The sequence below is a fragment of the Dendrobates tinctorius genome, unplaced genomic scaffold (genome assembly GCF_039654945.1).
Source record: "Dendrobates tinctorius isolate UK_male_01 unplaced genomic scaffold, ASM3965494v1 ptg000007l, whole genome shotgun sequence".
Taxonomy (NCBI): domain Eukaryota; kingdom Metazoa; phylum Chordata; class Amphibia; order Anura; family Dendrobatidae; genus Dendrobates; species Dendrobates tinctorius.
Window position 1 is genome coordinate 28,716,679 of NW_027361675.1, and position 60,948 is coordinate 28,777,626.

At 45.8% G+C, this 60,948-nt stretch overlaps 1 long non-coding RNA gene across 2 annotated transcripts; it reads left to right on the top strand.

Moving 5' to 3' along the window:
- The first annotated feature begins 15,506 nt into the window (after nt 1–15,506).
- LOC141085870 (uncharacterized) lies at nt 15,507–50,126 on the top strand. 2 transcript variants are annotated; one of them, XR_012231433.1, is made up of 6 exons: nt 15,507–15,576; nt 28,396–28,486; nt 42,664–42,863; nt 44,475–44,601; nt 49,285–49,363; nt 49,652–50,126. It is a non-coding gene; the product is annotated as an uncharacterized lncRNA (long non-coding RNA). The 2 variants fall into 2 exon arrangements; XR_012231430.1 differs by lacking the exon at nt 15,507–15,576 and adding an exon at nt 26,669–26,751.
- Nucleotides 50,127–60,948: the final 10,822 nt, after the last annotated feature.

Below are 60,948 nucleotides of genomic sequence, written 5' to 3' on the forward strand. Positions count from 1 at the left end.
CAACTCCATCACCATCATCAACCCTCTCTCAGTCCGCCCTGTCCACCGCTACTTCCACCATATGCAGCTCTCAAGTCCAGCTCACCCTCCCAGACACTATGAGTAGGTCAAGAAAGTACTCAGTCTCTCATCCGCGTACACTGGGTTTGAACGCCCACATTGCCAAACTAATCTCGTTTGAGATGATGCCCTTTCGGTTGGTGGAAAGCACAGCTTTCCGCGAACTCATGGCCTATGCAGTACCACGCTATGACCTACCCAGTCGCCACTTCTTCTCTCGCAAAGCCATCCCAGCCCTCCACCATCATGTGAAAGACCGCATTGTCCATGCACTCAAGCAGTCAGTGAGCGGAAAGGTGCACCTCACAACTGATGCATGGTCCAGTCGGCATGGCCAGGGCCGTTACGTGTCCATCACTGCGCACTGGGTTAATGTGGTGGATGCAGGGTCCACAGGGGACAGCGGTGGTGGGACAGTGCTGCCTAGCCCACGGTATAGGAAACAGTTGGCTGTAGGCGTTCGACCCTCCTCCTCCTCCTCCTCCAGAAGCGAAAGCTCGTCCACAGAGCGCAGTCGTACGAGCACTCCATCTGCAGCTGCCACTGTTGCACACGATGTGTCCCCCTATCGAGCAGCTAGTGGAAAGCGTCAGCAGGCTGTGTTGCAGATGATGTGTTTGGGCGACAGACACACCGCCGAGGTGCTGGCCGAGTACTTGAAGCGACAAACTGAGTCATGGCTGGGCAGTGTACATCTTGAGGCAGGCAAGGTAGTTAGTGATAACGGCCGTAATTTTGTGGCAGCCATAGCCCTTTCAAAACTCAGCCACATACCTTGCTTGGCTCACACCTTGAACCTGGTGGTGCAGTGCTTCCTCAAAAATTATCCTGAGTTAACAGCCCTGCTCCAGAAGGTGCGAAGACTGTGCGCGCACATCCGCCGGTCGCCTGTACACTCCGTTCGTATGCAGAAGCTGCAGCGATTGCTCCACCTTCCCAACCACCGCCTCATTATCGACATTGCAACAAGGTGGAACTCCACCCTGCACATGGTGGAGCGGCTGTGCGAGCAGAGGCAGGCCATAATGCATTTGTGGGAGGATACACGGCCAGGCACTTTGAGAGCAGACATGGAGTTGACAGGCGTGCAGTGGTCGAAGCTGAAAGACCTTTGTAAAGTCCTTCAGTGTTTTGAGGAATGCACACGGCTGGTAAGCGCAGACGACGCCATCCTAAGCATGAGCATCCCACTTATGCGTCTGCTCATGCAAACTTTGACGCACCTTAAGGAGCAGGCGTCTGCAGCCAATGTTGATGAGGAGGAAGAGGAGGAGGGAATCCTTGATGACATTCAGCCATTGTCTGCTCAGGGACCTCTCCTGGACGAGGTGGAGGAAGAAGAGGAGGAGGAGGATGATGGGGATGATTACTTAGGGGAGGAGGATGCATCTCGTGGGGCAAGTGAAAATGTTGGCGTGGCAAGGTCTGGTACAGGGTTTGTGCGTGACTGGAGGGATGTGGATTTGCCAGAAAGTGCTCCTCCACCCAGCACTCGCAGTGCATCATTGACACCGGGAACATTGGCCCACATGTCAGATTATGCCTTGCGGATCCTAAAAAGGGACCCCCGCATTGCCAAAATTATGAACGATGACGACTACTGGTTGGCCAGCATCCTGGATCCACGCTATAAAGGCAAATTACAAAACATCATGCCACAGGAGAACCTTGACCTAATATTGGCTAATAAACAAGCAACTCTGGTAAATCGGTTGCTTGAGGCATTCCCAGCACACAGCAGCGGTGATGGTTCTCACACGAGCCGTACGGGCCGGGGGCAGCTTGGCAGAGGTGTTCGTGGTGCACACAGCAGAAGTGGCGTTGGAGACAGGGGTTTCATGACAATGTTGTGGACTGATTTTTCAAATACCGCTCACACAACTGGTAATACTGCATCGATGGAAAGTGACAGGAGACAGCAGTTGTCAACTATGGTTACAAACTACTTTTCCTCCCATATCGATGTTCTCCCACACAGGTCATTCCCCTTTGACTATTGGGCCGCTAAACTGGACACCTGGCCTGAATTGGCCCAATATGCCTTACAGGAGCTCGCTTGCCCAGCTGCAAGTGTGCTATCGGAAAGAGTCTTCAGTGCAGCTGGATCAATCCTGACAGAAAAAAGGACCCGTCTGTCAACCCAAAATGTGGATGATCTAACCTTCATTAAAATGAACCACGCATGGGTTTCCAAGGATTTTGTCCCACATTCCCCTGATTACACATAGGGTGACAGAAAAATGGCTTGCTTTGGTCCACCTCTTCCTGGTACTTCACCTATTTCGCCTTTTGCATCAGCTGAATGTCCAACATCAACATATGCCACTTTCTAAAACTCCCTAACTGTGCTGCCTCCCCCCCCCATGGCCGGGGTCACCACCTACCGCACGACACCGTGTGAGTGCCGTTGCCCTGGACAGGTGGGTAGGCCGACTCTTGGGCGTGGGCACTGGCACAGGGTCCCTCATAGTGCAATCAAGTGTCTCTGACGGTGGTGGTGCACACCCGCCGTCAGACACACCGCTGTACTATGAGGGGCCCAGTGCCAGTACCGACGCCAACGAGTGGGCCCCCCTTGCTTGGGCAGGGCCCCAGCATTTGCAATCTTTACCTCTCCCTGCTCCTCCGCTGTGTAATCTGGGCCGTCAAATCCATACTGTGCCTGACACCGTCTGAGCCTGCCTCCTGAGACATATATTTTGAATGTGTACGCTATCCATACATGTTATCCGGGGATACGGTACCCTTTCTAACCTTTGTGCAATCACGTGCAATCCATACTGTGCCTGACACCGTCTGAGCCTGCCTCCTGAGACATATATTTTGAATGTGTACGCTATCCATACATGTTATCCAGGGATACGGTACCCTTTCTAACCTTTGTGCAATCACGTGCAATCCATACTGGGCCTGACACCGTCTGAGCCTGCCTCCTGAGACATATATTTTGAATGTGTACGCTATCCATACATGTTATCCAGGGATACGGTACCCTTTCTAACCTTTGTGCAATCACGTGCAATCCATACTGGGCCTAACACCGTCTGAGCCTGCCTCCTGAGACATATATTTTGAATGTGTACGCTATCCATACATGTTATCCGGGGATACGGTACCCCTTCTAACCTTTGTGCAATCACGTGCAATCCATACTGGGCCTAACACCGTCTGAGCCTGCCTCCTGAGACATATATTTTGAATGTGTACGCTATCCATACATGTTATCCGGGGATACGGTACCCTTTCTAACCTTTGTGCAATCACGTGCAATCCATACTGGGCCTGATACCGTCTGAGCCTGCCTCCTGAGACATATATTTTGAATGTGTACGCTATCCATACATGTTATCCAGGGAAACGGTACCCTTTCTAACCTTTGTGCAATCACGTGCAATCCATACTGGGCCTGACACCGTCTGAGCCTGCCTCCTGAGACATATATTTTGAATGTGTACGCTATCCATACATGTTATCCAGGGATACGGTACCCTTTCTAACCTTTGTGCAATCACGTGCAATCCATACTGGGCGTGAGAATGGCTGGCGAGCTGTTAAGCAAGCTACAGCACCTGTCCAGACAAGTACAGGGATTCCCTAGCGAGGAGACTTATTTGATTGTTTTCAATGTTGGGACAGCAATTTTTGGGGAGCACTATACTCTGGAGAATGATAGATGGGGCCCACCATACACTGGAACATTCCAAAGGTGGACATCAGACACTGGAGCAGCATTTACATGGCCCATTATACACTAGAGCATTAGAAATGGGGCCCATTATGTTTGGAGCATTATTTGGGCCCATAAGACAGTGGAGCTTCATCCATGGGGACCAACATATACTGTAGCATTATGTGGAGCTCATCATATACTGTTTCAAACATTATATGGGACCAATGATTCTGTATGGAGAAATAGATGGGCCTCGTCATGAGATGTAAAAAGTGAGGTATTTTTCATTGTACTATACCGCTATTTATCTGCCGTATCGGAGCATGATGAGTTGTGGTATGTGTCAAAGGGGTGCTCTTTCGCCCAGGGCACATGAAAACCTGCAGCCAGCCCTCCCCCCCCCCACAACTTTAGCCAAATAACCCCCATTTTTCAGTGCGTAACTTGTATTATGAAGTTAATTAAGGTTGACAAGCTTAAGTAAGAAGAATTGATGCTTTTGGCATTCAAATGGGCACTGTAGGTGTGTTTCCTGTCCTCCTCTCACTGCCGACTTTTATTCCCCATTGACTTACATTGGGTTTCGTGTTTCGGGACGACCCCGACTTTTCCCTATAATCGGACGATCTTGCTCGACCCGACTTTTGGAAAAGTCGGGTTTCACGAAACGAAACGCGACCCTAAAAAACCAAAAGTCGCTCAACTCTAATAATGATTATATCTATATATATCCATGTGGAGAAAAATGTACCGCACTCTTCAGACTGGTGAGGAAATGCTGCTATTTTATTGGCACATACAATACATATTGGCTGGGGGAGTGATAGCAGGAGTGAGCAGAAAGCTGACAACGGCCGTTTCGCTCTGCACCAGAGCTTCAATGGACCCGGCCAATAAGTATTGTATGTGCCAATAAAATAGCAGCGTTTCCTCACCAGCCTGAAGAGTGCGGTCCATTTTTCTCCACATGGATTTGGACATTGCTGTGATTTTCCGGGACGTGTACCCGTGGCTGCAGGCAAGCCTATAACTGACAACCGCGCACAAGTTGATCTTCTGACGGTAACAGCGGTGCCATCTGCTTTTTTCTCTTTTATGCATATCTATATACATAAAGCTGAGTGTAGAGCCCCGTCCACTCTGCATAGCCACATTCACTATAATATCCCACATCATCCCGTCAGTCAGAGCTACCGGACTAATACCCCTAATATACCATATCATCCCATCAGCCAGAGCCACGGGTGAGAATCAGAGCACTGAGGGATTTACCATAACTTCCTGACCGGAGATTCCTTTAAGAGAGGCCTGAGGTCAGTACTAAAGAGCAGAATGGATTTGCCCTCACTTCCATACCGGGAATCCCTTTAAGAGAGGCATGAGGTCAGAATCAGAGCGTAGAGTGGATTTGCCCTCACTTCCATACCGGGCATCCCTTTAAGAGGGGCCTGGGGTCAGGGCCAGAGCAATGAGTAGAACGGTCGTAGCTTCCATACCAGGGATCCCTTTAATAGAGACCTGGGGTGAAAACCAAAGCGCTGGATGGATTTGCCCTGACTTCCATACCAATGATCCCTTTAATGGAGGCCTGGGGTCAGAACCAGAGCATTTGAAGGCAATTGCCCTGACTTCCATACCGGGGGATCCCTTTAAGAGTGACTGGGGTCAGAGCCAGAACGCTGGATGAATTTGCCCTAACTTCTGTACCGGGAATCTGTTTAAGAGGGCCCTGGGGCCAGAACCAGAGTGCTTAGTGGAATTGCCCTAACTTCCATACCAATGATCCCTTTAAGAGACCCTGGGGTCAGAACCAGAGTGCTTAGTGGAACGATCCTAACTTCCATACCGGGGATCACTTTAAGACACTCTGGGATCAGAACCAGAGCACTGGATGGATTTGCCCTGACTTCCATACCAATGATCCCTTTAATAGAAGCCTGGGGTCAGTATCAGAGCGCTGAGGGATTTGCCCTAACTTTCACATCGGAGATCCCTTTAAGAGAGAAGATGTGACTATGGAATGGAGGATGTGTGAAGGGTATATGGGCACGGGAGGGGGGATTCATTTCTGTCATGTGCTCTCTGCTCCTTTCTGGGGGCAGACAATGGCTGGGAGCTTATGTTTCCGAGGATGCTAGATTTCTCCCACCTGGTCAGTGTCTACTGAGGTGTTGTCGAGTGGAAAACCTGTTGCTCATAGCAACCAATCACAGCTCAGCTTCTTTTAAACAGCTCTGGTGAAATGAAAGATGCTTAGTGATTGGTTACAAGGAAAACTGTTGCTCATAGCAACCAGTCACAGCTCAGCTTCTTTTAAACAATTCTGGTGAAATGAAAGATGGTTCGTGATTGGTTGGTGAAACACACACACTTTCAATTTTATATATAGATATTGCCATCCCTTATTAAACAGTACCCTCTCTTGTTATATACATTACCATAACTTACATATTGGGTTACCGTATATAGAGCCCTGTTTTTTATTACATACCGTCCTGTCTTGTTAGCTGTATAGTGCAATGATGGCTGATGGAGCATGGGAAAGCTTCTTTTCTAAAGGAGGAGCTGATGGACTGGTAGTCTGGTCACCGGCTCCTCCATCAGCAGTCAGTTTATATCTAACAAGAGAGGGGACTATGTAATAAAAGAGGGCGCTGTGAATAACAAAAATAACAATACACTATGTAAGAGACAGCACTATACATAACAGCAGATGAAGCTATATAATAAGGGACGGCATCATATATAACTACTGTATATACTCGAGTATAAGCCGACCCCCCTAATTTTGCCACAAAAAACTGGGAAAACGTATTGACTCGAGTATAAGCATAGATTATTCCCCCATATGGTGTCCCCATAAGAAGCTCCATAGATTATTCCCCCATATGCTGCCCCCATAAGAAGCTCCATATTGTTCCCCCATATACTGCCCCCATAAGAAGCTCCTTAGATTATTCCCCCATGTACTGCCGCTGCTGCTGCATGTAAAAATAAAAAAAAATGACATATTCACCTCTCCGTCGCTGGGTGTCAGATACTCACCTGTCCTGGGTCCATGGCTGCTCATCGCTATCTGCCACGTCATTGGTCAGTGACGTTCAGACTGCAGGGGGCGCGGCGCGCATTAATCACGTCACCGCGCCCTCTGCTGTCTGAAGTCACTGACCGATGACAGACAGCAGCAAGCAGCCATGGACGCAGGACAGGTGAGTATCGCTATACTTACCCGTCCTGACGTACCATCCTCTTTACCGTATATACTCGACTACAAGCCGAGATTTTCAGCCCGTTTTTTTGGGCTGAAAGTCCCCCTCTCGGCTTATATTCGAGTCATGCTTACCCGTCCTGACGCTGTCTCTTGAGCCCCCAGCTTCTCCGCGCTCTCTCTTCCTGCGTTCAGTGGTCATGTGATACCGCTCATTAAAATATGCGCATATTCATGAGTTTTAATGAGCGGTACCACGTGACCGCTGAAGGCAGGAAGAGAGAGCGTGGAGAAGCTGGGGGCTCAAGAGACAGCGTCAGGACGGGTAAGCATGACCTGACACCCCCGCCCCCCCTCCCCCTCCGACCCCCCGGTGTATATGACTCGAATATAAGCCGAGAGGGGGACTTTCAGCCCAAAAAAAACGGGCTGAAAATCTCGGCTTGTATTCGAGTATATACGGTAAAAAGGATGGTACGTTGAACCGGCGGTATGTTCGCCCCTGCTTTAAATTGTTCCAGAAAATGCAGCATTTCTCCCAGAAAATTATTGCAATCACACATGTTTTGTTGTACACATGTTTATTTCCTTTGTGTGTTTTGGAATAGCACAAAAAAAAAACAGAGAAAAAAAGTCAAATTGAACATAATTTCACACGAAAACCCCAAAATGGGCAGGACAAAATTGTTGTCACCCTTCTAAAATTGCAGTTCATTAACTGACTAATGGGGTCAGGATATATATGCATTTACCTCTAAAGTGGACCTTTTATAATTTATTACAACTTCTTTAGGAATCTTCTACATACATGATATCTCTCCAAACCTGATGGTAGTTTGAAACTTTTAGGTCTGTGTGATCGCAACACCATAAAGACATAATAATCGTGCTCCAGGTTTATTACTTAGTGCGGAATGATCCTCATATATAAAAGAGTACTACTTCTGCTTATGATAGCACAAGACAAACAAGAGCTACATTATTTAGGGAGACAAACATGAGAAACAAACTGATCCTTTTATCATGTCTTATGTGATGACAACATTTCCATCACAGATGTATAGCTATGGCAGCCAAGCATGCGGGGCAGTAACGATACCTAAACAACTCTCTCTTTCATCGCCAGAGCAGGAGTGCTGATGTGTATGTTACAGCATCATTCTCAAAGGCAGCGTGTTTACACGTCTATCAGCACGGTCATGTTTACTCAGGCATAGCTTTTATATTTGCTTATTTCCGACTAGATGGAAAATGAATACAGTTTTCTCATGTTCGTATGGTCATCTTTGTGTTTTTCTGCCATGTACCTTACTCATTAACAGAGACTATTCAAATGGCCTTTACTGGTGGAGATTGATGGTCTTCTTCGTATGCAGCACGTGTTGCATCTGTGCTCTTGTTGTCACAAGGGAGAGCCTTCCAGACACGGAATATGTCTACTTCAAATATTAGAATATTGTGCAAAGAGGATATTTAGAGCTTTAAACATTTCTGCTTTCTGCCACAAGCTTCTTTGTACTGGATATTGTCATACAGAAATATTAGAGATAATTGTTCCTACTGCATTATACACATTTTAGACGAGAGCTAGTAGCTGGATATATGTAATTATATTTTTATATCATTCCATCCACACCTGCCTAAAATGTTTGTACAGCACTATATATTTTCTCCACACTTGCCATATATGAACACATATACAGTATATATTCACACTGCTCAAAAAAAATAAAGGGAACGCTTAAACAACACAGTGTAACTCCAAGTCACTCGCACGTCTGTTAAATCAACCTGTCCAGTTAGGCCTGTTTCACATTTCAGTTATTTGACGTCAGTCAAAATCCGCCAGGTTGTAAAAAAACAGATCCGTTTCCGCTGTGGCCCAAACGGATGCCACAGGATCCGTTTTTTGACGGATCCGCTTTAGTAAGTTAGTGACTGAAATTTAAAGGAAAACGAGTCTGGGAAGAAGGGGAGAGAGAGAGAGTTGTTTTTCTTTTCACGGCTGTTCCGGAATGCTACTCAGGGGTTAAAAGCCCTGCTCCAGCGAATCTGCCAGGCGAGCGCAATATAAATTAGCGGACCATCGCTCGGAAAAAACGTTGCAGAGTCCGTCTCATCCGCCGGGCAGATGCTAAAAGTTTGACGGATCCGTCAAAAAACGGGTGGGACGGACGACCGTCAGTCAAGATCCGCCGCTAATGTAAGTCTATGGGAGAAAAAAACGCATCCGCCCCTTTTTTAGCGGATTTTTTTTCGAAGATTGGTGGATTTTGACTGACGTCAAAAAACGGAAGTGTGAAACAGGCCTTATGAAGCAACACCAATTGTGAATCAATTTCTCCTGCTGTTGTGTAACGGGAACAGATAACAGGTAGAAATGATAGGCAATTAGCAAGACCACCCCTATAAAGGAATGGTTCTTTAGGAGATGACCACAGATCATTTCTCTGTTCTCATACCTTTTGGCTGTTGTTTTGGTCACTTTTGCATTTTGTCATTGCTCTCACACCTAGAGGTACTGTACAGCAGCATGAGGTGGTGTCTATAACCCACAGAAGTTGCTTAGGTAGTGCAGCTCATCCAGGATGGCACATCAATGCAAGCTATGACAAGAAGGGGCTGTCACTAGGACAATGGGAATGCTCTTTAATGATTGGTGGGATGCCTTTGTTTACTTGTGATCTCTGGGAGTTAGTTACAGGTTTTTGCATCTTCCTTTATGTATAATAGCGATCAGAATTAGCGATTTTGATGTCAACTTAACCATTAGTAGAACAGATACTCAGTAGGATTGTTTTTAATTATATGTTGGGATTTGTACCTTTATGTGACTATATGTGTATTTTCTATTGGTGATCTTTTAATTAGTGGGTGGTTCTTGTTGTATATAAGGGTGGCTTGAACACTTCTGTACTGTGCTTGAAAAAGGTCTCTTGACCGAAACGTCGCCACAGGAGGCAGAATAAATGTAAGACTTATTTCTTCACCACGGTCTGGGGCGCTGTCTTCTTTTTTATTGTCAAGAAGGGTAGCTGTGTCTGATAGCACAGTGTCCAGAGCATGGAACAGATGCTAGGACACAGGCCAGTACACCAGGAGACAAAGGGGGGGTTATAGGAGGTCAACAGCCCAGCAGCAGGACCGCTACCTCCTCCTTTGTGCAAAGAGGAACAGGAGGAGCAGTGCCATAGCCCTGCAAAATGACCTCCAGCAAGCCACTAACATCCATGTGTCTGCTCAAACTGTCAGAAACAGACTCCATGAGGATGGTATGAGGGCCTGATGTACTCAAGTTTTTTGACAACTCAGATGTTCAGATGATCAGAAGCTTCCAAACACATGACATCATCATATGGGCAGTCCAGAATTGTTTAACCCTTTAGCGACAGAGCTAATTTGATACCTAATGACCAAGCCAATTTTTACAATTCTGACCACTATCACTTTATGAGGTTATAGCTCTGGAACGCTTCAACGCACCCCACTGATTCTGAGTTTGCTTTTTTCGTGATATATTGTACTTATAATAATAATAATACATTTTATTTCTATAGTGCCGACATATTCCGCAGCACTTTACATTTCAGAGGGGACTTGTACAGACAATAGACATTACAGCATAACAATAATCACATAGATCATAACAGATACCAAGAGGAATGAGGGCCCTGCTCGCAAGCTTATAATCTATAAGGAAAAAAGGGAGACACGAAAGGTGGGTGGTAACAGTTGCCCTGATTGTATGGATCAGCCATAATGTTAAGTGTGTAACAGTACAGACGCAGAGGGCTAATGGATGCATAAAGCATGTGGGAACATGATGCGGGGAACCTGGTTATGGTAAAAACTTTTGGCTGTGCCACATAGGGATAGATTAGGTTAATGTGTTGAGGTGGTAGGCCAGTCTGAATAAATGAGTTTTCAGGGCACTCTTAAAATTGTGGGGATTGGGGAATAATCATATTGACCTGGGAAGTGCATTCCAAAGAATTGGTGCAGCACGTGTATAGTCTTGGAAACGGGAGTGGGAGGTTCTGATTATTGAGGATGCTAACCTCAGGTCATCAGCAGAACGGTAGGTAGGATGGTATACTGAAACAAGGGAGGAGATGTAGGGTGGTGCTGAGCCATGAAGAGTTTTGTGGGTGAGGGTAATAAGTTTGTACTGGATTCTGGAGTGGATGGGTAGCCAGTGTAATGACTGGCACAAGGTAGAGGCATCGGTGTAACGATTGGCGAGGAATATGATCCTGACAGTAGCATTCAAGACAGATTGGAGGGGGGAGAGTTTGGTAAGAGGGAGACCGATTAGAAGAGAGTTACAATAGTCGAGATGAGAATGTATAAGAGAAACAGTAAGAGTTTTTGCGGAGTCAAAAGTAAGAAAAGGTCGAATTCTAGAAATGTTTTTGAGGTGCAGAAAACAAGAGCAAGCCAGTGATCGTATGTGGGGGACAAAGGAAAGCTTGGAGTCAAGTATGACCCCAAGACAGCGGGCATGTTGCTGGGGAGTAATAGTGGAACCACACATGGAAATAGCAATGTCGGGTAAAGGTACATTAGTAGCGGGAGGAAACACAAGGAGTTCAGTCTTTGACAGGTTCAGTTTCAGATATAGTGAGTACATGATGTTAGACACAGAGTTTAGACAATCGCCGGTGTTTTCTAGAAGGCTGGCGTGATGTCAGGAGAAGAAGTGTATAACTGGGTGTCGTCAGCATAGAGATGGTACTGGAAACCAAATCTACTGATTGTTTGACCAATAGGGGCAGTATACAAAGAGAAGAGGAGGGGGCCTAGGACTGATCCTTGAGGAACCCCAACAGTAAGGGGAAGATGAGGGGAGGAGGAGCCAGCAAAAGATACAGTAAAGGAGCCGTCAGAGAGATAGAAGGAGAACCAGGAGAGAACGGTGTCCTTGAGGCCAATGGAACGGAGCATAGTGAGAAGGAGCTGATGATCCACAGTGTCGAATGCTGCAGAGAGATCCAAGAGAATTAGCATGGACTAATGACCATTTGATTTAGCTATTAGTAGATTGGGTCGCCCGCCAGGGCCGTGAGGTACTCGGTACCGGGACGGTATCTCAGAGGGAAGTGTCACAGTAGCGGTGACCTGGTCCATGGCCCTGGGCATCCATGTAAAAGGGGTAGAGTGATGGGGATAAAGTTGTTGAGATGATTCGTGACGCCACCTGTGGTTTCTGGTCAGTTTGACCAGCGCTGCAGGGTTGCCTCTCTGGGATAGATGGTGTGGTGCAGCAATGATGTTGTAAACCTCGACAGGTAGGGCTGTAGTCCCAGGGCAGAGTAGATGAGGTTGGCAAATGAGGAGATAGTAAGGAGAAGTAGATGGTGCAGTGTTAGGCACAGAGATGTAGCAGTGCTGAGTGGGTTGGCGCAGGAAGACAGATGAATGCAGTTCCAGTTCTTTTACTCACGTTCTTGGCACAGACAGGTGCCTGCTTCCTTGCTGCGGTCTACAGATCAGGGGCTCAGCCAACTCCTAGGCAGATGGAATTAACCTCTCCAGCTCTCCCTTTCGTGTGCCTGTTCTGAACGTCTCCTCACTAGCGCTTATACTGAAGTACTTGTGGTTGTGTGTTAAACCCAAGTTCCTCCTTTCAGATGTTTCTTCGAACTCTACTTGTACGGCAGACAGCTGGAGCCTGCTTTGGGAACTCCTTGCTATCAAGTCCCGGCTCACTCACGTTGCTGTTGTGCCCCCAAGTCTTAGGTGGGAATAAAGTGGTGACAACTTCTATTCCTCCGGTGTCTGCTGCAGGACCATCAATATCCATACAACCTCGGGGACCGGACCCCGGCCATGAGCTTATAACTTGAGGAAGGGCTCCGCTCCGACCCTAGTCCTTAGTTCCTTTCATCTCCTTACGTTCTGCACTAATCTTTCTTTCTTCTGGAGAATCAGGCTTTCTATATCTCTTTCCCGTGCCAGCAGCTTCAGGTCACTGAAGTCTGCTGCAGCACCTCCTTTACTCCATCCCTCTCTGGGGAGCTTCTCTCACAGACTGACTTAGTCCTAATATTCTCCCGCTCTCTTGTAGAGTCTAAGCTCCACCCACCTCCCAGCACTCTTCGTGTTCCAAGCAGGGAGCCACCAAAGGTGCTTTGCTACACTACTATGTTGTGTGGGATGCAGGTGTTGGAGGCTGGTCAGGTGTTAAAACCTTACCTGGAGAGTGGGATACTACACCTCAGGAGGAGGTGCAGTACCTCTGTGGCGACTGAACCCTCAGGGGCGCCACAAGATCATTAGAGACTTTAGTGAGGGCAGTTTCAGTAGAGTATAAAGAGCGGAAACCGGATTGGAGAGGGTCGAGAAGAGAGTTATCAAAGAGATAGCGGATAAGACGGGAGTGGACCAGGCGTTCCAGGAGTTTAGAGATGAAGGGAAGATTAGAGACAGGTCTATAGTTAGCGGCACAGTTTTGGTCGAGGGATGGTTTTTTAAGTAGTGGATGTATGATGGCATGCTTAAATAAGGAGGGAAAGATACCAGAAGAGAGAGAGGTTAAATATTTTAGTTAGGTGAGGGGTGACAGCAGGGGAAAGGGGCTGGAATAGATGTGACGGAAATTGGTCACTGGTGCAAGTGGTTGGGCGAGAAGATGCAAGGAGCCTGCTTACTTCTTCTTCTGTGACTGGTTCAAAATCAGAGAGTTGATGCAGTGGATGCAGTGGAGGAGGGAGGACAGTGCATGGTATCAGGTGATTGGGACATAATTTCCTGTCGGATCTGGTCAATTTTTTCTTTGAAGTAATTGGCCAGATCGTCAGCTCGAAGCTCTGTGGTTGGGGCCTGTACTCTTGGTTTGAGTAGAGAATTAAAAGTGTCAAAGAGACGTTTAGGGTTAGTGGACAGTGAGGTGATGAGGGTGTTGAAATAGGTTTGTTTTGAGAGGTGAATGGCAGTGTTGTATGTTCGAAGCATATACTTATAATGGATGAAATCTTTGGGTAGGTTGGATTTTCTCCACAGACGTTCGGCGCACCTGGAGCACCGCTGCAGGAAACGTGTTTGCAGGGTGTGCCAGGGTTGTCGCCATCTGTCTTGTGGTGTTCTATGTATAGGAAGTGCAAATTCATCCAGGGCACTTTGAAGTGTTTCATTGTAATGCTTCAATGCAGAATCAGGACATGAGAGGGAGGAGATAGGGCCAATGAAGACTGCAAGTTCTTCATAAGTTTCTGGGTGTTAATGGCCTGTATGTTTCTATAAATATGGACAGTGGGAGTGACCTGAGCAGCCTGGCAGTTCTTGATAGAGAATGAAAGAAGGTTGTGGTCAGAGAGCGGGAGAGGGGAGTATGCAAAATCATCCACTGCACAAAGCCGAGAGAAGACCAAGTTGAGGGAGTTTCCGTCTTCATGCATTGGAGAATTAGTAAGCTGCAAAAGGCCAAACGAGGAGGTTAGAGATAAAAGGTGAGTAGCAGATGGGGAGAAGGGAAGAGCAATGGGAATGTTGAAATCGCCCATGATGAGGGTAGGGATGTCACAGGAGAGAAAAAGTGGAAGCCAAGTGGCAAAATGATCCAGGAACTGATGGGAGGGGCCGGGAGGACGATATACCACTGCCACTCGCATGGATAAGGGGGTGTAGAGTCTGACGGCATGGACCTCAAAAGAAGGGAAGACAAGTGAGGGTACTTGAGGGATAACCTGAAAGGTACATTTTGGTGATAGGAGCAGACCAACGCCTCCACCTGCTCTATTGAATAATCTTGGGGTATGGGAGAAGTGTAGTCCCACCACATGAAAGAGCAGCAGCAGCGGTAGTGTCTGTCTGCTGGATCCAGGTTTCAGTAAGAGCCAGAAGGTTAAGAGAATTAGAAAGGAAAAATTCATGAATCAAGGAGAATTTGTTACACACTGAGCGAGAATTCAAAAGGGCACAATTAAGAGACAGATGGCAGGCAGGGAATATTAATAAGATTAGAGGGGTTTCTGAGTGTAGCAGTTGGGGGGTTTGACTTTCTATAACATGGGGGACCAGGGTTGGGAGCAATGTCTCCTGCGACTAGGAGAAGGAGGATAGAAAGAGTGAGCAGGTGGTTAAGTGATTTGTGAGAGCGTCTCTGATGTTGAATGGTGGGACTGAATGGATCTGTGCTGTGTAGCAATGTGAAAAGACTGTGAATGCTATACATAGGAGCGGAAAGGAGTGAGGGGCCAATATGGACGGAGTGTAGAGAGTTAATACCAGGGCGGTGGATGTGTGTAAATGCAGTGGCCAGGATATAAATTATACAAATGCATATGGTAAATATTTACAGTACAGTAGCCCAAATGTAAAGGGAATAGATTTATTTATTTGTCTCACCTGTCTCCTGCCCAACTGCCATGTTATAACTGCCAGCGTACTTTGATACATGTACATAAATGCCCCCCTGCATAAATGCCTTCCCCAGGCTAGCTCTGAATTTATAGAAGGCCAGTTCTAAGATCTTCCTTTTATTTTTTACTCTTCTTACTCGTTAGCAATCAATCAAACTAAGTTAGGACAGCAGGACACAATAAATGTATTTAGCAGATAAACAAGTGTCCAGGCCTACATGGATCATAAACCACTTAGAAAAGTTACTTGACCTCAATAGCATAAGGGGACAAGCAGGGTGAGTTGAAATAACTATATACCATTATATATGCTGCAAAGATGAATGATAGAGGTTGGACACATGCAGGATTCAGTGAAGTTGCATTATATATGCTGCAAAGATGAATGATATAGGTTGGACACATGCAGGACTCAGTGAAGTTGCTGGAAATAGTTAAATACCATTATATATGCTGCAAAGATGAATGATAGAGGTTGGACACATGCAGGATTCAGTGAAGTCGCTGGAAATAGTTAAATACCATTATATATGCTGCAAAGATGAATGATAGAGGTTGGACACATGCAGGATTCAGTGAAGTTGCTGGAAATAGTTAAATACCTGTATGAAGAGAATAGAGATGCGTGTTAGATTCAGCCATGTTATAACTGCCAGCGTACTTTGATACATGTACTTCGATTACATGTACATAAATGCACCCCTGCATAAAATGTTAGTGGTAAAATTTATTTGATAGATTTTACATTTATTTTCGAAAAAACAGATATTTGGCAAAAATGTTGAAAATTTTGCAATTTTCAAGCTTTTAATTTTTGTACACTTAAATCAGAGAGTGGTGTCACACAAAATAGTTAAAAAATAACATTTATCACATGTCTTCTTTACATGATCACAATTTTGGAAACATAATTTTTTTAATTTTTTTGTTAGGAGGATGTTATATGGGTTAAAAGTTGACCAGCGATTTCTCATTTTTCCAACAAAATTTGCAAAACCATTTTTTAGGGACCATCTCATATTTGAAATGAGTTTGGGGGTCAATATAACAAAAAATACCCAAGAGTGACGACACCATTATAAAAACTGCACCCCTCAAGGTGCACAAAACCACATTGAAAAAGTTTATTAACTCTTCATGTGCTTTACGAGAACTAAAGTAATGTGGAAGGAAACATTTTACTTTTTTCACAAAACAATTTACTTTGGAACCAATTTTTTTTATTTTCACAAGGGTATCAGGAGAAAATGGACCACAAAATTTGTTGTGCCATTTCTCCTGAGTACGCCGATACCTCATATGTGGGGAAAAAACATTGTTTGGGTGCATGGCAGGGCTCAGAAGGGAGGGAGCACCATTTGACTTTTTGAACGCAAAATTGGCTGGAATCAATGGTGGCACCATGTCACGTTTGGAGACCCCCTCATGTACCTAAACAATGGAACTCCCCAATTCTAACTCTACCCCTAACCCTAAAACACGCCTACCCCTAATCCCAACCCTAACCATAACCTTAAACACAACCGTAACCCCAACACACCCCTAACCCTAATCCCAACCCTAACCACAAACCTAAAACTAACAGACCCTTAACCCTAATCCCAACCCTAACCATAATCCCAACCATAACCAAAACCCTAACCCTAGCCCAACCCTAACCTTAGCCCCAACGCTAACTTTAGCCGAACCCTACCTTTAGCCCAACCCTAGCCCTAGCTCCAACCCTAACCCTAGCCCATCAGTAACCCTAAATTTAGCCCAACCCTAACCCTACCTTTAAACCAACCATAAGCCTAACTTTAGCCCAACTCACATTAGCACAACTCAATTTAGCCCAACTCTAACCCTAATGAAAAAATGGAAATAAATACATTTTTTTATTTTATTTTTACCTAATTAAGGGGGTGTTAAAGGGGGGGTTTAATTTACTATTTTCTTTATTTTGATCACTGTGATAGGGTCTATTACAGTGATCAAAATGAACCAAAGGGAAAAATTTCCTATTATTGCGCATGCGCCTGCCATTTTCTCCCGGAAGAAGACGCCAGCGGCCCGGGGAACTTCACGGGGGGATGCAGGGACACCGGAGGTACCGGGGGGGATAAGGAGACCCCATTTCTTTCTCCTCTGATGTGCGATCAAATCAGAGGAGAGAGAAATTAAATGGGAAATCGGACTTTTTATTGCACCGTTAATAACGGCGATCGTAACACTGGAGTCGGTGAAAACAAATCTGAATCATGTTCTCTACCTCCGGTAGCCAAGACCCCAGAGAAATACCGACTCTGGAGGACGTTACCCACTTATCTCTTAGCGCTGATAGAAAGCGGCGCTGAGGCATAATTACCCCTATCTGCCGCAGTTAAAAGGCGTAGCGGCGGTCGTTAAGGGGTTAAAGGCATAGTAATCATAATGTATATAAACTTTTGACTTTGCAGTAACTAGTAAGTAATAAAAAAAATGTCTTAAAACATTCTCTGCATTTGGCATATATTAATAACTAGCTGGAGAACTCAGCATTGCCCAGGCATAGTAACTAACTACGATTACAGTAGTTTTAACAAATTATAATGATTATCTCTATATATATAAAGCTGAGTGTAGAGCCACATTAACTATAATATCCCACATCATCCCATCAGCCAGAGCTACCGGACTACTAGCCCTAATATCCCACATCGTCCTGTCAGCTAGAGCCACCGGACTACTACCCTTAATATCCCACATCATCCCATCAGCCAGAGCCACCGGACTACTACCACTAATATCCCACATCATCCCGTCAGAGCCACAGGACTACTACCCCTAATATCCCACATCATCCCGTCAAAGCCACAGGACTACTACCCCTAATATCCTACATCATCCAGTCAGCCAGAGCCACCAGACAAGTACCACTATTATCCCACATCATCCCGTCAAAGCCACCAGACTACTACCCCTAATATCCCATATCATTCCCTCAGAGCCACCGGACTACTACCCCTAATATCCCACATAATCCCGTCACAGCCGCTGGACTACTTCCACTAATATCCCACATCATCCTGTCAGAGCCACCGGACTACTACCCCTAATATCCCACATCATCCCATCAGCCAGAGCCACCGGACTACTACCACTAATATCCCACATCATCCCGTCAGAGCCACCGGACTACTACCCCTAATATCCCACATCATCCCGTCAAAGCCACTGGACTACTACCCCTAATATCCTACATCATCCAGTCAGCCAGAGCCACCAGACAAGTACCACTAATATCCCACATCATCCCGTCAATGCCACCTTACTACTACCCCTAATATCCCACATAACTAGTGTTGAGCATTCCGATACCGCAAGTATCGGGTATCGGCCGATACTTGCTGTATCGGAATTCCGATACCGACTTCCGATATTTTTTCAATATCGGAAGTCGGCATCGGAATCGGAAGTTCAAAGTTGATTGACAGCCTGACGTCATCATGATGCGCGGTGTGTGCGCATCATGATGCGCCGTCATTTCGGGCCTTCCGGGGGTCTCTGCCGGCCTGCCGGGGGGCTGTGTGGACTGCCCGGGGTCTGTACCGGCCTGCCGGGGGGCTGTGCCGGCCTGCCGGTGGTCTGTGCACCCTGTGGGGGTCTGTACCGGCCTGCCGGGGGGCTGTGCCGGCCTGCCGGGGGGCTGTGCTGATGTCCGGGGGTCTGTGCAAGCATCGTCCGATGGGACTACAAGTCCCATCTGGCGATGCCTGCTACCATGACAGTGATTGACACATTAGCCAATGATGGGACAGTAGTAGTCCCATCATCCGGCTAATGTGTTAAATGTTAAAAAAAAAAAAAAAAAAAAATATACTACATACATACTACATGCTACATACATACTACATATATACTACATGCATGCTACATACATACTACATGCTACATACATACTACATATATACTACATGCATGCTACATACATACTACATGCTACATACATACTACATACATACCACATACATACTACATACATACTACATACATACCACATACATACCACATACATACCACATACATACTACATACATACTACATACATAACACATATATACTACATGCATGCTACATACATACTACATGCTACATATATACTACATACATACTACATACATACATACTACATATATACTACATGCATGCTACATACATACTACATATATACTACATACATACTACATACATACTACATGCATGCTACATATATACTACATGCTACATACATACCACATACATACTACATACATACTACATACATACTACATGCATGCTACATACATACTACATGCTACATACATACTACATATATACTACATGCATGCTACATACATACTACATGCTACATACATACTACATATATACTACATGCATGCTACATACATACTACATGCTACATACATACTACATATATACTACATGCATGCTACATACATACTACATGCTACATACATACTACATATATACTACATGCATGCTACATACATACTACATGCTACATACATACTACATATATACTACATGCATGCTACATACATACTACATGCTACATACATACCACATACATACTACATACATACTACATGCTACATACATACTACATATATACTACATGCATGCTACATACATACTGCATGCTACATGCATGCTACATACATACTACATACATACTACATGCTACATACATACCACATATATACTACATACATACTACATACAATACATTCATACAATACATACATAGACATACAGTACATATAACATAGAGTAACATACTTACCAATACTTGTCACATTGTTCCCCGAAGCCATTGTCTTTTACGGAATAAATATTAACATAACAAACCACAAAAATACTCACCCACGATCCGAAGCAGTCCATGAGTGTGTCCCACGACGATCTTGGGTAGAGAACTGCAGCATCAGCTGTTGCTGCCGTTCTCTACGGGCTGCAGGAATCCAATGACGGAAGGTAGGTATCCTTCCGCACTGTATTCCTCCGCCACTTAAAAAAAAAAAGTCCCTAGTCTCACTTTATGCCATTGCTGTGTGGGAAATTCCCACGCAGCAATGGCATAAAGTGAGACTAGGGACTTTTTTTTTTTTAAGTGGCGGAGGAATACAGTGCGGAAGGATACCTACCTTCCGTCATTGGATTCCTGCAGCCCGTAGAGAACGGCAGCAACAGCTGATGCTGCAGTTCTCTACCCAAGATCGTCGTAGGACACACTCGTGGACTGCTTCGGATCGTGGGTGAGTATTTTTGTGGTTTGTTATGTTAATATTTATTCCGTAAAAGACAATGGCTTCGGGGAACAATGTGACAAGTATTGGTAAGTATGTTACTCTATGTTATATGTACTGTATGTCTATGTATGTATTGTATGAATGTATTGTATGTAGTATGTATGTAGTATATATGTGGTATGTATGTAGCATGTAGTATGTATGTAGTATGTATGTAGCATGCATGTAGCATGCAGTATGTATGTAGCATGCATGTAGTATATATGTAGTATATATGTAGCATGTAGTATGTATGTAGTATGTATGTGGTATGTATGTAGCATGTAGTATGTATGTAGCATGCATGTAGTATGTATGTAGTATGTATGTAGTATATATGTAGTATGTATGTAGCATGTAGTATGTATGTAGTATGTATGTAGCATATATGTAGTATGTATGTAGCATGTAGTATATATGTAGTATATATGTAGCATGTAGTATGTATGTAGTATGTATGTGGTATGTATGTAGCATGTAGTATGTATGTAGCATGCAGTATTTATGTAGTATATATGTAGTATGTATGTAGCATGTAGTATATATGTAGTATGCATGTTGCATGCATGTAGTATATATGTAGTATGTATGTTGCATGTAGTATATATGTAGTATGTATGTTGCATGTAGTATATATGTAGTATGTATGTTGCATGTAGTATATATGTAGTATGTATGTTGCATGTAGTATATATGTAGTATGCATGTTGCATGCATGTAGTATATATGTAGTATGTATGTTGCATGTAGTATATATGTAGTATGAATGTAGCATGTATGTAGTATGCATGTTGTATGTATGTAGCATGTATGTAGCATGTAATTTTTTTTTTTTTTTTTTTTTTTACATTCAACACATTAGCCGGATGATGGGACTACTACTGTCCCATCATTGGCTAATGTGTCAATCACTGTCATGGTAGCAGGCATCGCCCGATGGGACTTGTAGTCCCATCGGACGATGCCTGCACAGACCCCCGAAGCCTGCACAGCCCCCCGGCAGGCCGGCACAGCCCCCCGGAGCCTGCACAACCCCCCGGCAGGCCGGCACAGCCCCCCGGCAGGCCGGCACAGCCCACCGGAGCCTGCACAGCCCCCCGGCAGGCCGGCACAGACCACCGGAGCCTGCACAGACCCCCTGGCAGGCCGGCACAGCCCCCCGAAAGGCCCGTACAGACCCCAGAGAGGCTGTACAAGGGAAAAACAGGATTTTTCTTATTCCGATACCGGAAGTCCCATAGACTTGAATGGGACTTCCGGTATCGGAATCGGCGATACCGATACTTTTTTTTAAGATCGGCCGATCCATTCCGATCCGATACTTTGAAGTATCGGACGGTATCGCTCAACTCTACACATAACCCGTCACAGCCGCTGGACTACTTCCACTAATATCCCACATCATCCTGTCAGAGCCACCAGACTACTACCCCTAATATCCCATATCATTCCCTCAGAGCCACCGGACTACTACCCCTAATATCCCACATAATCCCGTCACAGCCGCTGGACTACTTCCACTAATATCCCACATCATCCTGTCAGAGCCACCGGACTACTACCCCTAATATCCCACATCATCCCATCAGCCAGAGCCACCGGACTACTACCCCTAATATCCCACATCATCCCACCAGCCAGAGCCACAGGACTACTACCCCTAATATCCCACATCATCTTGTCAGCCTGGGGTCAGAACCAGAGCGCTGAGTGGAATAGTCCTAACTTCCATACCATGGATCCCTTTAAGAGAGGCCTGTCGTCAGAACCAGAGCACTGAGTGGATTTTCCCTGACTTCCATACCAATGATCCCTTTAATTGAAGCCTGGGGTGAGAATCAGAGCGCTGGGGGAGTTAACCTAACTTCCATACCAGAGATCCCTTTAAGAGAGGCCTGGGGTCAGGACCAAAATACAGAGTGGATTTGCCCTCACTTCCATACTGGGGATCCATTTAAGAAGGGCCTGGGGTCAGAACCAGAGCGCTGAGTGGAACTGCCCTAACTTCCGTACCAATGATCCCTTTAAGAGAGACAGGGGGCAATGCCAGAGCATTTGAAGGCAATTGCCCTGACTTCCATACCGGGGATCCCTTTAAGAGAGCCTGGGGTCAGAACCAGAACGCTGAGTGGAATTGCCCTAACTTCCATACCAGGGATCCCTTTAAGAGAGGCCTGGTGTCAGAACCAAAGCACTGGATTGATTTGCCCTGACTTCCATACCAATGATCCCTTTAATAGAAGCCTGGGGTCAGAATCAGATCGCTGAGGGATTTACCCTAACTTCCATACTGGAGATCCCTTTAAGAGAGGCCTGGGGTCAGTATCAAAGCGCAGACCGGATTTGCCCTCACTTCTGTACCGGGGATCCCTTTAAGAGGGGCCTGGGATCAGAACCAGAGCGCTTAGTGGAACTGCCCTAACTTCCATACCAATGATCCCTTTAAGAGACCCTGGGGTCAGAACCACAGAGCTGAGTGGAACGGTCCTAACTTCCATGCCGGGAATCCCTTTAAGAGAGGCCTGGGGTCAGAGCCAGAGCGCTTAGTGGAATTGCCCTAGCTTCCATACCAATAATCCCTTTAAGAGACCCTGGGGTCAGAACCACAGCACTGGATGGATTTGCCCTGACTTCCATACCAATGATCCCTTTAAGAGGGAAGATGTGCCTATGGGATGGAGGATGTTTGATGGCTATATGGGCAGGGAGGGGGGGATTCATTTCTGTCATGTGCTCTCTACTCCTTTCTGAAGGGCAGACAATGGCTGGGAGCTTATGTTCCCAGGGATACTAGATTTCTCCCACCCTGTCAGTGTCTGCTGAAGTGTTGTGGAGTGGGAAAACTGTTGCTCATAGCAATCAATCACAGCTCAGCTTTTTTTAAACAGCTCTGGTGAAATGAAAGATGCTTCGTGATTGGTTGGTGATACACACATATACATACATTCAATTTTATGTATATATCGACTAGCTGAAGAGCCTGGCGTTGCCCGGGCATAGTAACTAACTACGGTTAGTTATAACAAATTATAATGATTGTATCTATATATATAAACCTGAGTGCATAGCCCGCCCACTCCGCATAGCCACATTCACTATAATATCCCACATCATCCAGTCAGCCAGAGCTACCGGACTACTAGCCCTAATATCCCACATCGTCCCATCAGCCAAAGCCACCAGACTGCTACCACAAATATTCCACATCATCCCATCAGAGCTACCAGACTACTACCCTTAATATACCACATCATCCCGTCAAAGCCAGCGGACTACTACCCCTAATATCCCACATCATCCCGTCAAAGCCACCGGACTACTATCCCTAATATCCCACATCATCCCATCAGCCTGGGGTCAGAACCAAAGCGCTGAGTGGAATGGTTTTAACTTCCATACTGGGGATCCCTTTAAGAGAGGCCTGGTGTCAGAACCAGAGCGCTGAGTGGATTTGCCCTGACTTCCATACCAATGATCCCTTTAATAGAAGCCTGGGGTGAGAATCAAAACACTGAGGGATTTACCCTAACTTCCATACCGGAGATCCCTTTAAGAGAGGCCTGGGGTCAGTACCAAAGCGCAGAGTGGATTTGCCCTTACTTCCATACTGGGGATCCCTTTAAGAGGGGCCTGGGGTCAGAATCAGAGCACAGAGTGGATTTGCCCTCACTTCTATACCGGGGATCCATTTAAGAGGGGCCTGGGGTCAGAACCAGTGCACTGAGTGGAATTGCCCTACCTCTATACCAATGATCCCTTTAAGAGAGCCTGGAGTCAGAACCAGAGTGCTGAGTAGAATTGCCCTAACTTCCATACCGGGGATCCCTTTAGGAGAGCCTGGGATCAAAACCAGAGTGCTGAGTGGAATTGCCCTGACTTGCATACCAATGATCCCTTTATTAGAATCCTGGGGTCAGAATCAGAGCGCTGAGGGATTTGACCAAACTTCCATACGAGAGATCCCTTTAACAGTGGCTGGCATTATGGGCACAGTGGCTGGTACTGTGGGCACACTGACTGGTACTGAGGAAAAGAGAGAAAAAAAACAGAGAGAGAAAAAAAGAAAGGAAAGTGAGAGAGAGAAAGAAAGAACAAAGAGAGAAAGAAAGAGGGGAAAGAAAGAACAGAGAGAATGAAAGAGGGGACAGAAAAAAAGAACAGACAGAGAGAAAGAAAGAAGGAAAGAACTGAGAGAAAGAAGAACAGAGAGAGCAATAAAGAGGGGAAAGTAAGAACAGAGAGAGAGAACAGATAGAAAGAAAGAAATAAAGAAAGAGTGGAAAGAAAGAACAGAGAGCGAAAGAAAGAACAGAGAGAGAAAGAAAAGGGAAAGAAAGAAAGAACAGAGAGCGCGAAAGAAAGAACAGAGAGAGAGAAAGAGGGGAAAGAAATAACAGAGAACTAACAGATAGAAAGAACAGAGAGAAAGGAAGAACAGAGAGAGAAAGAAAGAGGGGAAGAAAGAAAGAACAGAGAGAGAAAGAAAGAAAGAACAGAGAGAGAATGAAAGAAGAGAAAAAAAGAAAGAACAGAGAGAAAGAAAGAACAGAGAGCTAAAGAGAAAGAAAGAGGGGAAAGAAAAAAAGAACAGAGAGAGAAAGAAGAAAGAACAGAGAAAGAGAAAGAAAGAGGGGAAAGAAAAAACAGAGAGCAAAAGAAAGAACAGAGAGAGGAGAAAGTCGTAGTTACTCACCGGTTAACGGTATTTTTCAGAGTCCATGACAGCACCACCTGAGAGAGGGGATCCGCCCTTCAGGAACAGGAAATCCTACAGATGCATAAGGGTGGCACCTCTCCCACGCATCAGTTGGTCTACAGAGCACAAGAGGACCACCGAGGTTAATAGCATAATTTATGTACAATACTTTACACAACTACTAATTAACAGTGTACATATAAGAGGAAGAAGTGCACACCCAAATCAAACTAAAGGGAGGGAATATACGGGTGCTGTCAAGGACTCCAAAAAATACCGTTAACCGGTGAGTAACTACGACTTTATTCGATCGTCCATGACAGCACCACCTGAGAGAATTACAGAGAGTAATAATTACTTTAGGGAGGGACTACAGCCTGCAGAACCCAGTCCTGCGGTTTATCTGCGGATTTGCCTGCGGTTTTGCACTGCGGTTTCATACCTCATAATGGATGAGGTGTGAAACTGCAGCGTTTCTGCACAAAAGAATTGACATGCTGCGGATTGTAAACCGCAGCAAAACCGCGCGGAAAAATCTGCAGCATGTGCACAGCGTTTTCCAGTTTACCATTGAAAACAATGGTACTGTACAACGCACCTAAATCTGCTGCGGACCCGCAGCTGCAGAAACGCTGCGGATCCGCAGCAGAATCCGCACTGTGTGCACATACCCTTAGAAGGTTGCGGCTTTGGAAGTCTGCTGTGGTGTTTTCTTTTCTTTTTATGTGCAGAGCTGTTAAGGACAGGAGATGTTGCTCCGCCCATTGAAACAGCCGCTCTGCTACTTTCATCAGGGCTCTGGAACGAGTCCCACCTTGGTGGTTGATGTAAGCCACGGTGACCTAATTGTCGGAGAATATTCGAACATGGTGACCCTGTAGATACATAAGAAGGTTTTTAACTGCCTGCTCTACGGCTGTTAGCTCTTTCAGGTTGGAGGATATTACCAACTGTTGGTACTCCCATAGGTCCTGGATTAAGACCTCCCCCATGTGGGCCCCCCAACCCATAGGGCTTGCGTCTGTGGTGACTACCCGGGTTATGTTATATTCCCAGGGCACCCCTCTGGCTCAGTACCGTAGCTACCGGGGGGGCAGAGGGGGCGGTCGCCCCAGCCCTGCTCTCTGAGGGGGCCCACCGGAGCTACACTAATGTAACTGTATCGGCGTGCACAGCACGCCAATACAGTTACATTCTGCGGCAGAGCAGGGAGAATCGATCTCCCTACTCTGCCACACGGCCGCTATGGGCCCCTGAGAAGGCAGTGGGGGGCCCCGGTGCCAGCAGTGGGCTCACAGCCAGCAATGTCATCCTGAGTTAATCTGTGTGCACAGGACCTGTGATGAGGTCACACGAGGGGCGGAGTCAGGGGGTCACATGATCAGGGACTTCAGTGGCTGGTTGCAGGACTCTGCTGTGCTGGTTGTCATGCATTGGTGCTGGATAAGGTGAAGTGTGGGGTCGGGAGGGGTTTACAGCCAGGTGGATGTAGCAGAGCTGTGTGTATATGAGGTGTACAGAGCGGAGCTGTGTGTGTATGAGGTGTACGGAGGAGCGGAGCCGCGTATGTATGGGGTGAGCGGAGCGGTTTGTGTACAAGGTGTTCGGAGCGGAGCCGTGTGTGTACAAGGTGTACGTAGCGGAAACGTGTGTGTACGGGGTGTACGGAGCGGAGCCGTATGTGTACAAGGTGTATGGAGCGAATGGGGGGTGCTGCCTTATACTACAGTCTGCCTATAGGGGATGGGGGGTGCCTTATACTACAGTCTGCCTATGGGGGGAGAGCTGCCTTATATTACAGGCTGCCTATAGGGGGGTTGGGGGGTGCTGCCTTACATTACAGTCTGCTTATGGGGGGGCTGCAATATACTATTGAGTCTGCCCATGGGGGGGCTGCATTATACTGTAGAGTCTGCCTATGGGGGCTGCATTATACGATATTGAGGACTATCTGGTGTATTATACTATATGGAGGCTATCTAGGGGGCCATCATACAATGTGGAGATTATTGAGGGGGCCATCATACAGTGTTGGAGTCATCATTGGGGGATACTAAGGGGTCAGTATGTATACAGTGAGGGGGCATATTACTGTGTATAGGGGAGCTGTACAGGGGGGACTCAGGACATTAATAAATGTAAAGTGGGCACTTATTGTTATAGGGGAACTCAGGTTACAGTGACTGTCAAACGGGGCACACAGAGGGCAATATTACATTCTAGGAGACAATATGTGGGCACTGTTTTCATGGGCAATTGCACCCGGCATTAATATATTATAGAGGGATGCTTTAGAATTTAGAGGTCACACAGAACCACACAGTAGGTGCAGTAATAGGGACACATACAGCTGCAGCGGCTCAGTATTGGGGTATCAGGTGCAGTAATAGGGACACATATGGCAGCAGCGGCTCAGTATTGGGGTATCAGGTGCAGTAATAGGGACACACGGCAGCAGCAGCGGCTCAGCATTGGGGTATCAGGTGCAGTAATAGGGACACATACGGCAGCAGCGGCTCAGCATTGGAGTATCAGGTGCAGTAATAGGGACACATATGGCAGCAGCGGCTCAGCATTGCGGTATCAGGTGTAGTAATAGAGACACATACGGCAGCAGCGGCTCAGCTTTGGGGTATCAGGTGCAGTAATAGGCACACATACGGCAGCAGCGGCTCAGCAATGGGGTATCAGGTGCAGGAATAGGCACACATACGGCAGCAGCGGCTCAGCATTGGGGTATCAGGTGCAGTAATAGGCACACATACGGCAGCAGCGGCTCAGCATTGGGGTATCAGGTGCAGTAATAGGGGCACACATGGCAGCAGTGGCTCAGTATTGCGGTATCAGGTGCAGTAATAGGGACACATACGGCAGCAGTGGCTCAATATTAAGGTATCAAGTGCAGTAATAGGGGCACATATGGCAGCAGAGGCTCAGTATTGGGATATCAGGTGCAGTAATAGGGACACATACGGCAGCAGCGGCTCAGTATTGAGGTATCAGCAGGATGAGGAGTTTGTGCAGGTTGGGGATAGATGGTGATGGGGCTGGAATATGAGAAGTGAAACATGTCTTTGTTGTATTCTCTGTAGCAGAGTCGTGGCTGGAGAAGTTGTCATGTCGGTCTGGGCCAGATCGAAAAGACGTGAATAGTGAACGATTCCATCAGAAAGAACGTCAGCGGTAAGGCACTATCTGTAACTGTGCAGTAATCACTTGTATGTTTTGTAGGACTGGTATTTACCACTGACCATGTAATATCCATGTTGGTCTTTATATTGGGATTATTTTCAGTAACAGCGCAGTCATCTCCTACATCCACTATTATGGTGCGTCACCGAGTTGTAATCAAAGTTACCTAGTTAGGGGCCCACTCAGAAGTTTCACCCCCCCAAAGCAAAACCCTAGCTATGCCTCTGCTCTGGCTAGATTGTTTTCATCTAGCCACCAATCAAGGGACTTCAGAGTATGTTGGGACAAAGTCAACTGGCCTTCTAGATAACCGCCCATGATTTTTTGATGACGTAAAACCTCACCCTGTAGCACCCTTGTATGGAACTGGGCCCACCGGACCGCGGGGATGCATGACAAGAGAGAACCTAGGAGGGACATCGCCTTCCTAAGAGACATGGTGGGGTTATTGGAGGCGTTCGAGACCTGATGATGTAGGAAAACTAATTTTTCGGGTGGAAGACGACACTCCTGATTCCACGAATCTAGGGTTAGGCCCAAGAACTGCAGAACTCTCATGGGCTGTAGACGGGACTTCTTAATGTTTAGTAGCCACCCTAACCGTGCCAGAGCTGATTTTGCTATTTGCAATTGATCCTGACATTGGTCTGCTGTTCTGCCTACAATAAGGAAGTCATCCAGGTAGGGGATTACCAGGATGTCTGCTTCTCATAGATGGGCCATAACCTCCGCTATAACATTAGTGAACACCCGGGGGGCGACTGCTATTCCAAAGGGAAGGGCGACATATTGGAAATGCTGCAATGACGCCTCTAAATGAACCACCACTCTAAGGAATCGCTGATGAGACGCATGGATGGGTATATGGTAGTAGGCGTCTTTTAAATCCAACACCACCATAAAGCAGTTTTCAAACAGTAACTTTATTGTGGAATTGATTGTTTCCATTTTGAATGGCCGAATGACCAGGTATTTGTTGAGTGCCTTCAGGTTGATTATGGTCCTGTAAGAATTATCCGGTTTATGGACCAAAAATAGGGGGGAGTAAAAGCCTTCGCCCTTCTCTGCCTCTGGTACCTTTATCAGTACTCCTTTATGGCATAGGTCATGGATTTCGGTCTCTAGGGCAGCCTGTTCCGACAGGGAAGACCTGAGCGGGGTGACCTTAAAACTGTTCCGGGGGCATAGGCAAATTCTAGCCTTGGACCTGAGGCTACCAACCCCAGGATCCAGTTAATGTTTGAGATCCGCGACCAGGCTTGGTAGAAGGTCGATAGTCTACCTCCCACCGGAGCCGCTAGTCATTGGGGAGGTTTCTTGGCCTCACGGGATGCTTCCTGGCGTCCCCCTCCAAACATAAACCCGGTACCTTTTTTCTTTTTATCTTCCCATCTGCCCCGGTCTCTGGATGATCTTCTACGAAAAAATCTCTTCCTAGCAAAGGGACGTCTATAGGAAGGGGTGGGCAGGGAAGGGAATTTCTTTTTATCGTCGCCGGCTTTCTCCAGGAGTTCATCTAGGACTGGTCCAAATAGATATTCCCCCTCACACGGGATGGAGCAAAGTTGGGATCTGGCCTGGATATCCCCGGGCCAGCACTTTAGCCATATAGCCCTTCGGGCTGCATTTGATAGACATGCGGCTTTGGCCGCCATTCTTGCCGAATCTGCCGAAGCGTCGGCTAAAAAGGCTGCCGCATTCTGGATGGTAGGTAGGGTCTTCAAGATAGATTCTCTCGAGGCTCTGTCCTCTAATTGTGATTCCAGCTGGTCCAGCCAGACCATCATAGATCTGGCTGTACAGGTAGCTGCTACTGCCGGTCTCAGGGTGCCAGCTGACATTTCCCATGTCCCTTTCAGGTAGGAGTCTGCCTTCTAGTGGATCTTTTAAAGAAACCATGTCATCAAAGGGAATAGTGGATTTTTTGGATGCTTTAGCCACTGCTGCGTCCAATTTCGGGGCTTTGTCCCATTTGTTCACCATGGGGTCCTCAAAGGGATATCGCAACTTAAAAGCTGGCGGTAGGGAGCCTTTCCTTTCTGGTTTCTTCCATTCCCTATGGGTCAGGTTTTGGACCTTGTCGTTTAACGGGAATGACCTACGTTTCCTGGGGTCTAAACCACCGAACATTAGGTCCTGCGCTGAACGTTCTGGTTTTGTGTCTGTTACTCCCCTGGTAGCCCTAACTGCCTTGACTAGGTTGTCCACTTGTTCTAGGCCTAGGCAGAAATGACTGGCGTCTTCCTCTGAAGAGGATGCTGACGAGGAGGTCGAGGACTCTGCGGAATCTTCATTTCCTCTAGGGTCAGCTGAGGAGCCCGACCCTGAGAAACTTGCTCTCTTTCTTTTCCTAGATGACTCCCCCTGGGATACGGACTTTAGGGCTTTAACCTCCGTCCTGATAATTTCCCTTTGACACGTAGCGAAGTCAGGGGTTTCTTCCGCCACCTGTAGGAGTGTGGAAAGGGTAAGGAAGTATGTATGGTAATTTTTGGGACTACTCCCTCATTTCTTTTTTTTTTTTTTTACCATCTGCCGTATACATGACTGGCACAGTTTTTTAGGGTAGACGTCCGGCAAGGGGCATTTGCAAAGGGCGCACTCCCTGTTTTTTGCCTTGTCAGCGCACTTCCTCCCCTATAGGAGGAAAACATAAGGGGAACACAGCATCAGGGCAAATTCATGAAGATCTCTTACCCTGAGCAGAAGGCATAGGTACCGGATCACGGGGGGGCAGCTGGATCCTTCAACCTGGAGGAACTTCTGTGACCGGATTGTCCAGTTCGTTTTTTCTTTTGCTGGGAGCTGGTCTGGGACCTCTCTGAGGTACGTTCCTACTCTCGGTCCAGCTGGGTCACAGGAGCTTCTGGCTCGTCCATTGCTGCACATGAGCTAAAGCCGCTCTGCAGCGTTTCTGTGCCCTTTTTTATACTCCCCCCGGAAATCCGGGTTAACAGGTGTCATGGCCAGGTGCTAATTCCCCCCCTCCCCCTCCCGACGTCTATGGACTCTCCTCCCTGCGCTTCGCTCCCCCGCCCCCGCCGCTATGCCGGTGCCTGCGCCGCCGTGCCCGGCAACGCACAGGGGAGAAAAGCCGACCGGCATCTGACTTCCGGCCCGGCGCTACCGTCCCCGCCCCTCGCCGGCCGCGCCACTTCCGGGCTCCGCCCGACCCGGCATGGCGCTCCTCGCATGCCACCGAGCCACAGCCGCTGGCCCCCTACCGCGACCGGACCATAGAGAGACCGCACCAGGAGGCCTGGGGATCAGGGTCCGGGGGGATCTATACTCACCTGCCGGTGCTGGCCCTAGAGACTGGCATCCGCCGGACCCCGCTCCCACCTGCTCCACACACTGTCGTGGAGCCCTGCCCAGGCCCACCGTGGCGCTTCCAGGGGACCCCGCACTGCCCGAGGTAGGAGGCCGCCCCGCTACCTGAGTCGGACAGCCGGCCTGGGGATTCCATGATGATACAATCTGTAGGGAATCCTGTCCTCCAGGAACAGGAAACCAACTGATGCGTGGGAGAGGTGCCGCCCTTATGTATCTGTAGGATTTCCTGTTCCTGAAGGGCGAGAGAAAGAGAAAGGAAGAACAGAGAGAAAGAAAGAGGGGAAAGAAAAAAAAGAACAGAGAGAGAAAGAACAGAGAGCGATTAAGAAAGAGGGGAAAGAAAGAACAGAGAGAGAGAGAAAGAAAGAGGGGAAATAAATAACAGAGAGAGAAAGAGGGGAAAGAAAGAACAGAGAGAGAGAACAGAGAGAAAGAAAGAACAGAGAGAGAGAAAGAGGGGAAAGAAATAACAGAGAGAGAACAGAAAGAAAGAAAAGAGTGATAAGGAGAAAGGAAGAACAGAGAGAGAGAAAGAAAGAGGGGAAAGAAAGAAAGAACAGAGAGAGAAAGAAAGAGGGGAAAGAAAGAAAGAACAGAGAGAGAATGAAAGAAAGACAAAAAAGAAAGAACAGAGAAAGAAAGAAAGAGAACAGAGAGCTAGAGAGAAAGAAAGAGGGGAAAGAAAGAACAGAGAGAGAGAAAGAAAGAGGGGAAAGAAAAAACAGAGAGAGAACATAGAAAGAAAGAACAGAGAGAGAAAGCGCAAGGAAGAACAGAGAAAGAAAAAGGGGCAAGAAAATAATTTCCGCCTACCTTGCTCATTCACACGCTGCTAAACCAAAGATTCCTACACCTGATGTATTTTTTGGGGATCGGTCTAAATTTTTGAATTTCAAAAATAATTGTAAATTATTTTTTGCCTTGAAGCCTAACTCGTCAAGGAGCTCCGCGCATCAGGTTAAAATTGTCCTCTCTTTGCTGTGTGGCGATCCCCAGGATTGGGCGTTTTCTTTGAAACCAGATGATCCTATTCTGACTAATGTGAACGCATTCTTTCAAGCTTTGGGGTTGTTGTATGACGAACCTAATGCCATTGATCAGGCTGAAAAGACCCTGCTGGCATTGAGCCAGGGTCGTGATTCTGCAGAATTGTACTGTCAAAAATTCCGAAAGTGGGCAGTACTTACTACCTGGAACGATAATGCCTTGGCTGCTCTCTTTCGGAAGGGGTTGTCAGAAGCCGTAAAAGATACTATGGTGGGATTTCCTGTTCCCTCTGGTCTTGACGATTCTATGTCATTAGCCATTCAGGTTGATCGGCGTTTGCACGAACGCAAAGCTGCACGAGAGGTGTTGCCACCTGTTGAACAAATGTCTGAACCTATGCAATGTGATAGAGTTTTTTCCAGAGAGCAGCGTCAGGAGTTCAGAAGGCGTAATAAGTTGTGTTTTTTCTGTGGAGATGCCTCGCATATTATTTCTGTCTGTCCTAAACGAGAGAAACGCTTTGAACACACGTTTTCTGTTGGGGGTGTTCAACCTAAGTTTCTTCTGGCTATTACTCTGATCTGCTCCCTGTCCACATTTTCCACCAAGGCTTTTGTGGATTCGGGAGCAGCCCTAAACCTAATGGACTTGGATTTTGCTAAACGTTGTGGATTTCCGATGACACCTCTGCAGACGCCTATCCCTTTGAGGGGGATTGATTCTACCCCTTTGGCTAAAAATAAACCCCAGTTTTGGACCCAGGTGGTAATGCGGGTCGCCCCAGACCATCAAGAAAATTGCAGATTTTTGGTGTTGCATAATCTGCATGGTACTATTGTTCTGGGGTTTCCCTGGTTACAGATTCATAATCCAGTTTTGGATTGGAAATCTGTGTCTGTGGTGAGTTGGGCTTGTCAGTGTGCCTTTAGTGAGGCTCCGGTGTTTTCCACCTCTCCTTAGTCGCATGATGTTCCTGATTATTTGGCGGACTTTTATGATGTATTTAGTGAGAATGAGTCTGCGTCTCTGCCTCCTCATAGGAGTTATGACTGTGCAATTGAACTGAGCCCGGGGTGTAAATTTCCCAAGGGTCGGCTCTTCAATTTATCTGTACCCGAGCACGAGGCTATGCGATCCTATATTAAGGAGGCGTTGGAGAAGGGTCATATTAGACCATCCTCGTCACCCTTAGGTGCCGGTTTTTATTTTGTAGCCAAAAAGGATGGATCATTAAGACCTTGTATTGATTACCGTGCCCTCAACAAAATTACTGTTAAATATCAGTATCCGTTACCCCTGATTTCTGATCTATTCTCCAGAGTTAAAGGTGCTTGCTGGTTTACCAAGCTTGACCTCAGGGGGGCGTATAATCTTATTCGCATTAAGCATGGGGATGAATGGAAGACGGCGTTTAATACTCCGGAGGGACATTTTGAGTACCTGGTGATGCCTTTTGGGCTCACTAATGCCCCTTCTGTCTTCCAGTGCTTCATGAACGATATTTTCCAAGATTTTGTCGATAAATTTTTGATTATCTATCTGGATTATATTTTGATCTTCTCCAAGGATTGGGATTCTCATGTGGAACATATTCGGACTGTGTTCCGGATCTTGAGGGAGAATTCCCTGTATGTCAAAGGATCTAAATGCCTTTTTGGAGTACAGAGGATTTCTTTTTTGGGATTTATTTTGTCCCCGTCAACTATTGAAATGGACCCGGCCAAGGTACAGGCCATTCACGATTGGGTTCAGCCCACTTCTTTGAAGGCCCTCCAGAAGTTTTTGGGTTTTGCTAATTTTTATCGGAAATTTATAGCAAAATTTTCTAGTATTGCCAAGCCATTGACTGATTTGACTAAAAAGGGTGCTGATGTGTTAAATTGGTCTCCGGAGGCTGTTTCTTCCTTTCAGGAGCTGAAGCGAAGATTCACCTCCGCCCCGGTTTTGCGGCAACCTGATGTCTCACTTCCATTCCAGGTAAAGGTGGATGCTTCTGAGATTGGTGCAGGAGCTGTTTTGTCCCAAAAGGATCCTGTAACATCTAAAATGAATCCCTGTGCTTTCTTTTCCCGAAAGTTCTCTCTATCAGAACGTAACTATGATGTGGGGAATAGGGAACTGTTGGCCATGAAATGGGCATTTGAGGAGTGGAGACATTGGTTGGAGGGAGCTAAGCATCAAGTCGTGGTCCTCACTGACCACAAGAATTTGATTTACCTAGAGTCGGCTAAGCGCTTGAACCCTAGACAGGCTAGGTGGGCCTTGTTTTTTACACGTTTTGATTTTGTGGTTTCTTTTCTTCCTGGAACAAAGAATGTCAAGGCAGACGCCCTCTCTAGGAGCTTCTTTGCTGATTCTCCTGTGGTGACCAAGCCTGCTACCATCTTAGGCGAAGGGGTAGTTCTTTCTGCCATCTCGTCCGATTTGAGACGTGCTCTGGAAGAGTTCCAGGAGGACAAACCTGAGCATTGTCCCAGTGGAAAGTTGTATGTTCCTGACCAGTGGAAGAAGAGAGTGATGTCTGAAGTTCATTGCTCTGCTTTGTCTGAAGTTCATTGCTCTGCTTTGGCTGGTCATCCAGGTATTTTTGGTACTAGAGATCTGGTGAGTCGGTTTTTTTGGTGGCCCTCCTTGTCTCGTGATGTCAGGAATTTTGTGCAGTCCTGTGGGACGTGCTCCCGGTCTAAATCGTGTTCTCGCTCTAGTGGGTTGTTGATGCCTTTGCCTGTCCCCAAGAGGCCATGGACCCATATTTCAATGGATTTCATCTCTGATATGCCTGTCTCTCAGAGGATGACTGTTATTTGGGTGATTTGTGATAGGTTCTCTAAGATGGTTCATCTTGTACCACTCCCTAAGTTGCCGTCTTCCTCTGAGTTGGTGCCCCTGTTTTTACAACAGGTGGTTCGTTTGCACGGGATTCCTGAGAACATTGTATCTGACAGAGGAGTCCAGTTTGTGTCTAGATTTTGGAGAACTTTCTGTTCCAGGCTGGGAATTCAGTTGTCCTTCTCCTCTGCTTTTCACCCTCAGACCAATGGGCAGACAGAGAGAACAAACCAGACCTTGGAGTCATATTTGAGATGTTTTATTTCTGCTGATCAGGATGATTGGGTTTCATTTTTGCCCTTGGCCGAATTTGCTTTAAATAATAGAGCTAGTTCTGCCACTTTGATGTCACCTTTTTTTTGTAACTTTGGGTTTCATCCTCGATTTTCTTCAGGGCAGGTGGAGCCCTCTGCCTGCCCAGGTGTTGACACTGTGGTGGAGAGAATGCACCAGATCTGGGACCAAGTGGTGGATAAGTTATCTATCTCCCAGGAAAAGGCCCAGCGGTTTTCCAACCGTCATAGGACCATTGGTCCCCAGTTTAAGGTTGGTGATATGGTGTGGTTATCATCAAAAAATATTGCTATGAAGGTGGCTTCTCCTAAGTTTAAGCCTAGATTTATTGGACCTTACAAGATTGTGGAGATTATTAATCCGGTCTCTTTTCGTTTGGCTCTTCCTGTCACATTTAAAATCCATAATGTGTTCCATAAATCTTTGTTGAAGAGGTTTGTTGAACCTGTTGTTCCGGGGGTGGCACCTCCAGACCCTGTATTGGTTGAAGGTAACATGGAATATGAGGTAGAGAAAGTACTGGATTCCCGTCTGGCTAGACAGAGACTCCAGTATTTGGTTAAGTGGAAGGGTTATGGTCAGGAGGATAATTCCTGGGTCTCTGCCTCTGATATTCATGCCAAAAGATTGGTGCGTGCCTTTCATCGGGCTCACCCTGATCGCCCTGGTGGTGTAGTTGAGGGTTCGGTGACCCCTCCTCAAGGGGGAGGTACTGTTGTGAGTTCATTTTCTCCTTCATTACTGAGGCCCGAGGAACTCCCTCTTCTGGTAAAGAAAGGTAGTGAGCCTGATTATCAAACACCTGAGGCTGATGATGATGACTGGCTGAGTGGAGTTACTGACTGGATATAAGGCTGCCGACGCCCTTCTGCCCTGCGGGTGATTTCTCTGTGGGACCCTTGGAGACCAGTCTGAATTCCTGCTCCTCTAAAGCTAAGTTTGCTGCTCGGCCTTTTGCTTTGGTGCTTTGACTTTGTTTTGCTTTGTTTTTCTGGATTTCTGCCATTCCCTGCTGGGGTGTGCTGAATTCATTTAGCTCTGTCTTCTGAAAATACCTGAGTGCTGATTTAGTTTTTGAAGCCTAGCTGCTTCAGGGCCTTTTTCATATCTGCTTGTTGGCTTATGTCTTTGATAGGGTTTTGGCAGATTGCAGACAGCAGCCTTACTGTCCTTTCCTATCTAGGTAGTTTTGGGCCCCGTCTTTGCTCAGTCTATCTTTCGGTCTGTGTTAGTATTTTCATCTTGCTTCACCGTCATTATATGTTGGGGGCTGCCTATTGCTTTGGGGTCTGCTCTGGGGCAGTTTAGATTTCCCCTTTCTTTCTTTAGGCCTATGTAATTCTCCGGCTGTGATCGAGGGGTCTAGGGCATCGTAGGAACCCCCCACGGCTACTGCTAGTTGTGTTGATAGGTTCAGGGGTCTGCAATCTGATAGTTGCCAAATTCTCTGGTTTTCTGGACTTAGCTTGTATTTCTGCTTTTGCCTCCTACGGTGACTCATTCATAACAGAGAGAGAAAGAAAGAGGAGAAAGAAAGAACAGAGAGAGAGAAAGAAAGGGTAAAGAAAGAACAGAGAGAAAGAAAGAGGGGAAAGAAAGAACAGAGAGAGAAAGAGAAAGGAAAAACAGAGAGAGAAAAAGGGGAAAGAAAGAACAGAGAGAGAGAAAGAAAGAGGGGAAAAAGAAAGAACAAAGAGAGAGAAATAAAGGGGAAAGAAAGAACAGAGGGAAAGAAAGAGGGGAAAGAAAGAAAAGAGAGAGAAAGAGAAAGAAAAAGGGGAAAGAGCATAGAGAGAAAGGGGAAAGAAAGAACAGAGAGAGAAAGAGAATGGAAGAACAGAGAGAGAAAGAAAGCGAAAAGAAAAAACAGAGAGCGAGAACGAAAGAGCAGAGAACGAGAAAGAAAGAGGGGAAAGAAAGAAAGAACAGAGAAAGAAAGAGGGGCAGAAAAAAGAACAGAGGGAGAGCGAAAGAAAGAGGGGAAAGAAAGAACAGAGAGAGAAAGAAAGAGGAAAAAAATAAAGAAAGAACAGAGAGTGATTAAGAAAGAGGGGAAAGAAAAAACAGAGATAGAGAGAAAGAAAGGGGAAAGAAAGAAAGAACAGAGAGAGAAGAAATAACAGAGAGAGAAAGAAAGAGGGGAATGAAAGAACAGAGAGAGAAAGAAGAAATAACAGAGAGAGAAAGAGGGGAAAGAAAGAACAGAGAGAGAACATAGAGAGAAAGAAAGAGAGAGCAAGGAAGAACAGAGAGAAAGAAAGAGGGGTAAAGAAAGAAAGAACAGAGAGAGAAAAAGGGGACAGAAAAAAGAACAGAGAGAGAAAGAAAAAACAGAGAGAGAAAGAAAAAGGGGAAAGAAAGAAAGAACAAAGAGAGAGAAAGAAAGGGGAAAGAAAGAACAGCGAGAAAGAAAGAGGGGAAGGAAAGAAAGAACAGAGAGAAAGAAAGAGAAAAAAAAGAACAGAGAAAGAGGGGAAAGAAAGAACAGAGAGAGACCAAGAAAGACCAGAGAGAGAGAGAGAAAGAAGTAAAGAAAGAAAGAGAAAATGTCACGGTCACGCGTGGCTGGACACAGCGCCTCCAGCAGGGCGGATTTAGATGACACGCGTGACCCTGGATACACCGCCTCCAGTTGGGCGAATTTAAATAATAAAACGTGCAGCTGTATACGCCGCCTCCAACAGGCAAATTTCGGAAATACACATAAGTCTGGAAACCCCGCCTTCAGTAAGGCGAATTTAAACAATAAAATGGAAAACCTGGGTAACAATAACAATGGTGGCCCTACGATAGGGAACGGGGAAGTGGAGACCTCCTGCACTCCCCTGAGTCAGTGTCTCTACACTCCTAACGTTCCCTAGGTCGGTTCCGCACCGGGCGACGATCAGGAACCTAAAAACCCTGACTCACCCTGCACGTAAACCCTCACTAGTGAAGTAGACAGTGCGGAAACTAATCCCACCACTGCACTAAAACACACATAAGGAAAAGAGACAAAACAGGGAAACACCACTTAGCTTTGCTCTGTCGTTTACGCTCCCAGCAACAGAGCCCACCACCTGCTTGCATCTTTTCCTCCGACCGGATCCAAAACCATAGTGCAGCCTTGGAGCAAACAGAGTCCACCACCTGCATGCAGCTGTCCAGAAACAGAGTCCAGCATATGAGTCCAGCTTTCCAGCAAAAGAGTCCAGCATCTTGAGTCCAGCTTTCCAGCAACAGAGTCCAGCATCATGAGTGCAGCTCTACACCATAGCTGCCACTCCGCCAAGCCATGCAAGAACTCCTCTGACACTCCAGGACTCTCACTGAGATGCCCGGGACTCTCCTTCAGCTCCATCCTTCACCCAGGCTTGCTTGTAACTGAGGACTTTCACCAACAGTGATTACCACACCTGACACTCTTTTATAGAGCAATCACACCTGTTTTATAATTACGTGCACAAAACTAAAGTAACCAAGTGCAATGACACTCACCACCACCGGGGGGCAAATTTAGAACAAAAGACACCACAGTGCAATAATCCTAATGGCCACCGGGGGCAAAAAACAAACCTAAGCACAGAAAAAAAAGGTTACCTGTGCTTTATCTCTGTCATATCCAACCTGGATCATGACAGAAAGAACAGAGAGAAAAAAAGAAAGAGGAGAAAGAAAGAAAGAAAAAAAGAAAAAACAGAAAGAGAGAAAGAAAGAGAGGGAAAGAAAGAACAGAGATAGAGAAAGAAAGAACAGAGAAAGAAACAGAGAGATAAAGAAAGATTCTATAAAGATACTATAGCAGCCCAGCTCCCATTGTAATGCCCACCTGAGCCTCTGGTGGAGGGCATATCATGATCCGCTCACATGGCCAGCATCCCCGATTCCAAGGCGATCCTGCTGTCTGCGCTATCGAAGGAGGCCAAGGTGATGGATCTGAAGCATTCCCTGAAGTGCCTCCGTGGTTCCGTCATAATCTCCTCATGAAATTACCTCATTTCCGGTCAGCTTCAGGCACATCACTTCCGGTGGACCATCATGAGCGAGTTTTAAAGTGCTCCTCGGGGCTCTGCCGTGTACTCCTGTGTCTGCGGGAAAAGTAAGCTCACGCCGGGACAGTGGGGCAGACTCTCAAAATCAGGACTGTCCCGCTAGATCCGGGACGGTGGGGAAGTATGAAAGCTCCCCACCATACACCTTGTACACGCACGGCTCCGCACACCTCATACACACACGGTTCTGCTTTGTATGCCTCGTACACACTTGGCTCCACTCCGTACACGCAGTATACACACGGCTCCACTCCGCACACCCCATACACACATGGCTCCGCTCCGTATACTCCATACACACGCAGCTCCGCTCCGTACACAAAGTACACACATGACTTGGCTCAGTACACCTTTTACACAAACGGTTCCACTCCGCACACCTTGTACACACACAGCTCAGCTCCGTACACCTCGTACACATGGCTCTGCTCTGCACACCCTGTACACATGCAGCTCCACTCTATACACCTCGTACACACGTGGCTGCACTCCATATACCTCATACACGCACAGCTCCACTCCGTACACCTCGTACACACACGGCTCTGCTCCGTACACCTCGTACACACATGGTTCCGCTCGGTACACATGGTTCAGCTCCGTACACCTCGTACACATGGCTCTGCTCTGCACACCCTGTACACATGCAGCTCCACTCTATACACCTCGTACACACGTGGCTCCACTCCATACACCTCATACACACACGGCTCCGCTCCATACACCTCGTACACACACGGCTCCGCTCCATACACCTCGTACATACATGGCTCCACTCCGTACACCTCGTACACACATGGTTCCGCTCCGTACACCTCATACACACATGGTTTCGCTCCGTACACCTCGTACACACACGGCTCTGCTCCGCACATCCCGTACACACACGGCTTCGCTCCATACACCTCGTACACACATGGCTCAGCTCCGCACACCTCGTACACACACAGCTCCGCTCAGCAGACCTCGTATACACACGGCTCCGCTCTGTACACCTTGTACACACACAGCTCTGCTTCATCCACCGTGTAAACCCCTCCTGACCCCACACAGAAACTTCACCTCATCCAGCACCATGACAACCAGCACAGCAGAGTCCTGCATACACGAAGGCCCCTGATCATGTGACCCCTGACTCTTCCCCTCCTGTGACCGCATCACAGGTCCTGTGCGCACAGCCACAGAACAGCCTAGCGATGTCATTGCAGGCTGCGGTGCGGCTCTGCTCCGTACACCTCGTAAACACACGGCTCTGCTCCGTACATGTCGTACACCCACAGCTCCGCTCCTTATACCTCGTACACACACGACTCCGCTCCGTACGCCTCGTGTACACACAGCTCCGCTCTGTACACCTTGTACACGAAGCTATGCTACATCCACCCTGTAAACCCCTCCTGACCCCACACAGAAACTTCACCTCATCCAGCACCATGACAACCAGCACAGCAGAGTCCTGCACACACAGAGGCCCCTGATCATGTGACCCCTGACTCCTCCCCTACTGTGACCTCATCACAGGTCCTGTGCGCACAGCCACAGAACAGCCTAGCGACGTCATTGCAGGCTGTGGTGGGTCTCTGGGAGGGTGAGGATGGGGTCGGTGCATGGGGGGGAGTAGCGGCTCAGTGCAGTGTGGGAAAAATAGAGTCCCGGGTGGGACACGGGTAGGGGGGTCAAAAATGGAACTGTCCCACGAAAATCAGGATGGTTGGGAGGTATGCATACCAATGATCCCTTTAAGAGACCCTGGGTTCAGAACCACAGCGCTGAGTGGAATGGTCCTAACTTCCATACCGGGGATCCCTTTAAGAGAGGCCTGGGGTCAAAACCAAAGCACTGGATGGATTTGCCCTGACTTCCATACCAATGATCCCTTTAATAGAAGCCTGGGGTCAGAATCAGAGCGCTCAGGGATTTGCCCTAACTTCCATACCAGAGATCCCTTTAAGAGGGAAGATGTGCCTATGGGATGGAGGATGTTTGATGAGTATATGGGCACGGGAGGGGGGATTCATTTCTGTCATGTGCTCTCTGCTCCTTTCTGAGGGCAGGCAATGGCTGGGAATTTATTTTCCCGGGGATGCTAAATTTCTCCCAACCTGTCAGTATCTGCTGAAGTGTTGTGGAGTAGGAAACCTGTTCTCATAGCTCAAGTGCTCATAGCAACCAATCACAGCTCAGCTTTCATCTATTAAACATCTCTGGTGAAATGAAAGATGCTTCGTGATTGGTTGGTGATACACACATACACACATACATTCAATTTTATATATATATATAGATTACGGTAGTCCTAATTTGCCTAAAATGGGAAAGGTTTATTCTGATTTCATGTCAGATACTGAGAAAAACATGCATATGTGTCTTTTTATATAGTCTATGTAATCTTGTAATTTCAACTGTATATATATGTATATATATACACAGTTGAAACTACAAGTTTACATAGACTATATAAAAAGACACATGCATGCATGTTTTTCTCAATATCTGACATGAAATCAGATTAAACCTTTTGCATTTTAGGTAATTTAGGATTACCATAATTATTATTTGCCAAATGCCAGAACAATTAGAGAGTGTTTTAAGGTATTCATACACAGGTGAAATAAGTATTAGTTATAGTATGTGAGGCTTGCGCTATATCACCCAGTCACATTGCTGTTTTTGTGTGGTCTCGCACATGCGCAGGGCTTCTGTACCGCTGGAAGAATCAGCGCTTCCTTGGCAACCTCCCACACTGGTGCCACATCACTTCTGGTCCGGAACCTGGTGACACACTTCCAGTTTGGCAATTTGTGCCGATATTTAAACTCCACCAGCCCTCTCTACCACCAGGCCAGCAAAAACAGCAAGATGTGGGAGTGCCGCCAGCACATCACCCTAATAAGGTAAATGAAGGTCTGCGCCTCCACACATGGGCAGACATACTGCATTTGCAGCCTGTTTGGCTACACCGGGGCCCGGAGGTGGAGAGGGGTCCCTGCAGGGTGGCTATTAATGAGGGCAATCTGGCCATGTGGGGTGAGCAGGGAGAGATCCCTGAAGCTCTGCTGCCTACAAGAGAAAATGGCAGCGGAGCGGAGCTGCAGCAGTCCTGCTTCCTGCCCGCGCTTCCTCTCACACAGACAGCGGCACCGCTGGATGATGTCATCATTCAGTGGCCGGCAGTGCCAGAGAGAGGAAGGCGATGGTGATGCTGTGGCAGAGCATGCGGAGAGGTGAGAGGTGCTGTTTGTGTGTGTTTGCGTGTGTGCATGCATAGCACTGCGGGGGAATGTGCAGAGAGGTGAAAGGTGCTGTGTGTGTAGGGAGAGGAGAAGACAATGATGGGGCTGATGGGGAGAAGGCAATGATGGGGTGATGGAGAGGGCAATGATGGGGATGGTAGGGGAGGAGGAAGCGATGGAAGTGGTGGAATGAGCAAGGATGAGATGGTGGGGAGGAAGAAATTATGGAAGTGATGGTGGAATGGGCAAGGATGGGGGTGGAGGGGGAGGAAATGATGGAGGTGGTGGAATGGGCAAGGATGGTGGTGGTGGAAAGGACAATGATGGTGGTGGAAAGGGAAATGATGGGGAGGATGGGGAGGAGGAAATGATGGATGTGGTTGAAAGGGCAATGATGGGGGTGATGGAGAGGGCAATGATGGGGTGGTAGGGGAGAAAACAATGATGGAGGTGGTGGAAATGGCAATGATGAGGTGGTGGGGGAGAATGCAATGATGGTGGTGTTGGAAAGGACAATGATGGTGGTGGTGGAAAGGGCAATAATGGGGGTGGTGGGGGAGGAGGAAATGATGTAGGTGGTGGAAGGGCAATGATGAAGGTGGTCAAAAGAACAATGATGGGGTGGTGGGGAGAATACAATGATGGTGGTGGAAAGGGCAATAATGGGGGTGGTGGGGAAGGAGGAAATGATGGAGGTGGTGGAATGGGCAATGATGGGAGTGGTGAGGGGAAGCGACAATGATGGGGTGGTGGAATGGGCAATGATATGGGGTGGTGGGGGAGAAAGCAATGATAGTGGTGATGGAGTAGGCAATGATGGAGGTGGTGAAGAGGGCAATAATGGGGTGGGGTAGAGGACAATAATAGGATGCAGGGGGAGGAGGACAATGAGAGGTGTGGGGGATTGGAATGGAAGGAAGGGGGACGTATAATGGACTTAGGAACAGGGGGAGGTGGAGGGAGACCTTTTTATCTCTTATTATGTGTAACACAGTCACTTAGTATACAGCGTTCATACTTATTATGTATAACACAGTCCCTTAGTATATAGTGTACTCACTAATTCTGTGTAAAACCATCCTTAATTACATAGTTTCCTCTTTTAACATCGTCCCTTATTATGTACCATCCTCTCTAGTTATATATGATCCCATCCATTATTATATAGCTTCCTTTGCTGTTATGTACAGTACTGTCTCTTACATAGTGTATTCTTGTTAATTTTGCTATTCACAGCGCCCTCTTTTATTGCATAGTCTCCTCTCTTTTTAGATATAAGATGACTGCTGATGGAGGAACCGGTGACCAGACGACCAGTCCATCAGCTCCTCCATTAGAAAAGAAGCTTTCCCATGCTCCATCAGCCATCATTGCATTATACAGCTAACAAGACAGGACGGTATGTAATAAAAAACAGGGCTCTATATAATCCAATATGTAAGGGACGGTACTGTACATAACAAGAGTAGGTACTGTATAATAAGGGATGGCAATATACATAATAAAGGAGACTATGCAATATATACATGTATGTCTGTGTGTTGAGATACCTAATATATAAAGCTCAATGTGGGTGTGTATGTATGTATGTGTGTATGTCCGGGATTGGCATCCGCACCGTCGCAGCTACAGCCACAAAATTTGGCACAGTCACACATCTGGACCCCAAGAGCATCATAAGCTATGTTGTGAGGCAAAATTTTAACCCCGCGCATTCAAATTCACCAAACAATTTTGCCCCTATCTACATAATGGGGAAAAAGTGTATGCATTGGCATCTGCACCATCGTAGCTACAGCCACAAAATTTTGCACAGTCACACGTCTGGACCCCAAGAGCGTCATAGGCAGTGTTGAGCATTCCGATACCGCAAGTATCGGGTATCGGCCGATACTTGCTGTATCGGAATTCCGATACCGACTTCCGATATTTTTTCAATATCGGAATTCGGCATCGGAATCGGAAGTTCAAAGTTGATTGACAGCCTGACGTCATCATGATGCGCGGTGTGTGCGCATCATGATGCGCCGTCATTTCGGGCCTTCCGGGGGTCTCTGCCGGCCTGCCGGGGGGCTGTGTGGACTGCCCGGGGTCTGTACCGGCCTGCCGGGGGGCTGTGCCGGCCTGCCGGTGGTCTGTGCACCCTGTGGGGGTCTGTACCGGCCTGCCGGGGGGCTGTGCCGGCCTGCCGGTGGTCTGTGCACCCTGTGGGGGTCTGTACCGGCCTGCCGGGGGGCTGTGCCAGCCTGCCGGTGGTCTGTGCACCCTGTGGGGGTCTGTACCGGCCTGCCGGGGGGCTGTGCTGATGTCCGGGGGTCTGTGCAAGCATCGTCCGATGGGACTACAAGTCCCATCTGGCGATGCCTGCTACCATGACAGTGATTGACACATTAGCCAATGATGGGACAGTAGTAGTCCCATCATCCGGCTAATGTGTTAAATGTTAAAAAAAAAAAAAAAAAAAAAAAAATACTACATACATACTACATACATACTACATGCATGCTACATACATACTACATGCATGCTACATACATACTACATGCATGCTACATACATACTACATACTACATACATACTACATATATACTACATGCATGCTACATACATACTACATGCTACATACATACTACATATATACTACATGCATGCTACATACATACTACATGCTACATACATACTACATGCTACATACATACTACATATATACTACATACATGCTACATACATACTGCATGCTACATACATACTACATACATACTACATACATACTACATACATACTACATGCATGCTATATACATACTACATACATACATACTACATGCATGCTACATACATACTACATGCATGCTACATGCATGCTACATACATACTACATGCTACATACATACCACATACATACTACATACATACTACATACATACTACATATATACTACATGCATGCTACATACATACTACATGCTACATACATGCTACATACATACTACATATATACTACATGCATGCTACATACATACTACATATATACTACATGCATGCTACATACATACTGCATGCTACATACATACTACATACATACTACATGCTACATACATACCACATATATACTACATACATACAATACATTCATACAATACATACATAGACATACAGTACATATAACATAGAGTAACATACTTACCAATACTTGTCACATTGTTCCCCGAAGCCATTGTCTTTTCCGGAATAAATATTAACATAACAAACCACAAAAATACTCACCCACGATCCGAAGCAGTCCGCGAGTGTGTCCCACGACGATCTTGGGTAGAGAACTGCAGCCTCAGATGATGCTGCCGTTCTCTACGGGCTGCAGGAATCCAATGACGGAAGGTAGGTATCCTTCCGCACTGTATTCCTCCGCCACTTAAAAAAAAAAAAGTCCCTAGTCTCACTTTATGCCATTGCTGCGTGGGAAATTCCCACACAGCAATGGCATAAAGTGAGACTAGGGACTTTTTTTTTTTTAAGTGGCGGAGGAATACAGTGCGGAAGGATACCTACCTTCCGTCATTGGATTCCTGCAGCCCGTAGAGAACGGCAGCATCAGCTGATGCTGCAGTTCTCTACCCAAGATCGTCGTGGGACACACTCGTGGACTGCTTCGGATCGTGGGTGAGTATTTTTGTGGTTTGTTATGTTAATATTTATTCCGGAAAAGACAATGGCTTCGGGGAACAATGTGACAAGTATTGGTAAGTATGTTACTCTATGTTATATGTACTGTATGTCTATGTATGTATTGTATGAATGTATTGTATGTATGTAGTATATATGTGGTATGTATGTAGCATGTAGTATGTATGTAGTATGTATGTAGCATGCATGTAGCATGCAGTATGTATGTAGCATGCATGTAGTATGTATGTAGCATGTAGTATGTATGTAGCATGTAGTATGTATGTAGCATGCATGTAGTATATATGTAGTATGTATGTAGCATGTAGTATGTATGTAGCATGCATGTAGTATGTATGTAGCATGTAGTATGTATGTAGCATGTAGTATGTATGTAGCATGCATGTAGTATGTATGTAGTATGTATGTAGTATTTTTTTTTTTAACATTTAACACATTAGCCGGATGATGGGACTACTACTGTCCCATCATTGGCTAATGTGTCAATCACTGTCACGGTAGCAGGCATCGCCCGATGGGACTTGTAGTCCCATCGGACGATGCCTGCACAGACCCCCGAAGCCTGCACAGACCACCGGCAGGCCGGCACAGCCCCCCGGCAGGCCGGCACAGCCCCCCGGAGCCTGCACAGACCACCGGCAGGCCGGCACAGCCCCCCGGCAGGCCGGCACAGCCCCCCGGAGCCTGCACAGACCACCGGCAGGCCGGCACAGCCCCCCGGCAGGCCGGCACAGACCACCGGAGCCTGCACAGACCCCCTGGCAGGCCGGCACAGCCCCCCGAAAGGCCCGTACAGACCCCAGAGAGGCTGTACAAGGCAAAAACAGGGTTTTTCTTATTCCGATACCGGAAGTCCCATAGACTTGAATGGGACTTCCGGTATCGGAATCGGCGATACCGATACTTTTTTTAAAGATCGGCCGATCCATTCCGATCCGATACTTTGAAGTATCGGACGGTATCGCTCAACTCTAGTCATAGGCTATATTGTGAGGCAAAATTTTAACCCCGCGCATTCCAATTCACCAAATAATTTTACCCCTATCTACATAATGGGGAAAAAGTGTATGTATGTATTGGCATCTGCACCGTCGTAGCTACAGCCACAAAATTTTGCACGTCACACGTCTGGACCCCAAGAGCGTCATAGGCTATGTTGTGAGGCAAAATTTTAACCCCGCGCATTCCAATTCACCAAACAATTTTACCCCTATCTACATAATGGGGAAAAAGTGAAAGGATAAGTGTTGGAGGCCAATTGACAGCTGCCAGATGTGAACAAGGGGGACTTAAAGAATGAGAGCGATGGCGCCAAAGAGTATATACCGTACAGTTGCTAAGGTGGGGCCCTGACATGGGATACTCACCACACACGGGGATATGAACACACACACAAAATGCGCCACACACTACCACGTGCTTCAACACATATACCACCCTCAGCACACGTTTCACCACACATACACCAACCTCGCCACATAAAAGTCGAAACACAAAAGTCGCCACTCAAAACTCGCCACGCTGTCCCAGAGCTGTTTAAAAGATGAAAAATGAGCTATGATTGGTTGCTATCAACAACAGTTTTCTTTGTAGACAGTTGTGGTAACTGAGGCCTATTATTCTTATCATTTCTATGGTGTTATCGTCCTTCTGTAAAGCTGAAAATAACACAATTTATTACCGTGCCAACACAGACCACCCTCTGACACAGACTGCAGGGGGAGCCCAGTATCACACAGGATAGGATAAGATACACAGCTCAGCAGTCAGTATCACACAGGAGAGGATTAGACACATGGCTCAGCAGGCAGTATCACACAGGATAGGATTAGATACACAGCTCAGCAGGCAGTATCGCACAGGATAGGATTAGATACGCAGCTCAGCACACAGTATCACACAGAATAGTATTAGATACACGGCTCAGCAGACAGTATCACACAGAATAGGATTAGATACACGGTACAGCAGTCAGTATCACACAGGATAGGATTAGATGCACGGTTTTTATGTGCAATTCAATCATTATAATTTGTTATAACTAACCACAGTTGGTTACTATGGCCAGGCAACGCTGGGCTCTTGAGCTAATATATATATATATAGAGAGAGAGATAGATAGATATATAAATATACATTATAGCTTTGTCACCATAAGAGTGGGGCCCATACACATTTCTTGCACAGGGGCCCCAACCTCTCAGTGTCCTCCCCTGCCTCCACAGTCCTTGTGATATTCCTCCTCCCCCATGCCTAATGTCTAAATACTGATTTTATTTCCACAGCACACGCTACCCAATATCCTGCACTGACTATACAGATACTCTGCTCTATTAAAGGGACTCCCATTTCTTTAACCCCATGCCATCTTTTTAATTTCTATCCCCCTCTTTTCCACAGTATTCTCTCTACGTGATTCAGGAGACTCTCCTCCTCTTCTACAAATACTATTGATAAGACGCTATCCAGCCATAATCAGGTAAACACCTTCCTAGACCCCACTCTGTCTCTACCTGTAACATTTAGATTTACATACCTTCCGGTCGGCTTTAGTTGCCACCTAACAATTTTTTTTCATAATTTTTGTACAATTTTTTTGTATGTACATTATTTTTTTTTATCCAAACTGCTGTTATTGTTGTTTCCATCAAGATGTAAAGCGCATTTGGGACTTCTATGTGTTATTCATAATTTTGATTTCCTCTTAATTAAAGTTACAAGAATGTTTTTCTTGTGTGTGTGAACCAGACTCTCTTTTTTCTTACAGCCACGGCAAGATGACCTCCCTCTGATGGGTCCCTGCTCTACCGTACATAAACCACTTCTGGGCCACCAGCCTACAATTTTGGACAAACATGTCACTACCGGGCTAACCCTACAATTTATGAGCAGATAGAGCTGATTGCGGCCACCTGCAAGGCCAATGGGAGGGGTGCAAGATCAGACTGGAGGCATCCAGTAACTAAATAGACAAAAAAAACAACCAGCACCTCCTAGTGTGAACACGTGCAAGCTGCAAAAACTGCACAATTTAGACAAAAAGAATACACCAGCACATGTGTATGAATCTAGGCCATGTGAAAACACAGAAGAACATTAAAACCATTCAATTTAGATAATAATCCTCAAAAATATATTTTTTTTTAATTTTTATACCACAGTCACTTTGCATTGTGATCTCCCCCTTGTCCCCTCCTTAATCACGGACTTTAATAAAATTATCTTGAATGCCTTGAACCCAAGAGTATGGGGTGAATTTTGACTTATTTTGCACCGGGGCCACTCAGCCCATTGCACCAGCACCTCGTATCCCGACAGAGTGCACACTTTAACTTGCCCAATTTCTCACTATTACACGTAACTTAATTTATGGACATCTATGGTTTGATTTCTTTACCTGTGTGGATTGGATAGGTTGTTACTGATATCTGGTGAGAATTCTATGTGAAGAACACCGTTAGAAATATATTTATTTAGACAATTGGTCACATGTTCAATACTTATTTCACCCCCTTTATATTTACACACTCACACATATAAATATATACAATACCAGTCAAATATTTGGATACACCTGTTCATACAATGGTTTTCCTTGTTCTTATTGAAATGCGCACATTATAGATTTTGACTAAAGGCATCAGAACCATAGATGAACACAAATGGAACAAAGGAGTAAAGAGACAAGCGTGAAACATACCTGCATATGTGTTAAACCTTAGATTTCGAAAAGTAGACTTCTTTTCCTCTGATTACAGCTTTTTACACTGTTGGCAGTCTCTCTCTTTGGGTGCCTTTCACAGCTTGGGAAAATTACCCTACAGCAAACCATATTGTAGATAATTTTGTAATTAATTTACATTATTAATTTTCATTTGATAGGCTGAAACCTGTCTGCAAACAACATTTTCATTTGCTGCAAAATTTTGACGTGTAGTCGCATCATGACAATTAACAGGAAGGATAACATGTTTTTCAGATATTCCTTTTATTAATAAAAATAATCACACTATGATATGCATTTAGGAAAATCATACTACGACAAATGAAAATCAATATTAAGCATTTAGTGCAGAACAGAAGAATAATATCTACTTACGGTATGATTTTTCGTCATCTCTCATTTAGTCATAAATGAAAAATAAACAGTTGAATAATATTAACCTGGGAATAAATGACTAAAAAAAACTACTTGTAAAGTCAAAACTGTAAAAACTATATACATCTAAGAAATGAAAGTAAGAATTCAAGGTGAACTAATCCCCGTCTCAAAGCTACAAGCTATACGCACCTTTTCCCATCTAGCAGAAGTGACGTTGACAATAATATTTTCAAATCTGAAAAAGAATTCTGGAAAAATATTCAGATTATTTGAATAAAGCTTGTGAATCTTTATTTGTGTATTTCAAAAAGTTAAGGACTTCCATGACGTTTGGCCTCTTAAATCCATTCAAACATTCCCAAGAGTCTGAGCAGAAATTTGATTGCTTTGGCACCTGCAGAGCAGAAAACTACTGCTCATATTTTTCAGTCTCAGAGAATATATAATTGGGTTCCCTAATGAATTAACAGTAATCAGCATGGCACTGAGGTTCCGAAACACAAACGTACTTGTCTTTAACTCTTCTGGGCAAACGGTGTTGATAACATCCCACAGAACTCCACCAAAGAATGGAGCATAAGACACTACAGCAAGGATCCAGATAAAAATACAGGTTTTGGCGACTTGCATCTCCGCAGCTTTATAGGTCCCGTCATGCTGTCCGTGTGCCATCATACGACGTTTCTGCTTTCTTAGTATCAAAAGAATTCCGATATAGGATATGAGAGGAAATACAAATGCAACAATGCAATTGGGTATAGTGATGAAAACCAGATAGTCAATGCAGTAAGGTCCGTAAAGAGTGGACACATTTCCATTCTTTTTCAAACAGTCCCATCCAAATAAAGGCAGACAGCCAAGAACGATAGCCACTGTCCAAATAATAAACACTGTTGACAAAATCTGATTCCTGGAAATTCTGCATTTAAATTTAATGCTTCCAGACACGGTCAGATAGCGCTCAATGCCAATACTTACTAAGTTGTATATTGTAGATAATATGGAAATGGTGTGAAAGACATAGGCAATGAGGATGTTCCAGGTACCAATAATAGTACTGTAAGGTTCTGCTAAAAAGCATAGTGCAATCCAGAAGCCAGATACGCTCACAAGCAGATCTGATACAGCCAAGTTACCAAAAAGTATAATAATTAATTTTGCATGGTCTTTTGAAAATGATATAGAGAAAATCACAGCACAGTTAAACATAGCGGACACTACATTTGTGATCATTTGGGAAATTCCTAGTGCAAGAACCACATCCGAGCTCCATATATCTGAGCTATTAGGTTCTCCACCAGTGCAGTTAAGAATTTCATTCATGTTCTTCTACCAATGTGTATACTGCTCCAATAAGCCTTAGTCCATAGAAATAATTGCAAGTGACTTCCCTAAATACAATTCTCTCACCTTAAACATCAAACTGTGCACAAATTAAAAATTAACCTCATGAATGTAAAGGCTATCTACTAAATAGCTCTGAAACTGAGAGTTGCTAAGCTGAGTGCAGGAACCAGACATTATTTTCCTGTAATTTTCCACATTTTACCTTATCTAGGTTATGAGAGTGCCTGGTACGTAATAGCAGGAAATGACTGTTTGCAAAGCATCTGACTTGATAAAAATAATAACATAGTTAATTAAAAGTGCACGCTCTAAAAGAAATCTGCAACCAACTATATGGTGACCAACTACATGGTGACAAGGTCGCAAAGGGGGACATTATAAAAGGGGCATAATCATTGCATACAGTTTAGGATAACATAAATATTCGACAGAAGCACAAAGTGGGACATAACTGTATGGTGACACAAAAAAGGGCAAAATAATTGTATGGGGACGTAATTATGTGTATAAGCACAAAGTGGGATCATAATTATTGTACAGCAGCATAAGGGGCATAATTATTGTACGGGGGCACAAAAAAGGTAGATAATTGCTGCATGGAGGCACAGAGGGTCAGGATGTGGCTCCAGTTAAGGACAGTGTTAGGTTCTGTGTGTGTACTCTGCAAAACAGCCTCTGTGGGTGTACTCTGCAAAACAGCTTCTGTGGAGGTACTCTGCACCCATCTTTTTGGAGGGCCTTTGGAAAACAGCCTTGTTGGGGTACTCTGCAAAACAGCCTATTTGGGGGTACTATGCATCCGATTCCATGGGGGCACGCTGCACCCGTCTCTGGGGGGGTACTCTGCACCTGTCTCTGGGGGGGTACTCTGCACCCAGGGCTGCAACTAGGAATTTCGGGGCCCCATACTGGCAACATTTTTGGCCCCCTTGATACTCCGCCCAGACTCCACCCAAGCTCCACCTCCACCCTTCGAACCTTCCACAGTCCGACCACCCACTCTTGGAAAAACTCAAATTCTCCACCACATTCTCACCAATCTGATGTTAACAGTTCCCATCAAACACCAGATCAGATTCATAACCAGCAGCTTTTGTTCTAGACTCTTTTGGCCGGGCCCTACTCTACGCTAACCTATTAAATCTAAATATATTTTTATGTATTTTTCTTTATGAGTCACATATATTTTTTAAAAAATGACCATTAATACCACAGACGAGACAAATACCATCACACCATGACCACACCACATATTACCACCACATTGTGACCAAATAATACCACATACAAGGAACAAATACCACCACACCATGACCAGATCACATACTACCACCAGATAGTGACAGAATACTACAATACTGATCATTAATTAAAAAAACAAAACACAATACTAAGTGACATTATACACTGGAGCTCTATATTTACTGTCAGTGTACAGGTAATACAGTGATCACCAATGACATTATACACAGGAGCTCTGTATATAGTGTCCATGTACAGTGATCATCAGTGACATTATACACATGAGCTCTGTATATAGTGTCTATGTACAGATAATACAGTGATCACCAGTGATATTATACACAGGAGCTCTGTATATATTGTCAGTGTACATGTAATACAGTGATCACCAGTAACATTAAACACAGGAGGTCTGTATATAGTGTCAGTGTACAGGTAATACAGTGATCACTAGTGACATTATACACAGGAGCTCTGTATACAGTGTCAGTGTACAAATAATACAGTGATCACTAGTGACATTATACACAGGACTTCTGTATATAGTATACAGCATATAGTGTCAGTGTACGGTAACACACTGACTCACCAGTGGCAGTGACGTCTCTAGCTGAAGTCCTTCTTCTTTGTTTTTCTTTTTCATGCAACGCAGACTGCCATCACTTCTTCCAGCCAGGACTTGTCTCTGTATAAAATAACACAAGTTACCAGGAGCACCGCTTCCAGAGCACATTCCCCACTCTTTCCCTTTCACTACACTACACATCTGAATACAGATATGCACCCACTATTAATATATAATTGGCTATTATGCAACACACCATTCCAAATATAAATTATAATCCGCCTCTGTGTCCCAACTGACTATACATAGACACTTTCCCCACCTAATAAATATATAAATTAATTAGCACCTGTACTCTTTCCTCCAATTCATTACCAGTCACTGCATCCTCAACGGCCCCCACTATGTACCTCCCGCTCCCCTGATTCACATTTAAACGCTTCTTCCGCCCCAATTCATTGTCATGTCTTCTCTCTCTCCTACCCTCTATTCATTATCAACAGCTCTCCCCCACATTCAATATATAATTTACTCCCCCACCTACAAAATTCGTTATTTGCTCTCCCCAGATCATTTGCTCTCCCCACCCCCCACCTTCAATTCAATTACTGTCCTCATCCCTCTCTCAATCATTTGCAGTCTCCGGTCCCCTCTCCCACTTCATCATGTGCAGTTCCCTTCCCCCCACTTCATCATGTGCAGTCCCCTTTATCCCCCCTCATCATCAGGTGCAGTCCCCTTTAACCCCCCCAACATCATCATGTGCTGTCCCCTTTAACCCCCACTTCATCATGTGCAGTCATCTTTAACCCCCCACGTCATCATGTGCAGACCCCTTTAATGTCCCAACTTCATCATGTGCAGTCCCCTTTAACCCCCCACTTCATCATGTGCAGTCCCCTTTAACCCCCCTCATCATCAGGTGCAGTCCCCTTTAACCCCCCCAACATCATCATGTGCTGTCCCCTTTAACCCCCACTTCATCATGTGCAGTCATCTTTAACCCCCACGTCATCATGTGCAGACCCCTTTAATGTCCCAACTTCATCATGGGCAGTCCCCTTTAACCTCCCACTTCATCATGTGCACTCCCCTTTAACCCCCCACTTCATCATGTGCAGTCCCTTTTAACCCCCCACTTCATAATGTCCTGTCCCTTTTAACCCCCCACTTCATCATTTGCAGTTCCACCTCCCCCCTCACCCATTTAATTCATTTTATAAAGAAAACAAAAACGTTTTGTACACTTACCTCACAAGTGTTCCCCAGCAGCGCAGCTCTGCTTCCGGTACATGGTGGTGCGTTAGTGATGTCATCGTGTACGCGCCGCGCAGTCAGCCGGCAGGGAGAACACAGAAGACGGAAGGAGGGAGCGGGAGCTGTGCAGCCATCAAGGTAAGACGGTTGTGCACAGCACAGAGAAAGTTCCCGGGCCCCAGCTCCGATGTGTGTGCTGCAGCACGCACCACTTTAATGCACGATTGGACTCGGTGAGCAGAAAACCATAAGCAGGCCCCAGACCTGCGGGCCCCTCTATGTACTGCTGCTCACCGAGCCCCATACAGCAGTAAGGGCAGTAATGCCCTAATGGCGGCCTTGTCTGCACCTGTCTCTGTGGGGGTACTCTACAAAACAGTCTTGTTGTTTGTTTTTTATTTCAGGAGGACCCAAAACATTGGGAATAGCAAATAAAACTAACATACTGCAGTTGCCTGATTGCGGCTGGTATACTTCTCTATTCAGCCGAAGGCATGGACAAGTCTTGTGGGATCCACGTTTGGTTCACTTTAATGAATATGAGCTTGTCCACATTGGCTGCGGATAGGCAAATGTGCCTGTCTGTGATCACATACCTTGCTGTGCTAAACACACATTCCGACAGTACACTTACTGCAGGGCAGGCCAGCACCTCCAAGGCATAAAGTGCAAGCTCAGGCCATGTGTCCAATTTGGAGACCAAGAAGTTAAATGGGGCAGACCCATCACTCAATACGTGGACACATGCTCTTCCACCATGTTGTTGAAACGCTGCATCCTGCTAATATGGACTGGATCAGATTATGGTGCTGGATGCTGTGGCATGCTGAGGAAGGTTTTCCATATTTCATCAATGATAATCCTGCCTTCCAAAGTGGTACCTGTACCCCAGCTGCGTTGGTGACTTCCTCCACCTCCTCTGCCTTGTACTTCCACTGAACCCCCACTGTCAAATGGGGATGCTGTAAGTAGTGCATCTAATAGCATGTGCTTGTATTCATGCATTTTTCAATCACACTACAGTGATGGAAGGATGGCTTGTTGTCCTTGTAGCATGGTAGCATGGATCCTGCAGGGTGGCCAGCAGCATGTATTCGCTCATGTGTGCCAGTGATGCCTGTGAGCTGCTTTGAATGCCACACTACTGTAAACACGGTTTATCCTCCTCATCCTCCAAAACTGTCCCCTGGCAGGACAGTTGTGTACCTGGCCGCTGTTGGAGCAAGAACCCACCCTCCAAGCCATGTGTGGAAGACTGGCCTGATAATGGTGTCAATGCTCTCTGTTCTTCCTCCTCTTCCTCCTGTGCCACCACCTCATTCATCATTGCCTGAAGTGTTTTTTTCAAGGAGGCAGAGAAGTGGGATAGTAAAGCCCCCGTTACACACTGCGATATCACTAGCAAGATCGCTGTAAAGTCACCGATTTTGTGACGTAGCAGCGATATTGCTAGCGATATCGCTACATGTGATACTTACCTCCGACCGGCTCCCCCGCTGATTATCGCTGGTCGCGCGAGAAGGTCCTGGATCATTTCTCGTCGGGCGCTTCCTGTGGCGCCGACGAGTGACGCATGGACGCGGGCAGGAGGATGTCAGGATCGCCGCGTCTGACAGGTAAGTAGCGACCCCCGACCCCAGCGATGTCGCTGGTCAGATCTGCCTGTGTGGCAGCTCACTAACGACCACTTAGCGATGCACCAGCGATCCATATCGTTGTCGGGATCGCTGGTGCATCGCTAAGTGTAACGGTACCCTAAGGCAGGAGTTACACTAAACTTATAAAAATTTGTTCCAATTCTCATTGCCGAGAGTCACACAAGTGTTTTCCATATGGTAATTCATGTGTAATGCGTTTGCAATGCGATGATGCGATATTTTCTCAGTCATTTATCTGCATGACATCCATATGACTTTACATTTCTCACATATTTTTCCAATGTAACGTCCAACTAAATTAACTGGCTCATTGGTGTGAATTTAATAAAAACCTAATCAACAAGGCCATACATTGGGTCCACAAGACGTCGAGTCCACAAATCTTTGAAATATACCCCCTACTGCTGTTTAGGTGGTCCTGGTTTGGTAAAACGTGTGTAACAGGCTTACCGTAAACATAACTGAGCGAGTTCTTTTAAATTGGGTCGTCTTATTGACTGATTGTTGATACGAGGAGGCGGATACAGATGAGGGTACATCTGCTTTTGAGGCGACTGCTCATTAAAGGACATTTCCACCATCTGTATGGTTCTCTACGCAGCCATCCTGATAAAATTTCATCTCTACTATCGGATGAGCATCTCTACTTTAGACATTTGATTGGAGGCAGTGTGACCTGGGCTAACATTCAAGGACACAAAGATGCGAAAATGTATTTCGGCAGAGGAGCGTCTTTTACTTACAGTACAGTATGTATTCATCTTATATTTGTTGTCTATTAAATGTAATGATCATTTTGAAACACGTTCCACCCATACGTTCTTTTGAAATATTGTGTTTGAGTGAATATTTACGGCATCTTTACTTCAATTATTTGCATACATTTTGTCATAAGCACTCCATGATGTAATTCAAACTTTACTGTTCCTTAGCATATAATATTGATGTCTATTGTTGACCCAGTGTTTAGGTTTCTATGCTGCTTACATTGGGTTGTTGTAAACTCTGATTTTGATTTAGTTAAATTTCATCATGTTGTCAATTTTTTTTGCTTTAACATAGCAAACAAAGTACCATTATTTTCATGGAACATACATATTGTTGCATACTTTTATGATGGCCTGCACTGCTAATGTTGTGCGTGGTTTTTTTTCCAGATTTCTATTCACCGGTCTCTCCTATGCGGCAGTTCATCTTGAATTTCTTATTGGGAAATCTACCATCTTAGCCTTTGCATGTTCCACTTGTACAGAAATCTGGTCCCACCTTCATAATTCAGTTATACCCGAGCCGAAGCAAGAGGACTGGCTGCTGATAGCCCTTTGCTTTGATCAAACATGTCAGCTCCCCAACTACATAGGATCCCCGGAGGGTAAGCACATCCGTGTTCGTAAGCCGCCAAACTTAGGGTCCCAATATTATAATTATAAACAGTTTTTTCCTGTAGTGCTGTTGTCTCTGGTTGATAGCACATACAGGCTTATAATTGTCAATATTGGGGCCTTTGGAAGAACTGGAGACTCAAGAGTCTTCAATTCTTTCGTCATTGGTCGGCGGCTGCAAAATAATGATTCGTCTACCCTCCCCCACGGGTTCTATCGGGTTCACGTTTGAAAGTGGTTCCTTATGTAATGGTTGCTGTTGAGGCATTTCAATTGAGCTGCAATATAATGAGGCCACATCCACCGAGAGGCCTGGACCACTAGTGGCAAATTTATAATTATCGGCTATCACACGCAAGGTGATTGGTGGAGTGCGCCTTTGGAATCTTATGTGCAAAATGGAGGGTTCTGATGCCAGCCATCGAATTAAGTGAAACTAATGTGAATGTTGTGATTAAGGCCTGTGCCATCCTTCACAATTTCAAGAGGATCCATGGATGTCCAACATGTGATGCTGAAAAGGGAGAATATGTTGCCAATCCTTGTCATTAGCCATCTGGCCGTAAAGTGCACGACATATGCACAAATTATTTTGTATCACCAGAGGAATATATGCCTTGTCAAGACTGTGCTGTGTCTATGTTATAATATCCTTAGCTTACTTGATTTCCTAAAACAACTGTTAATGTACAAAGTGCATGAAGCCTATTTCTGTGAAAAAATATACCTTCTATATCTGAAGCATAGAGTATATATTTGGAAAAAAAACAGAAATCACACATTTAACAAAATAGCCATATTAAAATCATATGGCAACTTAGAAAAATCTACAATATAAACTTTAACCCCTTCCTGACATCCGACGTACTATCCCGTCCATGGGACCCGGGCCCCTATGCCCATGGACGGGATAGTACGTCTACCGCGATCAGCGGCGCCCACGTGGTGAGCGCCGCTGATCGTGGCCGGGTGTCAGCTGATTATCACAGCTGACACCCGGCACAATGTGTCAGGGGCGGTCACGGACCGCCCCCGACACGTTAACCCCTTGCACACCGCGATCAAACATGATCGCGGTGTACCGGGAGTTAAAGGGAAGCATCGGCAGGGAGGGGGCTCCCTCCGTGCTTCCCTGAGCCCCCCACGGCAGCGCAATGTGCAGCGCTGCTGCGGGGGGCTCCTTTCCTCCAGGCCCCCGAATCCAAGATGGCGACGGGGGCCTTCGGGGGCGTGGAGGAAGCTGGCTTCCTCAGTGCCTGCAAAGCGCAGGCAAGAGGAAGTCTTCTTCAATGCCTGTGACAGATTGCTGATCTGTCACAGTGATCTGTGATGTGACAGATCAGCGATCTGTCACAGGACAGTGATGTCCCACCTGGGACTATGTAATAAAGTAAAAAAAAAATAAAAAAAAGTGTAAAAATAATTTAAAAAAAAAACGCCAAATAAATTAGTAAAAAAAAAAAAAATATTCCCCAATAAATTCATTTTTTGAAAATAAAAAAAAAACCAAAACAATAAAAGTACACATATTAGGTATCGCCGCGTCCGTAACGACCCGCCCTATAAAACTGTCCCATTAGTTAACCCCTTTAGTGAACCCCTTAAAAAATAAAAATAAAAAATGAAGCAAAAAATAATGATTTATTATCATACCGCCAAACAAAAAGTGTAATAACGCGCGATCAAAAAGACGCATATAAATATCCATGGTACCGCTGAAAACGTCATCTTGTCCCGCAAAAAACGAGCCACCACACAGCATCATCAGCGAAAAAATAAAAAAGTTATAGCTCGCAGAATAAAGCGATGCAAAAATAATTATTTTTTATATAAAATAGCTTTCATTGCATAAAACCGACAAAACATAAAAAAACTACCTAAATGAGGTATCGCTGTAACCGTACTGACCCGAAGAATAAAACCGCTTTATCAATTTTACCGCACGCGGAACGGTGTAAACGCACTCCCCCAAAAGAAATTCATGAAACGCTGGTTTAAAAAGCGATCAAAAAATGTCACGTGCCCAAAAATGGTACCAATAAAAACGTCAACTCGTCCCGCAAAAAATAAGACCTCACGTGGCTCGGTGGGTCAAAATACGGAAAAATTATAGCTCTCAATATGTGGTGATGCAAAAACTATTTTTACAATAAAAAGCGTCTTTTAGCATGCGACAGCCGCCAAACATATAAACCGCCATAATTAGTAAATCAAACCCCCCCGTTATCACCCCCTTAGTTAGGGAAAAATAATAAAATTAAAAAAAATGTATTTATTTCCATTTTTCCATTAGGGTTAGGGTTAGAGCTAGGGTTAGGGTTAGGGCTAGGGTTAGGATTAGGGTTAGGGCTAGGGTTAGGGATAGGGCTAGGGTTAGGGCTTGGGTTAGGGCTAGGGTTAGGGCTGAGATTAGGGTTAGGGGTGTGTTGGGGTTCGGGTTGGAGTTAGAATTGGGGGTTTCCACTGTTTGGGCACATCAGGGGCTCTCCAAATGCAACATTGCGTCTGATC